Genomic DNA, 72089 nt, shown 5'->3' with positions numbered 1-72089 from the left:
ACTTTTAATACACACAAGGGACTATTTCAGTTTCATAGGCTGCCATTTGGCATTTCTTCAGCCCTGGAATTTTCCAAGGGATGATGAACCAAATTTTGAAAGGAGTTCAGGGAGTAGTGTGATATTTGGATGACAAACTATTTCAGCTCCAAACAGGGAGACCCACAATGACAGACTGAAAAAAGTGCTCCAACGTTTGGAAAAGCATGGAATTCAGGAGAAGGCACAAAAATGTAAAATGTTTCAAAACTCTGTAGAGTATCACAGGGTAGACAAAGGTGAGTTACACCCTACCAAGAGTAAGGTTCGAGCAATAAGAAATGTGACACACCTTCAGAAAACTTCTAAACTCAGATCCTTGTGGGCATATTGAATTACTACAATAAATTCATGCCAAATTTGGCAACATTAACACATCTATTGAATGAGCTCTTGAGGAAGGATATTCCAAGGAATTGGACAAGGGACTATGACAAATCATTCCAGCTGTGTAAAAGTAAATTGGTTAATGGTACAATGCTTGTACATTATGATGTGTCCAAAAAGGTTAAGCTAGCGAGGGATGCCTCTCCTTATGGAGTAGGTGCTGTGATCGCTCATGTGTTGGATAATGGTGAGGAGAAACTGATTCCATTTGCCTCACACACCCTCAGTGCCAGTGAGCGGAATTGTGCTCAGAACATTGAGCATTGTCTTTGATTTTTGGAGTAAGAAGATTTTGTAAATACTTGTATGGTCGTAGTTTCACGATTGAAACTGACCATAAACCACTGACGGCTATTTTGAATCCAAAGTCTCCAGTACGCAGTTTAGCAGAGATGGGTTTTGATTCTGTCTGCTTATCAGTACGACATTAAATATAGACAATTGGAAGATCATTGTTCAGCCAATGCAATGTCTAGATTACTGTCCCCATCAGAGGTAGGGTGCAGGGAAGATGTTTTTTTTTCACACGTAGATGAGTTGCCAGTCACAGCAGATGACATTGGTAGAACAACCCACGGGGAGCCTGTATTGGTAAAGGTATACGACTATGTAGCAAATGGGTGGCCAACACAGATAATGGATTTAGAAATCAGACCATTTTTTTATGTGTAAGAATGAGTTGCCCGTTGATAAAGGTTGTCTTTGCACATATTGGGTCAAGATGTCTGGTAGTGGAAATGTTAAGTTTGTACACATATATCATGTTTTACCGTCAGGGGCTTACAAAGAAGAAGAAGGAAGTTGGGAAGAATCAAACGAGTTTGATTAATTGGATAGTCGAAATAAGAGTAGAGTATCAATAGTTACTCCAACACAAGTTGTGCTTGAAACCAGTTCCGATCCAGTCAGACTCAGCTATGGTGAGGGAAAGGGGGACAGAGCACCTCGACCTTCCTCCAGGTGCCCCTTCTCCTCAAAGATTCAAGGAGCGACCCTCGGGCTAACTTAACTTCCATCTTTAGGTGCAAGCTCTCCTGTTGCTGATTACTGTATCCTGATGTCCAATGGCATCTTGGGGCTCAGTATCAAGATGTGGCCTCTGTATTATTCATGCTTGAGAACTGCTGTTTGGACAGACGGTGTTTTCTGGATGTACGCATCTGCCACATTATGCCCATGCAATGGTATCCTCATGTTGCTCATCTGAATCCTTGCCCTCTTCAAATTGATCATCTTCAATGTCTTCCTCACCCGAGGAGACATGTAGCTCCTCCGTGTCCCCCTGTGCCAAAAGATTGCCCCTTTGCATTGCTAGGCTGTGCAGGGCACAGCAAACAATGATGATACGAAACGCCCTCTGTGGTGAGAATTGGAGAGCTCTGTCTGATCAGTCCAAACATCTGAAACACATCTTTAAGAGGCCAGTAGTCTGCTCTATTAATACCCTGTGTCTGAATGTGCAGCATTGTATCTCTCCTCAGGTGCACTCTCTGGACAACAAATGGGCATCAATAACTACATCTTTAGGGGGTACCCCTTATCACCAAGGATCCAACCCTCTAAGCGCCAAGTTCCTTCAAATATCTCTGATACCTGGGAGTGACTCAAAATGTACAAGTCGTGAGAGCTCCCTGGGTACCTAGCACAAACATATGGGATCTGTTTTCTATGATCACAAATTACCTGTATGTTCAGAGAGTGAAATCATTTTCTATTAATGAATCTCACAGGCTGCTGCCAGGGAGCTCTCAAGGCCACATGTGTACAGTTGATGGTGCCCTGTACTTGCGAAAAGCCTAAGGTCACAGTGAATCCCACAGCTCTGGCAGCCTGGTTTGCTTCATCCATGCCGAACTGTATGTAATGGTGAGCTTTACTGAAAAGGGCATCTGTCACCTCCCTTATACATTTATGTGTCGGCAACTGTGAGATTCTGCAGAGGTCCCCAGTGGAACCCTGGAAAGATCCGCTTGCAAAAAAGTTCAGAGTGGTGGTAACCTTCAAAGCAACCGGCATTGGATACCTTCCAGGTCTGTGTGGCATAATTTCCTCACGGAGAATGTGGCAAACATGAGCCACCACATCCCTAGATGAGCAGAGGCGTCTGTCTTTTGCCCATCTCCATGTATGAGCTGCACTTTCTGTAGGCCCTTGGTCACGGCAAATGTCTTTGCGGTTTTGGCCCCTGCTCAGCTGCATCTGGGGCTCTTGTTCCTCAGAGTGACATTGTCTCTGAGCTGTGCCAATCGGGAAGGCAGCATTGCCTGCAGCCTGCATTCCCCGCTCCGGCTTGTACCTGTGAATGCACACAATTGCGCAATCAATGGTCATTCCCCTTGAATGTTCTCCCTACGTTTACAAGGCAGGAATACAGTTTCTCGCATAGATTTGGCCCTTGCAGGACGATATCATCCTTGAGGACGACAGGTGGCTGAGCTTCCCCTCAGACTGCGCATTCGCAACAATGTTCTTCATTCGGGTCAAAAGACCCAAGTCCTAGGAGTCGCAGTCAGCCTTATGTTGGTTGTCCTCCAGTAGCCTCTACATCAATGATGGATACCCAATCCTTGCGCTTATGTCCTGACTGCAAGCATGGTGCCTTGATTGCCATGACCAACACAATGGTAACATGGAGGCTTGTAGGGCTAGATCAGATGCCTATTGAGACCATATATTCTGCAGCAGCCAAATTTAATGGATTCTCACCTGAATGTGCACCATTAGCAAAGGATGCAAGTTCGTTCATTGTGCATTAGACTCTTGAGTCCAGCACTCAGCTAAGCCATGCTCCCCATGGTTTGAGCAGGACACTTATCGAGTGCCCCTTCAATCAGCCAAAAATTGCTGTGCTGAACATCTCCATATGCCCTGAGACCCCTCCCCGAATGATTTTTTTCTTGCTTGTTTTTAAAACTGTGTCATTATCAGCTGAGGTCGAAAATGGTGCTGCTGGCCTTCACCTGGGAGACCAGCTTCCAACCTCCCCCCATCACCCTTCAAGTTCCTCCCATTCTCCTCCATCCTCACAGCCTTCTAATTCCCCTTCTTCTTGTCACTATCCCAGCCTCCCCCATTACCCTTGATCCCATCATTATCCATGCGGATATTCCTGTTCTCCGCCAGGATCCTTTAATACCGATGTCCCTATGCCCTTTGTCAAGCTGATTCCACCCCTTCTCAAGGCGACATGCACCCTTTCTGGGAGCATCCCCTTTCCTTCATGAGACTATTCAATCACCCCCGTGACTTTTCAGCTACCAATTTATAGGATGCAAATGCTTCTCCTGACCATTACTGTGCCAATTGCATCACAGTACCATGCCTCTAATCCTCAGGAACAAATTCCTTAGGTGACTGACCATGCCCTGTACACCATGCTGTGCATGACTGTCACTGTTCAGAGGGGCCTTGCCCCACCCAAGACTGGGACCAAGACACGTGTGCCACGCAGAGCCCTCGAACATGACCCACACAGCGCCAAGACAGTCTCTTCAATATGCTCCCGATAGTGTGGCCTCAATCGTAGGGCAGTATCTGACTCCCCCTTGTACAGTTTTACAACTCTTACCCCAAGGCAGCCTTTCACTGCTCCACTCTGTTGCTTGCCCCCCCACCAGTCCTGCCTCTCATCTTCCCCCTTTGCTGCCATGTTACACTACCCCCCAATCTTGCCTCCGTCCTCCCCCTTGCTGCTGGTATTGCCTCCCATGCCCAGCCTTGGTGCAGCTTCTGACACAAACGCCCAAAACCTCGGAGCAACGCTCTTGAAGGTAGGTGAAAGCAGCGACTATGTACCTCAAAGCCATTGATGAAATGAAGCTCGTCAGGTACATGTTAATTATATACAGTCAGGAAACAGACTGTTCTAATTATCAACTGGGGTGGGGCACTGAATTTGGAGGGGGAATGTAATTCCGGCACGTTGGCCTTTTAATGAGCATTCGTGAGATGCAAATCCAGAATTGAAAGCTGGTCTTGGTGATGGAACCATCATTGATTGTTGTAGAAACTCATCTGGTTTCACTAATACCCTTCAGGAAAGGAACTCTGCCATCCTTACCCCGTCTGTCCTCCGTGTGACTCCAGACCCACAGCAATCTTAACTGCCCTCTGCAATGGCCAAGAAAGCCTCTCAGTTCAAGGGCGATTAGGGATGGGCAACAAATGCTACCCTTGCCAGTAATGCCCACATCCGATTAACAAATAAATTTTTTAAAAATGAAAGCTAATAGAAAATAAACGATTCACAAACGATTGGAAGAATCAGCACTTCAAACAGGCTCAGTTGTTCTTCTCTTCTGCTGGTGTGTAAAGTGGGGCTGATCCATTGGCATGTATACATTGTGAGGATTGGATGGATTATAGTAAGCACTAGAGGCTGCTTCTGCTGCTTTAGCTCCACCAGGCAATCCAGGTTCGACCACACTAACTGGAGGAGGTCCAGGATAGGGAGGTGGGGCGGTATATACATATCCATTGCAGGAGCAGATGGATAGACTCCTGGCTGTGGTGCAGGTGCTCCATACTGGTATCCCTTTGGTGCAGGTGGATTACCACATTAGCTATATTCCCACATAGCTCAGTGGGAAACTTGACCCGCGTTTAACCTGGCCCGAAAGCCGGGAGAACAAAATCCCAAACTAATCTCCCACCGGCAGGAAACTGACTTTTTCCATCATACCAAATGTAGTGCCCCTGCCTGCCACGATTCCCACAGCTGGCAGGAGCGGAAAATTTTGTCTACAAAGTCTAGAAAGTTTCAATTGATCCAGCAAACACAGTATTTTGGGAGTGAGAGTTCCAGATTTCCACTGCCCTTTGGGTGAGGAAGTGCTTCCTGATTCCACCTCTGAGCGGCCTGGCTCTAATTTGAAGATTATGCTCCCCCCCACCGCCCTACCCTCCCACCCCCCACTCCCCTTACCCTCCCCCACCCCATACCCTCCCCCTCCGCGCCCCCCCCCCCCCCCCCCCACCCCCCCCCAAATTTTGGACTTCCCCCACCATAGGAAATAGTTTATCTTTATCTATCCTACTGAATCGCTTTATTATTGCAAGCCACCCCTCAATCCAAGTTTCAGCAACCTGTTCCCATGATTTGACTCTTTGACTCACTTTGTTGATTCATTCACGGGACATGGGCATTGCTGGCAGGGCCGGTATTTATTGCCTGTCCCTAATGGCCCTTGGGATGCCACACAGCCGTCGAGAAAGATAACAGGAACACGGCGCCGTACAACTTGGAGCTTTGTGGTGACTTTCAATCCACGTCCTACAACAGACAGAATAGAAAATTAGGCAAACCTTTCCCAGATAATGAAACATCATTTTATCTGGAGATGCATCTGATTGGCTCTTCCCCAAGTAGGTAAATTGCTGGATTGAGCTCAGCTGGGAGTGATGGGAGTGTAAATCAGATGCAGACCAGAACATAATTTGCCTTGTACAGATTGATGGATTGACTGCACATCTTGGCAGCTGATGTATCACATTTCATGATAGCCTCCAGGTCTTTGGGCTGTGAATTATGGCCTCTTCAGTTTTGTCCTCCACATATTCAGCAGTTCTCCATCTGTTCTGAAATGAATGTCACTCCTTTCCAAAGATCCAACACGGACTATTCTCAGCCTGTCCAAGAGGGTTGGTGCCAAATCCCGTGACTGACTCAAAACACAAAATGCTGCAAATACTCAGCAGATCAGGCAGCACTTGAGGAGAGAGGGGAACCGATTTAACATTTTAGGTTGATGGCTTTCCATCAGATCCGGAAGAAGTTAGAGGTTTAACAATTTTTAAGCAATAGCGGAAGCAGGGAGGCGAGGGAATTACGAAATGGATGGTCTGTATGAGGGTGGAAGACAGGAGAGACTAAACGATGAAAGAGGGTAATGGGTGTAAGATAGGCCTAGAGGAGCTGTGTGGCAACAGCAGAAAGATTACCAGCACTTCCTGTCTGAAAAAAATGGGGCTAATAGTTATAATCTGAAATTGTTGAACTCGTGTTGAGTCTGAAAGGCTGTAAAGTGACTAATCAAAAGATGAGGTGATGTTCCTCAAGCTTCCATTGAGCTTCATTAGAACAGTATAGGAGGCGAGGACAGAGAGGTCAGATTGGGAGTGGGGTGGAGAATTAAAATAACCAGGGGTCGAGACTTGGGATAACACTTGCAGACTGTGTGGACGCATTCCAAGAATCATGTTTGACCTCCCCATTATAGAGGCGACCACATTGTGAACAGTGAATACGACTAAATTGAAAGAAGTACAAGTAATCTGATTTTCGACAAAAAGCAAAATCCTGCAGATGCTGGAAATCTGAAATAAAAACAGAATGTTCCGGAAATACTCAGCAGGTCAGGCAGCTTCTGTGGGAAGAAAAACAGTTAATGTTTCAGGTCTTTGTGGAATTACATAGTATTTGCAGTACAGCCTCTTCATCCACCCTATCAGCATACATTTCTATTTCTTTTTCCCTGATGTAACCTATCTAGCTTCTCCTTAAATGCATCTACGTTAATCCCCTCAACAACTCCATGTGGTACGTCAAAAAGAAACGGCTGGTATTACAGAATTCACTTGTGTAGCAAAGTGAGTCGGGGCCCGAATTTTTGCTCCTGGATCGGGTGCGTAGAGTCAGGACATTTCCCAGCTCTGCGATCCCAGCCCAGAAAAAAAGAGACCCAAAAGTTGGGGTTTTCAGTCCAGTGGGGGGGCAGGGGGGTGGGGGGCTGGATTAAAAGTCGAGCCTAATGCCCCCGGAACAAGTGCGGAGGCTGCCAGGTGTGGAGGCTGGCTGGCCAGAAGTCCTGCCTCTGTACACTGGCACTGTGCAAACATTGAAAAAAACACAATAAAACAAAAAACATCCCTCTACACTCACCCCTCCTCAGTTCCTGCATACTCCACATGCCCCATCTATGCCAACCCATGCCACCTCATGCCCCCACCCCCATGCATCCCTGTACCCTCCATGCCAATCTATGCCCCAGTACCCACACCCTCCCTTGGGCCCCAATACCCCCCATGCCAACCTAAGCCCCTTTACCTACCCTCCATGGCCCCCATGCCATCCATGTCAACCTATGCCCCTGTATCCATCCCCCATGTCCCCTATGCCACCCTGTCCCCCTCTATCCAACCCCAATGGCCCCTCAAAGCCCTATGCCAACTTAGTGCTAACCCATGTTCCCCACCAACCATCCTTTGACTTTACCCCCTCCATGCCAACTCACCTAGCATCCATCATGGGCAAACTTCAGGGAGCCATGCCAACATAAAATAATGTCTATTATGATATCACTATTTTAAAAAAAATGTCCTGATTAAAAAAACATTCGATACATTGAGATTCCTTCAACTTATTTCTTATGGAATCAAACATTTTACTTAAGTACTTAACCCTTTCCCTTATAAAAACAAACATTTCACTTAAGTACTTAATCTTTTAGGAAGATAAACATCTCTGTTCTATAACCACTTGAATCTGTCAATCAACTGCTCACTTAACAGGCACCCAACTGTGATAATGTTAGGCTTTAAAATCAGTCTTGTAGCACAAATCCTATAATGATAACCCTGAGGCTTATGTCAACAGACAGAGTGAAATAGCCATCACTGATTTTTCTTTAAACTCCACAATTTAAAAAAAAATGAAGGCCCAGCAGAGTTAAATCCCATGACAGCTTTGATAGTTATTTAGCAGCTTGACAGTTTTTTGACATCTGACAGTCCTTTGACAGCTTTGACAGTTCTTTGACAGCTTTGACAGTTCCAATAAGTTTATGCACTTTTTACACACACTCATATCTACTTTTAGCAATCCCAAGGGATACCAGACCTCTCCCAAATGTGTCACAGGTCCATATCCAAAGGAGCACTTTACCTGTCCAAAAGAGTGCCCTGGCTATCCAAATAAATCCACACGGTTCAGACTTGCTCCTACCAGGCCTAATCTGCAGACTTCGGGTTTCAGGCACATACCTCACCAAAATCGCATGAGTGGAGGAAGCTACTGATTTATGTGGGCAGCTGTCTCTAGGATGTGCAATTTAGAACCTGCCCCCATTCTCCCTCTGCAAAAATGGCGGAGGACAGGTTTGGAGACGGGGCTTCAGCATTCTGGCCTCTGCGTTATTTTCGAACCTTTCAATCTCATCGAAAATTCAGGTCAGGGTCTTTGATTAAGACAAATCAATCAATGTCACAGTTCCAACCATTCAGTGGAGTTGGTAGTCAAAGTCAAAGTTCGGACACAGTCAGAGATGCTGAGACAGCAGAGTCCAGTTAATGAAAATGGACTTCTGGGAGATACCCAGATAGAAATAAGCCAATATGTTAATTGAAAGTATGTACAGTAAGGAAGAAGAAAAAGCTGTTCTTTTCATTATTTCTTGTCGAATGAAGATATTTTTGTTAAACATATTCTGACATTAAGGAAAAACATTTTTTTTTACATGTAAATTACTCTGGTAATATCAATCATATATGTATCGGTTGTGATTACAATAACAACAAATTTGCAACCCAATCTGTTAAATTTCAGGTATTGTGGATGTTGGTTTAGCCATATTGTATTCCTGGAAATTATGTACATGTACCATTGTATATTCTGATAGATAAGTTGTTTCTTTTAAATCGGGAGGCTTAAGTAAAGTTAGTTCAATAATGCCTGCATGTAGCTGAGCATGTGTTAGTCTCACTCAGTGCAACACACAACAAAAGGCCATTTAGTGATTATTATTAAATTAAGAACAAAGCATATATCACCCTTCTTCCTCCATGCTTATGATGGTAACTCATGTTAAACAAGAAATTAACTTTTACAGCAACAATAAATTGGGTAAAACTTGGCAACAATACACTCTGGAAAAAGGAAACCACTTTAAAATCATCTTTAGATAACCTGCCCTGGACCATAAACTTCTCTACTCAAAGAGTTGATAAAATGTGGAATCCCTACCACGCGAAGCAGCTTAGGAGGTTAGTACAGATGCATTCAAGGGGAAGGTAGATAAACACATGAAGGAGAAAGGAATAACAGGTGATGTTGATAGGTTGGGTGAAGGGGGATGGAGGGAGGCTCATGTGGGGCAAAAGCTAAAAATTAGAACTGGGCCTTTCATGAATGAAAACAAAAAGCTAAAAGCTACTGCGGATGCTGGAAATCCAAAACAAAAACAGAATTACCTGGAAAAACTCAGCAGGTCTGGCAGCATCGGCGGAGAAGAAATCAGTTAACGTTTCGAGCCTTCATGGCCCTTCGGCAGAACTGAAGCATAGTTAGGAGAAGGGAGAAATATAAACTGGTTTAAGGTGGGGGGGGGGGCGGGGGGTGGGGGGAAGAGACGTTGAGGGTGTGGTGATTGTGGAGATAAGCAGTGATAGGAGCAGATAATCAAAAGATGTCACAGACAAAAGGGTCAAAGAGGTGTTGAAGGTGGTGATATTTGTCTAAGAAAAGTGCTAATTAAGAATGGAAGACAGGATACTCAAAGTACAGCTCTAGTGGGGGTGGGGTGGACGGACTAACAAGGTTTTAGTTTTAGATTTAAAAATAATGGAAATAGGTGGGGAAAGAAGAATCTATATAAATTATTGAAAAAAAAAAGGTGGGGGGGGTGGTGGGGAGAAATGGGGTGGGGATGTGGGGAGGGGGAGTTTAAGATCTAAAGTTGTTGAATTCAATATTCAGCCCGGAAGGCTGTAAAGTGCCTAGTCGGAAGATGAGGTGCTGTTCCTCCAGTTTGCGTTGGGCTTCACTGGAACAATGCAGCAAGCCAAGGACAGACATGTGGGCAAGAGAACAGGGTGGAGTGTTAAAATGGCAAGCGACAGGGAAGTTTGGGTCTTTCTTGCTGACAGACCGCAGGTGTTCCTCAAAACGGTCGCCCAGTTTGCGTTTGGTCTCTCCAATGTAGAGGAGACCGCATTGGGAGCAACGAATGCAGTAGACTAAGTTAGGGGAAATGCAAGTGAAATGCTGCTTCACTTGAAAGGAGTGTTTGGGCCCTTGGACGGTGAGGAGAGAGGAAGTGAAGGGGCAGGTGTTGCATCTTCTGCGTGGGCATGGGGAGGTGCCATAAGTGGGGGTTGAGGAGTAGGGGGTGATGGAGGAGTGGACCAGGGTGTCCCGGAGGGAACGATCCCTACGGAATGCCGCCGGGGGGGGTGAAGGGAAGATGTGTTTGGTGGTGACATCATGCTGGAGTTGGCGGAAATGGCGGAGGATGATACTTTGAATGCGGAGGCTGGTGGGGTGATAAGTGAGGACAAGGGGGACCCTATCATGTTTCTGGGAAGGAGGAGGAGGCGTGAGGGAGGATGCGCGGGATATGGGCCGGACACAGTTGAGGGCCCTGTCAACGACCGTGGATGGAAAACCTCGGTTAAGGAAGAAGGAGGACATGTCAGAGGAGCTGTTTTTGAAGGTAGCGTCATCAGAACAGATGCGACGGAGGCGAAGGAACTGAGAGAATGGGATGGAGTCTTTACAAGAAGCGGGGTGTGAGGAGCTGTAATCGAGGTAGCTGTGGGAGTCGGTAGGCTTGTAATGGATATTGATCAATTTCTGATGATATACTGTCCACCAATATCCATTACAAGCCTACCGACTCCCACAGCTACCTCGATTACAGCTCCTCACACCCCACTTCTTGTAAAGACTCCATCCCATTCTCTCAGTTCCTTCGCCTCCGTCGCATCTGTTCTGATGACGCTACCTTCAAAAACAGCTCCTCTGACATGTCCTCCTTCTTCCTTAACCGAGGTTTTCCATCCACGGTCGTTGACAGGGCCCTCAACCGTGTCCGGCCCATATCCTGCGCATCCTCCCTCACGCCTTCTCCTCCTTCCCAGAAACATGATAGGGTCCCCCTTGTCCTCACTTATCACCCCACCAGCCTCCGCATTCAAAGGATCATCCTCCGCCATTTCCGCCAACTCCAGCATGATGCCACCACCAAACACATCTTCCCTTCACCCCCCCTGACGGCATTCCGTGGGGATCGTTCCCTCCGGGATACCCTGGTCCACTCCTCCATCACCCCCTACTCCTCAACCCCCACCTATGGCACCTCCCCATGCCCACGCAGAAGATGCAACACCTGCCCCTTCACTTCTTCTCTCCTCACCGTCCAAGGGCCCAAACACTCCTTTCAAGTGAAGCAGCATTTCACTTGCATTTCCCCTAACTTAGTCTACTGCATTCGTTGCTCCCAATGCGGTCTCCTCTACATTGGAGAGACCAAACGCAAACTGGGCGACCGTTTTGCGGAACACCTGCGGTCTGTCCGCAAGAAAGACCCAAACCTCCCTGTCGCTTGCCATTTTAACACTCCACCCTGTTCTCTTGCCCACATGTCTGTCCTTGGCTTGCTGCATTGTTCCAGTGAAGCCCAACGCAAACTGGAGGAACAGCACCTCATCTTCCGACTAGGCACTTTACAGCCTTCCGGGCTGAATATTGAATTCAACAACTTTAGATCTTAAACTCCCCCTCCCCCCATCCCCACCCCGTTTCTCCCCCCCACCCCCCACCTTTTTTTTTTCAATAATTTATATAGATTCTTCTTTCCCCACCTATTTCCATTATTTTTAAATCTAAAACTAAAACCTTGTTAGTCTGTCCACCCCACCCCCACTAGAGCTGTACCTTGAATATCCTGTCTTCCATTCTTAATTAGCTTTTCTTAGACAAATATCACCACCTTCAACACCTCTTTGACCCTTTTGTCTGTGACATCTTTTGATTATCTGCTCCTATCACTGCTTATCTCCACAATCACCACACCCTCAACGTCTCTTCCCCACCCCCCACCCGCCCCCCCCCCCCCCCCCCCCCACCACCCCCACCCCACCTTAAACCAGTTTATATTTCTCCCTTCTCCTAACTATGCTTCAGTTCTGCCGAAGGGCCATGAAGGCTCGAAACGTTAACTGATTTCTTCTCCGCCGATGCTGCCAGACCTGCTGAGTTTTTCCAGGTAATTCTGTTTTTGTCTTTCATGAATGAAGTTTGTTTCTAGACACACGGAATGGTAGATGTTTAGAACTCTCTTCTGCAAATGGTAATTTATGGCAGTTGTTCATTTTGGATTTGAGATTGTTAGATTTTGTTAACCAAGGGTATTAAAGGGATATGAGGCAAATGTGGATATTAGACGTTTGGTTGCAAATCAGCCACTGAATGGTGGAAAAGGCACGAGGGGCTAAGTCTCCTGTCCCTGTTCCTATTGAAGAGCTGAGAACACCACAGGCTGTTGCTGACCTGTCTGAGGGACTCGAACGAAGTTATTCACCTTTTGTCATTGAGCTGGTGTTAAACCTGAGGTCTTTGCCCATCTGCTCCTGTGACTTATAAAAATTGCATTCAGAATACTCCAGGTTTGTATCCCAAAAGGCCTTCTCCTGAAACAATGGCCTGAATTTTTGGGATGGGTCTTGCTTCCCGCCATCGCTTGCTCCGTGTGCCCCACAGCCATTTCACACTTGAATGAACGTTAAGTGGCTGCAGGCGGGAATTCTGCCCCTCACTCGGGAGGGAGACCCACCTTAGAGAGGTGCCGGCCAATCTGATTGGCCAAGAAGAAATGCAGGAGGATATCGGAGCCTAAGTTCAGGCACTGGAGGCCCAGGTAAGTTCAAAGGATCCCAGGGCGGAGTGGGTAGAGAGGGCCTGATGGGGATGGGGGTGGGGGAGGGTGCGCGAAGTGGGTGATGAGGGTCTCAGGCAAGAGGCCAGGGAGAGGCAGGGACGTCCGGAGGCCATCGGACCTTTCGGCGGAGTCAACTGTCTTCTGAAGGGGGCTTCAGATGGAGGACCCCCACCCCACTTGATGGCCGAGATGTAACTCTGTTCTTTCTCAGGCTTCCCCCACGGAAGTTCAATCCTCCCACCAGCCTAAAAATTGATGCTGGGTGGGAAACGGCCCTTAATGATTGGCCACTTCAGGGTATCAATTGGAACAAGGGCGGGCTTCTGGTCTGAGGCCTTGCCCACTCCAGCTTAAAACGGCTGTGAGGTCAGGGTGGGTGGGAACCCGGAGAGAATCCTGTCCCTTCAATTTCATGCTCCCACCTACCCCACCCCCGCCTAAAAACCTGCCGGCGGGGGAGCGTGAAATTCTGGCCTGTGTCTCTGACTATGTGGTTTCACTCAGGACTTGCCATTCTCTGCGTGGTTTCTCACTCAGGATTAGACATGCACAGAGGTGCACACTCATATACATACAGACACAAAACAGATACATGCACAAAAACACACATAAAAACACATCGAAATAAAATACATACAAAAGCCAGACATACATACACACAAAATGCACACACCAAACACAGTCACACAAGCACACGTGCACAAAATGCACAGTCACACATTCCAGCACCAGGTCTAAGTTGTGCCCTGAATAAAGACAATGATGGAATGTCAGATATTGCGATAATAGGTGCCGCAGTATAAACTTTGCTCAGCCAAAATCAATGAAGGGCTAAAACATTAAATGTCAACAATTTTTTCCCTCAAAGACCCAATTAAATATATAAATCTAGCAAATGTTTGGGAGTAATGTTCACTGTGAGTTGGAAGACGAAGTAGGAGATTGAGACGGTTGGAGACGGTGAGTTAAGTGGATGGTGGGAGGTATATTTTTAGGTGTGTAGGTAAATCAGAAAAATGTGAAAGTTTGTTTTGTACATGGGCACAGCTAAAGTGGAACCTAAGTGATAAACCAGACTTTTAATGCATAGGGAAGATAAACTGGCCCGGATCTTCTGAGGAGTGACAATCATCATTGGATTGCTGCTCCGCTTGAACTTTCCCCTACCTCGACGCCGCTCTGCATTTCTTACCGGGTCATCCAAGCCCAGCTTTACCAGAAATGCAGAGCGGAGCATCCCCCCGAGAGCTCCACAACAGAGCTGTAGAATCAGGAGTGGGGAAACAGGACACACCACCTTGTTACGGCACTAGCTGCTTAAAGATCCACTGTGAATATTAGTGAATGGATGGTAGTGGATGGGCGAATGGGCGAGTGGATGAATGAGTGAATGGGTAGCGCGGCAGGGTGGGTGAGGTAAGTGGGCAAGACGGGTAGGCTGCGTGAGGTGGGTGAGGTGGCAGGTGGGTAGGATGGCAGGTGGGTGAGGTGCCAGGTGGGTGAGGTAGCAGGTAGGTAGGGTGGAAAGTAGGTGAGGTGGCAGATAGATAGGATGGCAGGTGGGCGAAGTGGTAGTTAGGTAAGGTGGGTGAGGTGGCAGGTAGGTAAGGTGGAAGGTGGGTGAGGTGGCAGGTGGGTGAGGTGCTGGTTGGGTGAGAGGTAGGGTGGGTGGTTGGGGTAGTCAGATTAGATTGGGAGCAGTAGACAGGTCAGAGGCTATCAGGTCTGGTTGGGGAAGTAGTCAGGTAGTTGAGGAGGTTTGCGTGGTTGGGAGGAGCAGTTGGGTCAGATCAGGGATAATTTGGGTTCAGGGGTGTGTTCAGTGGGTCAGGGAGTAGTTGGGTTGGGTCTGGGGATAGCCAGGGGGTCAGGGAGGATAGTAGGGTGATTGGAAAGGGTGATTGGGGGGATAGTGGGATTAGGTCGGGGGTAGTGGGGCATCAGGGAGGCTGGTTGGGTGGTCGGTAGGAGTATTTGGTCAGGGTAGTCGAGTTGAGTTGGGTGGGTAGTCAGGGCATCAGAGAGGATAATCGGGTGATCAGGGGTGTTGTGAGATAGTCAGGGGTCAGGGTCTATGGTTGGGGGGATCAGGGAATGTAGTTGGGGGTCGGGGGGGAGTCAGGTGGTCAGGAAGGGTGTTTGGGGGAGTAGTTGGGGAGTCAGTGTGAGTGACTGGGGAGTCAGTTCTGTAGTTACCCAGGAGTGAGACAAGGTTTTAATTTGTCTAACATTTCCTGGGTAGCTATCCATTAGAACTCTAACCCAGAGTTAGACACATTCACAGACAGTCCTGGGGAGCACGGGAGTTACCCATCAGAAGTTCAAACTTCCCGGGAAATTCCCATGGAGGTCAGTACATCAGGACTTCTGCAAGGTCCCGATGTACATCTTGGGTTACATATCCGGTCTCTAACAACCTGGAGATCGGAAGATTCAGGACATTATAATCAACAATCTAATAGCTGACAATTTAACATAAAATTCAGTAACTTTTTTTTACTTTTAACAAAGCAATATAGAAAGGAATAAGAATATTAGAACAGTAATTGAAATTTCTGTTTTAACAAAATCTGCTGTAGGGTCCAGCTACTAACAAAATGACGAGAATGCATCATTTTGAAACATGCAATGCCTGAGAAAGTGATTTTGAGAGGAGAGGAGGTAAGGATTTTTCTGTGTTCATTTAAACAAGAAATTTCAGCCAAGAATCAATGTGGGTCGTGTTAGGCGCAGGTTGAAGACTGGTAATTGCTGACTGGCAGACAATTTTCTGCCCTGCCCAATATTACTCCCCCATTTTCCATCACTGCCCAATGTCAAAATTACCCTTGAGATGTCCCTTATCACTTCCAAATAACAGAGAACAAAATGAATTCCTATATAGAGCTTTAGATGATATATTCATAGGCAAATGTTCCCTTCCCTTCCCTGCATAATGATTGTCACCTAGTCTCAAGTTCAAGATGCATTATGGCTGAAATTCTGATAACCTCTTCTCCTTTAAGATGCTCCTTAAAAACCCACCTCTTTGACCAAACTTTTAGTCACCTAATATTTCCTTTTTTTTGTCTGATAATGCTCCTGTGAAACACATTAGGCTGTTTTGCTATGCTGTAGACATTATATAATTGCTAGTTCAAGCAGGTACTCGATTGACGTCCAATCCACCATCTTAAGTATTCATTCCCTCCACCAATGGTGCACAGTGACAGCAGTGTGTCAAAATGCACTGTTGCAATTCGTCAACGCTCCTTCAATAGCACCTTCCAAACCTGCGATGCCTACCACCTAGATACATGGGCGCACCACTACTTGCGAGTTCCCCTTCTAATAACAGTACCCTTACTTAGAACTATACTACCACTCCTTCACTGCAGCTGGGTCAAAATACTGGAACTCTCTCCCTGGCAATGTGGATGTACCTACACCATGTGGTGAAGGTGCTCACCACCACCTTCTCAAGGGCAATGAGGGATATAGCAACATTCATATCCCATGAATAAATTGAAAATGTAGTTGTTGTTGTTGTCATTCATTCATTCATACACACATTCATGCACACATTCTCATTCTCACACTCACTCACTCACTCACTCTCACTCTCACTCTCTCACTCTCACTCTCACTCTCACTCTCACTCTCTCACTCTCTCTCTCTCTCACACACACACACACACTTAAACTCAGAATATTTATCAGGTGGTTTCTTTACGCTGCACATTCTAGAGCCAACCAGAGAGCAGGTTATTCTAGATCTGGTAATGTGAAATGAGATGGCATTAATTAATGACCTCAGAGTAAAGGCACCCCTAGGTAGCAGTGATCTTAACATGACTGAATTTCGCATTCAGTTTGAGGGAAAGAAGAATGGGTCTTTTAAATTTAAATAAGGGCAATTAAGGCATGAAGACAGAGGTGGCTAAAGTGAATTGGGAAACTAGATGAAGGGATAGGTCAGTGGAGATGCAGTGGCAGACATTTAAGGAGATATTGTCACGGTGATGGAATTTGTGTATCAGTGATGTCAACCTGTAATTTCATTGGCTGACCAAATCTATATTGAACTGTTTAAAAAGGACTTTTTAAAGAGAAGACACTGACTAACGATGGCTGCCACAAGTCACTTACAATTCAAACTCTGCTATTTGAACTGAGACAGAGTAAACTGCTTTAAAATGCAAGGATACATGCAAAGGTGAGCCCTCACAGAAGTGTGAAGGGAGAGACAATTCTTAATCCAGACACCTATGAAACTCCTCACTTTCTAAGGAAGAGACATTAAAATGCAATGTGCTGGGTATTGAACAATGGCTGCCACAGACAGACCCACCCAAAACCCCTTGGCTGAGGCATAGCAGGGAAGGCTGCATGTCCTAAAGAGAGACTTTTACAAGAGACTTCAGCAGAAGAGAAAGGCTGAAGAGCTCTCTCTCTCTCTCTCTCTCTCCGAACATATGAATTAACCGGTTTGAGCAGTCAATGTAACAGAAATCTGCCAACTAACCAAGGTCTCTTAAGAATTGCAACATCTTCTACATCTGACTGCATCCAAAAAGCCAGCCAACCTAAAACAGCTGCAACGTTTAACAATCTATGCCTGAAGGACAATCGAAGGACACTTAACTGTCTACTCCTCTACTTTTTTTCTTTTTGGACTCCAACTTTCCTTATTTCTGATACCTGTGTGTGTGATATCGCATTTTAAAGATTCCACCCCCCCCCCCCACCCACCCTCATGTTTAGTGGCTAATAAATCTGCTCTTTCTTTTACTCTAGAAAACCTTGTTGGGTTGGCTCCTTATTAAATAGTAAATACATTTGGATTCAGGGAAGGCATATCCTCGTGGAAAAGGAATTTAAACCTTTGTTGTGACCAACCAAGGAGGCTGAATAGAGGGGAGCCAGTTCATCCCTCCTCACCTGGTTGTAACAATATTTCATAAGACTCAGCAAAGATACATTCCAGTGAGAAAGAAAGGCTCTAGGGAAGAACACACCATCCGAGGCTAACAAGTCAAAGATAGTCTCGAAATGAAAGAAAAAGCATACAATTCTGCGAAGAGTAGTGGCAGGTTAGAAAATTGGACAGAATATGAAAAACTGCAAAGAATGTCTAAAAGATTAATAAGGAGAGAGAAATCAGCATGCAAGAGAAAGCTAACTAGAAATATAAAAACAGCTAATAAGGGTTTCTACAAGAATTTTAAAAAGAACAGAGTGCCTAAAATGAGCGTTGGCCCTCTAGAGATTGAACCTGGGGAATTAACAATGGAAAGTAAGGAAATGAAAAGATATTTTGTGCCTGTCTTCATTGTAGGGGATACAAATAACACCCCAGAAATAATTGTGAATCAAGAGTTGAAAAGAAGGGAGGAACTTAAGGCAGTTACCATCGCCAGGGAAAGGGTACTGAAAAATTTATTAGAATGAAGAGCTGACAAGTCCCCAGTTCCTGATGGACTTCATCCCAGGGCCTTAAAAGAAGTGGTTGCCGGGATGTAGATGCATTGGTTTTAATTTTCCAAAATTCCCCAGATTCTGGAAAGGTCCCATCAGATTGGAAAATAGCAAATGTAATTCCTCTATTCAAGGAAGGAGGGAGACAGAAAGCTGGATAGTTAGCTTAATATCTGTCATTGGGAAATGCTGGAATCTATTATTAAGGAGGTTATTGCGGGGCACTTAGATAATCTCAGTGCAATCAGGCAAAGTCAGCATGGCTTTGTGAACAGGAAATTGTGTTTGACTAATTTATTAGAGTTCTTTGAGGAAGTATCAAGCAACATGGATAAAGGGATATCTGTGGATGTGATGTGCTTAGATTTCCAAAAGGCATTTGACAAGGGGCCACATCAAAGGTTACTACACAAAATAAGAACTTTTTGTATAGGGGTGACATATTAACATGGATGGAGGACTGGTTAGCGAACAGGAAATAGAGAGTAGGCATAAATAGGTCATTTTAGGGTTGGCAAGATGTAATGAGTGGAGTCCATAGGGATCAGTGCTGGAGCCTCAGCTATTTACAATATATGTCAATTACTTGGATAAAGGAACTGAATGTATGGTTGCTAAACATGCTGATGACATAAAGATAGGTAAGAGTGTAAATTATGTAGAGGGCATAAGGAGAGTAAGTTGTGAAGAGGGCATAAGGAGTCTGCAAAGGGATACAGATAGGTTAAGTGAGTAGCCAAAGATTTGGCAGATGGTGTATAATGTGGGAAAGTGTGAACTTGTCCACTTTGGCAGGAAGAATAGAAAAGCAGCATACTATTTAAATGGAGAGAGATAGCAGAACTCTGCAGTACGGAAGCATCTGAGTGTCCTGGTACATAATCAATAAACGTTAGTATGCAGGTACAGCAAGTCATTAGGAAAACAGATGGAATGTTGTTGTTTATTGCAAGGCGAATGAAACATAAAAGTAGGAATATTTTGCCACAGTTATACATGGCATTGGTGAGACCACATCTGGAGTACTGTATACAGATTTGGTCTCCTTATTTAAGAAAGACATAATTGCATTAGAAGCAGTTCAGAGAAGGTTCACTCGACTGATTCCTGAGATGGTGGGGGGGAGTTTGTCTTATGAGGAAAGGTTGGACGGACTGGGTCTGTATCCGCTGGAGTTGAGAAGAATATGAGGTGATCTTATTGAAACATATAAGATCCTGAGGAGACTTGACAGGGTGAATGCTGAAAGTGTGTTTGCTCTTGTGGGAGAGATGAGAACTCGGGGACACAGTTTAATAATAAGGGGTCTCCCATTTAAGACAGAGAAAAGGAGGATTTTTTTCTCTCAAAGGCTTATGTATCTGTGGAACTCTTTTTTTTATTCATTCATGGGATGTGGGCATAGCTGAAAAGGCCAGCATTTGTTGCCCATCGCATTTAACCACCCTTGTACTGAATGATTTGCTGCGCCATTTCAGAGGACAGTTTGGTGTCAACCACATTGTTGTGGATGTGAAGTCACATGTAGGCCAGACCAGGTAAGGATGGAAGATTTCCACTCCTTGAGAGTCAGTAGTGAACCCGATGGGTTCAATGATAGTTTTCATGCTCATCATTACTGAGACTAGCTTCATATTCCAGATCTATTAGTTGAATTTAAATTCCACCAGCTGTTATGATGGGATTTGAACCCATGTCTCCAGCACATTAGCCTGGGCCACTGGATTACTAGTCCAGTGACATTTCCACTGTGCCACCATCTGCCCAAGAGATTGGTGAAGGCAGGGTCATGGAATGTTTTTAAGACAAAGGTGGACAAATTCTTGACTAACAAGGGAGTCAAAGGGTATCGAGAATAGGCAGGGGAGTGGAGTGGAGGACACAACCAGATCAGCCAGAATCTTACCGAATGGCAGAGCAGGCTCAAGGGACCGAATGGCCTGATCCTGCTCCTAATTCGCATGTTCGTATGTAAACCTCCTTCCAGGTGGTTCATTGGTTAGATATCTGCCAATTTCTTACTGTGTCTTCCAACTCACAATGAACATCACCAAAATGAACATCACCACCAAACATCCACTAGATTTGTGCATTTTAATTAACTTGCCGGTCCTGGAGGAGAAAATTGTTGACGCTTAATTTTTTAATCCTTCGTTGATTACGGCTGAGCTAAGTTTATACTGCAGCACCTGTAATTGCAATATCTGACATCATTCCATCATTGTCTTTAATTAGGATGCAACTTACGCCTAGTGCTGCAGTGTTTGTGCATGCATTTTGTGTGAGTATGCGTGTGTGCTGGTGTGATTGTGTTTGGTGTGTTGGCATGTGGGTTATGTTAATTGAAAGCAGTGTTGTCCAATAGGATTTCGATGCTCGCCAAACTTGAGGCGATCAGACCACTATATTCACCACATGACGCAAAATATAAGAAAAAGATAGGGTGAATTTTTAACTAATCTCCCAAAGATGAACTGGGATCGAGGGACAGGACTAAAGCTGACTAATAGTGCACTGCACTGTGACAGCAGCTCTGTCAAAGAATATTTTTAGTTCCAGCAACTATTCACTACATAGCATGTAGTTGTGCAGCAATTAAAATATTTCAACATGCTTTCACTCCATTCTATGAGGATATCTTTACACATGAAGCTAGTCTGTAGTTTTTTTTAATGTTAAGGATTGTTTTCCTGCAGGATTTTCTGCTTTTGACATGGCCAGGGATTGCAAACAGAGTCAGGAACTGGGTCCTCAGTCAAATGGGCTGCTGCAGGGTCCTAATGTCCATCTGATTAAACCCTCACCTGATGAGTAGCATCAGTTCACCACATGTCCATGGCTGATTCGTCACAGGTGGCCAGTGGCGAACGCATTGGACCACACTGGTCTAAAGGAAGGGAGCGAATTTTCAGTAATGGCTAATTTTCTTTTACATCAATTGTCAGGATTGTGTGTGAGCTGAATTTGGAATTCACATGGACACGGCAGAGTAATCTGGCTCTGGAGTTAGCAATGCAGGAATGGATTGGGGTATTAGCGGTGTAATCTCCATTCAGTGAGTGGCAATGCTGACGTTGACTTTGTGAAGCTCAATGTATATGTTCAGACCTGTGTGGATGTGATTATAGCCTCGGATCCTTTGGCGCTAACTCAACACCAGTGATGTGAATAGGTCAGGTTGCACATGTAAGACCTGATTGCAGCAATTTCTAAGCCAAGCTGTCATCTATTTTGCTGTATAATCAAAACACTGTATAAATCAGGCTACACCCAATTCTCTGATTGATTTACAGCTAATTAACCTTTAAACGCATTCATAATTTTTATACATTAAGAAAAAAGCATTTAGAGACCAAGAAAATTAAATGAATGCTTACATCATTAGCTGATGTGGAATGGGAGCTGGAATAGCATCATTCATCTGAGGGTAGGACTCGTGTTAGGGACCCATATCACCAAGAACTATATGCTTTTTAAAAAACTGGAAGGATATTGAATTATTTGGACACTCTCCTGAGTTTTTATTTAAGGTTACAAGTTCACTTTGGTCTGTAACCAAGCTGCTTTTTCCAAGAAATCAAATGACCAGCAAGACACCTAGGGAGATAAGAGATATTTTGTTTACTTGAGATAATTTTTTTTTAAACTGCTGTTACCAGGTTGTGGGCTCCTGCTGATTAGCTGAAAAGCACCTGGCCTGAGAGAAGTTCTGTCTGAACATGTTTTTTGAACTCAGTGTGTATCTTGGAAGCGGACTGTGAAGGAAGATTTCTCCTCTCTCTCTCTCTCTCTCCCCTTGTATGCCTGCAGTCCAGAGTGGGTGTTCACTTTCAGTAAGAAAATTCTCATCTCAGCATAACTCATCTGTATTTGAAAGCCTCCAAAGCTGTAGCAACTGAGAGTTAACAAAGGCAGTGTTTCACCAAAGATCCTTTGGAAAGGACTCCCAGACAACTACTGTGACCAGCGATCTGCCTTCACATGCAGGAAAACCAAATCGATAGCGGTAAGATCCTTTCGAGCTTTATCCTTTCTCATAAAGTGGTCCCTTATGCCAACCTCTGCAGAGACCTTATTTGTCTTGTCCTTTGTTTTGTGTGTGTGTTGAGATTTTAAAAGGGGTAAATCATTATACTTCCAGATTACAAATTGTATGTTAATCAGTTTTGCCACTTGTTTTTAAAAATGTTTCCTTTCGTAATAAATCAATTGTTCTGAGTTTATTGAAAGAGGCCTGGTTAAAGTTTCTTTTATTCTGGGTCTACCAGCAGTAAAGGAAAACAATTGACCATGTTGGTAAGTGAATTAAACATTTACACTTATGGTGCGACTTGTGGGGCTAGAGAAACTGTGCACTCCTCCCATCCCGATCGTAACACTTGATTTTGGAAACTGGTTGGCTTTTTGAAAGTGCTAAGGTCCATGAGGGACCATAGGCATCTCTCTCCATTAGAGAGAGACAAGTGGTAGCTTGAGGGGCATCACTCCACATCAAGCATGGGGCAAGGCAAGGAGGCTGCCGTCCTCCATGAACTACAACAGCCCGGTACAGGGATTGAACCTGTGTTGTTAGCTTCATTCTGTATCACACTCCAGATATCTGGTCAACTGAGCTAACCGATCCCACTTTGAAAGTGGAATCTCCAGGGAAATGACTCTAATCTGCATATACTTGGTTTGTGCCACATCTCATCTAACAGATGGGGAGCAACACCGCATGCCCTGCACTCCTACCTTTCCACTGCTGCCTCTTTCTGATCCCTGCACAAGTCTATTGGACCTGGAAAATCAGATCATGAGACAATTGCAAACTACTATTAACTGTTAATGATACGAATACTACTATGAATATGAATGCTGTTGGTGCTGTATTAACAGTTCAATCACAGAGTCGGAGTTCTTTTTATTCGTTCATAGGATGTGGGCGTCGCTGGCTAGGTCAGCATTTAAAGCCCATCCCTAATTGTCCTTGAGAAAGTGATGGTGAACTGTTTTCTTGAACCGCTGCAGTCTATGTGGTGTAGGTACACCCACAGTGCTCTTATGGAGGGAATTCCAGGACTTTGACCCAGCTACAGTGAAGGAACAATGATATATTTTCAAGTCAGGATGGTGAGTGGCTTGGAGGGGAACTTCCAGGTGGTGGTGTTCCCATGTATCTGCTGCTCTTATCCTTCTAGACGGTAGTGGTCGTGGGGTTCAAAGGTGCTGTCTAAGGAGCCTTGGTGAGTTGCTGCAGTGCATCTTGTAGATGGTACACACTGCTGCCACTGCGCATCGGTGGTGGAGGGAGTGAATGTTTGTTGATGGGGTGCTAATGAAGCGGGCTGCTTTGTCCTGGATGGTGTTAAGCTTCTTGAGTGTTTTTGGAGCTGCATTAATCCAGGCAAGTGGAGAGTATTCCACCACACTCCTGATTTGTGCCTTGTAGATGGTGGATAGGCTTTGGGGAGACAGGAGGTGAGTTACTCACCGCAGGATTCCTAGCCTCTGACCTGCTCTTGTAGCCACAGTATTTGTATGGTTAGTCCAGTTCAGTTTCTGGTCATTGGTAGCCCCCAGGATGTTGATAATGGGGGATTCAGCGATAGTAATGCCATTGAGTGTCAAGGGACGATGGTTAGATTCTCTCTTGTTGGAGATGCTTATTGCCTGGCGCTTGTGTGGCGTGAATGTTACTTGCCACTTGTCAGCCCAAGCCTGGATATTGTCCAGATCTTGCTGCTTTTGGACATGGATTGCTTCAGTATCTGAAGAGTAGCCAATGTTGCTGAACATTGTGTAAGCATCAGTGAACATCCCCATTTCTGACCTTATGATGGATGGAAGATCATTGATAAGCAGCTGAAGATGGTTGGGCCTAGGACACAACCCTGAGGAGCTCAGGGTAGCAAGACTGCTGTGACAACATGCACTTTTTGCACGCATGTTGCAGTATCAAGCTATGAACAGTGATGGCAGAGGCTCCAATGTTCTTTCCATCTATGTTAGAAGGATTCATAAGTTGTTATTCAACCTAACTGGCCACATTATGAACATACCTTCCTTGGCCATCAAGTCCTGGACTGGAACTTGTACCAGAGCTTCTGACTGAGAGGCATGGAGGCTACCCACTGCACCACAAGACCTCCCTCATAACACTACTACTAATCTACAATTATTACTACGAATAATATCACTACTATTGAAATAATTATTGCTATTGCGAGTATTACTACTGATAATATAACATTTACAACTCCAACCACTGATACTAATACCACTACACTACTAATATTAGCACAACTATTACTATTAATAATACAACAACCACAAGCGTTTATGTAGCACTTTTAGCATAGAAAAATGACCCAAGATGCTACACAGGAGCATTATCAGGGAAGAATAGAAGCCAAGCCAAAGAAGGGGATATTAAAGAGCGGGTGACCAAAAGCTTGATCAAAGAGATGGGTTCTAAATGAAGATTGGGCGATAAAGAGGTAGAGATTTAGGGAAGGAATTCTAGAGAATGAGCCTAGGTGACTGAATGTGAAGAGCTCTGAAGAAGAGTCACACTGATTTGAAACATTGACTCTGTTTCTCTCCACAGATGCTGCCAGACCTGCTGAGCTTTTCCAGAATTTCCTGTTTATATTTTAGATTTCCAGTAGCCACAGTATTTTGCTTTTATCTTTGTAACTGGCTAATGACATCTTCCTGATTTACCTTGCTTCCTTTCCTGTTGCTTCCAGCCCTGGTTATGCAACACACTTTGGGCCTTTGCCTTCCAGCTAGGTTTTTCCGTTTTAAAAAAAAATGCCAGCTGCTAATGGTGAAGAAGGGGTGTATTGATGCAGAAGCCTGGAGTTATCACTCACTGGGTAATTATCACCCGACGCATTGGGGTTGAAAGGTAAGCGTGGCTGCAATGCTATCATGCGAAGGTGACTGCCTCAACCACACAGCCATGGCTGGGCAAGGGCATCAGCTGCTTTTGGTAATAGAACACAGCTGTGGATTTCTCTTCTTCCAGGGGATGGACCGGTGACAGTTGGAATAATACTAGCAGTTACCGGTCCTCAGGGAAATCACATTCTGTAACAATTTGCAATGAACTGCTGGTAACAATTTCATAAAAAATGACTCCATTATTATCTCCTCCTTTAGCACTCAGATGGTTAAAGCAATCATGTCATGTTAATCTGCTCTTTTTATTAGTCCCTTTCAGGATCCTCAATAGATTAATCCTGATAGAAAATGCATTCGTTGAGCTCTGTGAAATGTGAGTTTGATGTGCTTAGGACAGTAGTATGCCAACAGCGCAGTCTAATTTACAACACAGCACTCTCCTCATATTTAAATCTGTCGTACCTGATTTATGGCTCACATGGGGCTTCCCCATGGACTACTGTGCATAAGTGTAGTACTAACACCTAGACTTGAACTTTACCTGTGTAATCCTAACGCTTCACAGACCTGGGCATCTGGTGTACCACTACACACCATACTGACCATTTAGGACAGAGATGAGGAATTTCTTCACTCAAATGCTTGTGAATTTTTTGATTTCTTTACCCCCAGAGAGGTGTGAATGCTCAATCGTTAAGAATATTCAAGGCAGAGGTCGATGAAATCTTGGGAATTAAGGTATATGGAGATAGAGTAGGAAGGTGGACTTGAGATAGAAGATCGGCCATTATCTTGTTGAATGGTGGAACAGACTCCAAGGGTCAAATGGCCAACAGTGGCTCTTATTTCTTCTTTTCTTATGTTCTTATAACCTGGTCATTTAGTGTAGTAATAATACTTCCTCCTCCTTCACGTACCATCCCTAAGAGGGTGTTAGTACTAATTCCATGCAGCATTAATGTCAAAGTAATCTTACAGACCATGGTGCCCAGTGTTATTGAAACAATACAGACTAGAACTCCTGGGCACCGTCTTTCACTATGAAAGTCATCTCTGTTGTCTATATTTGATCTAAGTAAAATGGGTTTTTGCAGCTTTAATCCAATTTCTCATAGATCTGTGACTAAAGCATACAGCAGTCTGTAAAGCTGAGTCAATTGGCACAGAATTGGCTACAGGAGTATATTTGGTGAAAACATATATGTCACTACTGCTGTAAGAGCAGGAGGATTTTGAGTCTGGAGATAGGGGTCATTGTTGGTGCAGAATAAAAGGATCTTACTCTCCATCTGAACCTTGCTCATCCCAACTTGGGAAAGAATACTTTTGGCACTGGTTCCCGCGTCTGTATATTATATTTACTCTAACAGAATCTGGCCATTTGATTGATTCTAGTGTGTTGATGGATTTGTGTGATAACAACTGAGACAGGGATGGTGTGACAATGAATCAATGAGATGAGGAAACACATATTATAAAATGTCAGAGCTGGAATACTTATTGTTGCCATTTACTACAGTGAAAGCTACGCTGAAAATACTCCATATATACCATAAGAACCTCCTGTCCTATCCTTTAAGATCGCTGAATCATTCTCCTGGCTGTGCTAATGTCTGATTCCCAATGTTGGAGGCTGCAATCTGTAGGTTTCCAATCCCACTGCTTCCCTCTGTACAAGGGAAAAATGATAAAAACCTGGCCAAACTTGGCATCAATCACCTGCTTAATGCAAACATGAACTGCAGACGGATTGATATTATTGACACCCAATGGCAGCCTAAAAGGACCCAGAGGCAAAGACAATTAAGCCAGAGTGAGCTTGATTGCAATGGGAACTGCTGCACCAGCTTTTTTTTGAATATTGGTCATAGATTGTGAGTGTCACTGACAAGGCCAGCATTTATTTCCCATCCCTAATTTCCCTTGAGAAGGTGATGGTGAGCTGCCTCCTTGAACCACTGCAGTCCATGTGGTGTAGGTACACCCACAGTGCTGTTAGGGAGGGAGTTCCTGGATTTTGACCTATCGAATGGCAAATATAGTTCGAAGTCAGAATTTTGTGTAACTTGGTGTGTCACGGACTTGGAAGGTGCTGTTGAAGGAGCCATGGCGGGTTGCTGCAGTGCGTCTTGTAAATGATACATCGTGCGCCTGTGGTGAAGGGAGTGAATTTTTAAGGTGGTGGGTGAGGTGCCAATCAAGCAGACTGCTTTGTCATGGATACCATTGAGCTTCTTGAGTCTTGCTGGAGGCATACTCATCCAGGCAAGGGAAGGGTATTCCATCACACCCCTGACTTCTGTCTTGTAGATGGTGGACAGGCTTTGAGGAGTCAGGCGATAAGTTATTCTGTGGAAGTCAGTTGCAAGAAGTGACACAATTCACTGACGCCCTCCCTGGAGAAATGCAGCCTCCTTATGCAGTGCTCCTTAGAGAACTACAGGGTATTGTCCTGGGCCTAGAGACTTGTTTGGGAAGGTACAGATCCCTGTAAGCTTGTCTCCCTCTATTGGGCCATCATTCAGCCTTTGTTTCTTCTTCCTATTGCTGCTCTTCCTCATCACCCAACAGCATGAACAACAATCTACATTTAAAGAGTGCTCAATATCCCAAGGTGCTTTGCAGGAGCATAATCAAACAAAATTTGACACTGAACCACTTAAGATGTCAGGACAGGTGACCAAAAGCTTAGTCAAAGAGATAGGTACTAAGGAGGATCCTAAAGGACAAGTGAGAGGTAGAGGTGGAGAGGTTAGATCAAGGAATTCCAGAGCTTAGATCCAGGCAGCTGAAGGCACTGCCACCAATGGTAGAACAATTAGGGAGGGGTATGAGGCCAGATATGGAGCAGCACAGAAATCTCAGAGAGTTGTAGGTCTGGTGAAGGTCCCAAGGAAGGACCAGGAGGAACCCCAAGATGATAAAATCTGCTGCTGGAAGCCCCTAAGCAGCTCACAAGGATGTAAGGCCACTATAAACACTTTAAAATGATCAAAATAACAAGTCACAGTTACCTAATAGAGGCAAAAGAGGAAAATAAAATCAACTTTGGTGGGGGGAGCAAAACGGATGGTAACTACCCTGAATAGCATTCCTTGAATAGTCAGGAACACCCAATAACTCCTTTTGTTATTATGGTTAAAAAAAGGGAGAACCATTTGCACAGCACTGTTCAGAACTTAAGTTTGTCCCAAAGTCCTTTATAGCTGATGTATGCTTTTTGATGCGTATTCACAGTTGTAATGTAGAAACCAGAGCAGCCAAGTTGCACACGGCAAGCTCTCACAAACAGTAATGTGATAATGGCATGATAATCTGTTCTAGGTATCAGCCATTTAGAACTGAGATGAGGAGACATTTCCTCACTCGGAGGCTTGTGAATTATTGGAATTCTCTACTCCAGAAGACTGTGGATGTTCAGTCATTGAGTATATTCTAAACAGAGATTGATAGATTTTTGGACTTGAAGGGTTCAAGGGATATGGGAATAGGGTGGGAAAGTGGAGTTGAGGTGGAAGATCAGCTATGATCTTATTGAATGGTGGAACAAACTAGCAGGGCTGGATGGCCTTCACTGGGTCAAAGTCTTGGAAGTCCATCCCCAACAGCACTGTGGGTGTACCTACACCACATGGACTGCAGCAGCTCCAGAAGACAACCCACCACCACTTGCTCAAGGACAGTTAGGGATTGGCAATAAACAGTGGCCTAGCCAGCGAAACTCAAATCCCAGAAATGAATAAAAAGAAAATTCTTCCCAAATCCCTTTCCAAGTCAGTCTGTCTAGCAGCCTGGCTAATCAGTGTGTGCCATGAGAGTATTCCCCCATCAGGTCTGACAGTTCTTGATTAGGTTTGAAAGCATTGGACTCAAACATGACAATAGAAGACCAAATAAAAGGCATTTACTTATGTTGCATCAATGATATTAAATATTCTAGTACAAATAGGGTTTAAAATTCCATTAACTAAAGCAGCAAAATGTCTAACCACAGTCTTTGATTCAATCTTTCACCCATTTTATTCTTCTTCTTCTGGTAGTCCCTCAAAGCGAGGAGGATGCTTGCCGCTCAGTATAGCCTGTGGCAAGAGCTTGCCTGTGGAGTCTTTTGATGTGGGGGGGACTGTTGCACTGATTCTACCAAATGACCAGGAAACTCTCCCACCCTTACCAACTACCAAAGGCACGTTGGAAGGATTTGCAGGTTTGACCCATTTTATCAAAACAATCAAAAAGGGATCAACGTTAATGTCAATGTTGATGGTCTTTGGTACATTCTCCTCCCCCTTCCCCCATTCTTGTTTTCTTTGTGCTCTAGGCGCTCTTCCCAGGGACGCCCATCAAGACAAACATCAACCGCTGTCGGAGGACTAGAATCGGAGAAAGACGCTCTTTGGCTTGCCTGAAACTTGCTGCTCTCTCAGTGGTCAGCCTGAACCATTTGGTAGAATCAGTGCCACAGTCCCCCCACATTAAACTGATCTGTATTACACTTTATGTAATGTCAGATTTGAACTGTTGTGTAACGTACCTTTACAAATTTTATGAATAAAGTATATTTTCAGAAAAAAGAGAATTCTGGCTTTGCCAGTGATGCTCACATCCTGTAAATGAATAAATCAAAAGCTTTGAGACACAAAGGTGTTTATGAAAAGTGTTACAGTTATGCAAGTCTTTCTTTAACATGCTGTGCTTAAAGTCCAGTCTGAGTTATTTAATGCTACTTAAAAAAACAGTCTGGCATTAATGGGATTTCACTAATAGATGCATGAAAAATAACATCGGGAAAGAATTAAAGAAATTGAATGTTTCAGTATCTGATGTCAATGGGATTGAGTGCCTCACTCTCTGCCTTCATACCAGAATATATACACGCTGAAAGGTCGTGTACTCTTACCTCCACCCTCAGTGCAATTTTAACTAAGCCCACCAGGCAAGAAATGAATGAGTTGAGGGTCAGATGACCAATTTATCCTCAGTCCAATTTCATTCTCCTTTGACTTCAATGGGGAGTAAATTTGAGCGAGTGTAAAACCAATATTGTACCCGATCTCATCAGTTTCCAATTTAGATTAAGGTTGTTCATATCTCTGTGATCAGGCAATACACAGGAGAGGGGAGAAAATACAAACATCAATTTGAGGAATAAACTAAAGTTGAATAAAGGGCACAGATGCTTTGGTGTTACAGTGTCCAGGTTAACAAATTACTGGGCTATGACTTTCCTGTGCACGGTAGATTACAGCAGCAATTTGGAACAATATTTAGTTAAATGATTGACATGATGTAATTTATATAGAAACTAGTGCAATGTAAGTCACATTGGTTATATTAGCCTGGTGACTGGGAGGAAGGTGGAGGGGTTGGGGGGGTGGGTAATTCCCCTAAATTATTGAGAAGTGTAATGCTCCACGTGGAATGGGATTGAGATAAACGGGTCAGTTTTCAGGCCAGCACCCAACCCCCCAACAACTCTGTGCCAAGGTATCTGAGCTTAGCTAGGGTGCGAGTGGAGGTGTTACACTTAACCACAGTATCTCTGAGTTAAGCAGTTGGATGGTGTTAGAGGTTTGCTGGTCCTGATTGCTATCCATAGAATCATAGAACCATACAGCACAGAAGGAGCCTGTGCGTCTCTTTGGTTAAGCCATCCTATTATTCTCACTCCGCTCTCTTCCCCACAGCTCTGTGAGTTTTCTCCCATCAAGAAAAGTTACAATTTCCTTTTGAAAGTTCTGACGGAATCTACTTCAGGTGGCACATTCTAGATCACAACAACTAGTTGCATAAAAAAAAGTTTTCTCATATAACCTCTGGGTCTCTTGCCAAGCATCTTAAGTCTATCTCCTCTGGTTACTGAACCACTGGAAACTGTTTCTCCTTATTTACTCTACCAAATCTGTTCATAATTTTGAATGCCCCTATCAAATCTCCTCTTAACCTTCTCTGCTCTAAGGAGAACAATTCCAGCTTCTCCACTCTGTCCACATAACTGAAGTCCCTCATCCCTGGTACCATTCTGGTAAATCTCCTCTATACTGTCTTCAGGGCCCTGACATCCTTGTGGTGGCAGCATCTGCAGCTGAGGCCGAACCAGTGACTTGGTTAGGAGAGTTGCCCATTGTTAGAAAATGAACATTGGGAGCCAGCCATGTCATATATTTGCACCCTCTCCCCTCCCTCTCTCACCAACCAGCCTTCTGGTACCCATGGGTTTAATTCCCTCTGCTTCAATACAGGCATTGACCTATTTTGCATCCTTCAGCTACAAGGTTCATATCTGAAAAATGGCCAATTGGATGAGATATTTGGGGCAGCTGATGGAACTGGACTGCAGCAGAGAAGGTGAGTCATGCGCTACCTAAAGAGATAGAGACTGTAACCTCACTTAAAAGAAAATTGGATAAATGTTTGAGGATATAAAGCGATTCTAGGATGGGTGCATGGAAATGGTGATTAGAACAGATAAGTCAATTTTAATACCATAGTGAGCTAACTGACCCCCTTCTGTGCCTTCATCTCTATGATTCTATAAACTGGGAAGATGGAGATCTGAAGATGAGTTCTCTCTGCGTACCCCGTTACTTCCCAGTTACGTATTTCAGTTACTCCAGTTTCCACAGGATGAAAATATGCCTAGTGTCTTGGTACCAGCTGTTACAAGCTTGAGATGCTTGAGCACTGAAGGCAAACTCCCAGCATCAACAGATTTGACATCTCATTTCTAGGCTTGTGCTGTGTGTTTACCAAAAGCTTGAATAATGATTCATTAACTAAGGAAGCAACTGATGCAGACAGAGTAACAGCTTGTTGTCAGCCACTGGTACACCAAGGACCTCAAACCCTCAAAGCAAAAACTTAAGACAGTTTATCAGTTGTCTTCTCCATTCCCCAACTGAATTATTACATGTGACTGTGTTGTCCAACAGCAAATCAACTTCTTTTATAGAGTGTCAACTCATGCAGCCTGATATGCCAAGGCACTTTAAAGATGGGGGTTTGGATCGGAGTACAATCAGAAAGATGGCCAAAGGCTAGAATCTTTGAAAGTTGGAGAGAGCTGCTTCAAAGCTAGAGGTTGAGATCGAGAGTTCCAGGCTGTGAGGATCAAATGTTCAAAGGCTGTTGCACTGATGGTAAAGTTAGGGGCAGGGGTGTAACAGAAACCGAAAGAGTTTTCTGGAATATCATTTCAGGGATGGTCACTCGTGCTCTGCTCCAATTCCCGATTTTAATCACTCCAGCTCTGGCGGACAGCTGTCTGAACCCTAAGCTCGGGATTCGCTCCCTAGCCCTTGTCACTTTTTTTTCCGCCTTCTTTCAGACCCTCCCTCAACCCCGCCTCTTTTCCCAAGCTTTTGGTCACCTGCTTGTCCTGCTTTCTACCCTTAATTAGCACATTCCTTTAGATAATATCACCACCTTCAACACCTCTTTGCCCTTTTGTCTGTGACATCTTTTGGTTATCTCCACCTATCACTGGCCCTCTATCCAGCTCTTCTTGTCCCAACCCCCACCCCCCCCCACCCCACTTAAACCAGCTTATATTTCACCTCTTCTATTTTTCCTTAGTTCTGTTGAAGAGCCATGCGGACTCGAAACGTTAACTGTGTTCCTCTCAGCAGATGCTGCCAGACCTGCTGAGTTTTTCCAGGTATTTTTGTTTTTGGTCACCAGTCTGCTCCTTGTGGGGTTTCAGTGTCAAATTTTGTCCGATAACATTGGAACCTTTTCACGGCATTAAAGGGGGCTATATAAATGCACATTGTTGTTGTTGCTGCTGCTGCACTGAAGTGTCACCTTAGAAATAGGTGCTGAAATCCGGTGATGGGCTTGGCTCATCATCATGTTTCGGTTCAATGGTGACAGTGCAGCCAACTGAGTCGACTCGACACGGTCCTTTTAGCTTTGTGTGTCTCCTCTACAAGTAAATATTAATTCAATAAGACTCTAACCTTCACAGTCAGCTGACTGCAGGTTCGTGACTGGCTGGGCAGTTGTGCTGTTGCCTCTGGAGCAATGTAAAGCGGGGGAATGTTATCGGGGCCCCAGCTTCCCTATATAACAAGCCAAGTAGCCTGACTAGAATATTGATCTGCAGATTTTTTTATTCTTTTTTTTTCTCACCGCTGCGGACTTCCGCTTGGTAACAGCCCACACAGGAGGTCATCCACCCCCCTCTGCTGTGTGTGTGTGTGTGTGTGGGAGAGAGAGAGTGAGCCTTCGGCTGATTATTGGCTTCCGGGCTCATAACTGCTGCAGCTTTAGGGAGACGCCCCATTAAATTCAGCTTGTGCAATAAATTCTTGGAAGAGCCAAGTCCCTTTGTGGTGACTGTGAGGTTCTGTGTAATTGAGTGGTTCTGATGAGAGTCATAAATTACTCGAGCTTTGCTCTCGTGGTTCAGGAAGTGATCTGAACCTTGAGATTAGATCGCTTTTCGCTGTGTAATACAGATAACACTTTGCCCTGTACAGAGATTGTGACAACTCTTTGGACGAATGCTCAATTTCTTGGTAGGAGTATTTTACGTGAGTCTGATACCAATGCAAGGAAGGTTTCTTTATGAACAGCTTTATGATTTTGCCACACAACACACAGGGGAAATGTCCCCTAAGTGCAAGGTGTAAGACTTAATAAAGGTCATCGGATAAAGGATTAATGAGAGGGGCCCATGCAGTGGCCCACCACAATAAGTGAACTGTGACAAGCGGAGTGGGAGAGTCAGATTGGAGCTCCAGTATGAGCTGAATGACAGAAGAGGCCAAAATCAGTTTATGCCCCCCCGAGACTGACCCCCCCACCTCCCCGCCATGGTCAGTCTCCTCATCATTGTAATCAGGATGAGGGTAACTGTGACCTTCTTTACCCAGAAAGTGGTTGGAATGTAGAACTTGCTGCTACAGGGAGTAGCTGAGGTGAACAGTACAGATGTATTGAAAGGGACATGCCGATGAAAAGAATAGAAGAGTGGATAAGATTAGAAGAAGGGGGTCGGCAGCTAGTGTGGAGAACAATCTCTGGCACAGACCACTCAGGTTGAATCACCAGTGTGGAAATTCTTCTTCAGTCCTCTGCCCAAAGACAGGTCCAACCCAGAGCACCACAATCTCCACCGCAGGTTGGGCAAGGAGGCAGGTCCCAACTCCACCCCAACCAGAAAAGGGATCAAACTCCATACAGTTGGCACCCATCTGATTCACACCAACCCTATGGACCAGCCAGCCACCCCACCCCGCCCATAGGGGCCCAAGTTGTCATGGCAACATACACTTTTACATGTTGTAGTCTGGAGCTATGGATGGTGTAAGCTCCAGTTTTTTCCCATCACATGGCTGACCAGGAATCACTCCCACATGTGTTGGAAGGATTTACAAGTTGATACTCAGACCTGTTCAACCACATTATGAATATAACTTCCTTGGTCATCAGGTCCTGGAGTGGGACTTGAACCCAGAGCTTCCAGGTAGAGACACTACCCACTGCACCACAGACCTCCTACCAATTCTATGTAATACTATCTAGTTATTGCTGATAGAAGTTAAATGTGCAAGTATAGGATCAGGCTTACCATCTGTGATTTAATAGTCTACCAAATCTTGATATCCACAGGCAGAAGAATCACCTAGAGGAGGGTATTGGAGGTTAGTTGGCACCAGTAAAACCAAACCCCAATATGAAACAATGGCGATTCAGACAGAAGGGGTTGAAGAATCAGCAGGGATGGGCTAAGAGAATTCAGGATCATACAGGCTTTTTTGTGACAGGATTAAAATATACTTAAGAATGTTACCTGGGCCACAGTATAATTAAGACTTGCTCCAATACTCTAGGGAAGGGTCACTTAAATGGAAAATAAAATCGGACGGAGTATAAAATGAGCTGCTGATTCACTATTGCCCAGTTAGCATGAATGTCCAAGATAAATTTCACTCCTGAGAATTGGGAAGTGCTCTAGCATTCAGTGGTGACTAATCCATTGTAACAATGTGATGAGGGCTCTACAATTCCTTTGTTAAACCTCTCAGTCTATCTCCACCTCTCTCTCTTCTCCTTAAACCTACATCTTTGATCAAACCTTCCTTCGCCTGCACTAATGATACATTATGTGACTCGGTTCCAAAATTGGTAACAGTCCCTGTGAAACACATTGGGATGTTTTATTATATTAAAGATGCTATACAAATACAATTATTTGTTGCTGTGAGCCAGAGCACTGGCTTTTTTCCTCTGGACCCCTGGTTTAAAACCATCCCAAACAGACGGGATAAAAGTCTTCTTTAAATAGAAAGACTCGCATTTGTATAGCTCTTTTCACAACCACTGGATACCCCAAAGCGCTTTACAGGCAATGAAGTGCAGTCACTGTCCTAATGTAGGAAATGCAGCAGCCAATTTTCATTCAGTAAGCTCCCACAAACAGCAATGTGATGTTGATCGAGGGATAACTATTAACCAAGACATCGGGGACAACATCCCTGATCTTCCTTGAAATAGTGCCATGGGATCTTTCACATCCACCCAGTTGGGGCCACAGTTTAACATTTCATCCAAAAGCGGCACCTCCAACAGTGCAGCACTCCCTCAGTGCTACACTGGAGTGTCATCCTTGACTTTAGCATTCAAGCAAAAACAGAAAATACTCAGCAGGTCCAGGAGCAATTGTGGAGAGAGAAACAGAACCAACATGTCACATCAGAGCTCTTCATTTGAAGCATCAGGTCTGTTTCTCACAGGACAGTTTATATTTTGGAACCAAGACCTGGGGCAGAATTTTACATCCCGCAGATGGGCGCATGCCTGACCCGATTGGGTATAAAATCGCGCTCGCCCGCACTCACACGATATTTCGCTCGGCGGGCTGGTGCAAAAGCCAAAAGCGCGCCCGCCGACAATTGAAGGCCGATTAAGCCCATTGACGGCGCAATTGTTTCCGATTTTTCGTGGCCTGTCTAACCCTATGGTTGGCGCATTGGCGAATCGGCCAGGCGGCCTTTACAATTTTCACCAATCCTCATCCAAGGGCGGGATGAAATCTCCATTATGAAATAGAATAAAAATAAATATCTGTTGACATTTTTATGAGGTATATTTTCAGGTGCTTGATTGTGATGCATGGACATTTTTTGCAGCTTTTTAAACTTTTACTTCATCATTTGTAGGTCTGCAGCTCCCTGAGGTGGCTGTCTGAATTCAGGGAGCTTTCTCTCAGCGCTCACCCAGACCCGCGGCAATGTCATCACCCACCCTCTTCCCGCCCCCACCCTGGCAGCGCTGAGCTTTTCAGCGCACGTTTCATGCTGGCTGGCTGTTAATTGGCCAACCAGCGTGAAATCGCAGTCGGGGACTGATCACGGCCAGCGGTCCATTTCCTGACCGCTCCCAGGCCCTCCAATCACATGCGCCCACCAAAGGTAAATCAGGCCTGGAGTGAGACTTGAATCCAGAACCTTGTGATTCAGAGGCCCAAGTGCTATCAACTGAGCAACAACTCAAGGATTCGAAGTGTGGTGAGCTTGGGGTAGCCTCAATTCAATTCTTATCTGACCTGAGTCCACATTACACTGTTGTCTGTAACTCAACACTAAATTGACAGTCGTATTCAGAGGGACCATGAAAACTGCTAAAGTGGGAAATGGGAAAATCCCCACTGTTGCAATGGGGAATTCTCTTCTAGATTGATGTGTTGGGACAGTGTAGATGGAGCTTCATGTTGTCCTTGAGCAGAGAATGCTTGATGCTGACACTGGATGGAACACATTCCCATTCGACATTTCCAGGGGCATTATCATCACTGAATCTGCTACCATCAATATCTGGGGTTACCATCGACCAGAAACTTAACTGAACCAGCCATATAAATACTGTGGCTACAAAAGCTGGTCAGAGGCTGGGAATTCTGTGATGCGTAACTCATCACCTGACTTCCTGAAGACTGTCCACATTTGACAAGGCACAAGTCAAGAGTGTGGTGAAATACTCTCCACTTGCCTGGCTGCGTACAGCTCCAACAACGCTCAGGAAGCTCGACACCATCCAAGGCAAAGCCACCCGATTGATTGGCACCCTGTCCACCACCTTAAACATTCAGTCCATCCACCACTGATTGCAGTGTGTACCATCTACAAGGTGCATTGCAGCAATTCGCCAAGGCTCCTGCAACAATACATTCGAATCCCCTGTGATCTCTACCGTCTAGAGGGACAAGGGCAGCAGATGCATGGAAACGTTTTTTAATTCATTCATGGAATGTGGGCTTCGCTGGCTAGGTCAGCATTTATTGCCACACATCTCACACACCCTGTAAGTTCCCCTCCAATCCACATGCCATCCTGACTTGGTTCTACATCACCGTTCACTGTCGCTGGGTCAAAATTCTGGAACTCCGTCTCTGAGAGCACTGTTGGTGTACCTACACCACATGGACTGCAGCAATTCAAAGTGACAGCCCATTGTTACCCTCTGAAGGGCAATTAGGGATGGATAACAAATGCCAGTCTTGCTGGTGACACTAAGACCCCATGAACGAATAAAAAAAATTCCTTGACTTCACCAGGGACCCAATGCTCTGTGAATCACAACTTGGAAAGCACCATATAACCATACACCAGAACTAGAGACCATCAATATAAGATAGTCATTAATAAATCCATTAAAGTATTCAAGAGAAACTTCTTTACAAAGACAGTGGTGAAATCACTGCTGCATGGAGAGGGGTGCAATGTAGCTCATGTGAAACAGACTCAGATCTGTGAACCCAATGGCATGTTCCTGTGCTTTAAAGTCTATGTAATTGCTCCCCTAACACAGAACTGCTTCTGTCTGGTGAAGGATGGAAGTATATTATAGCATAAGTGAGGGAGAGGCACTGAGAGACTACAATAGGACTGCTCTCCCAAAACAACAACAACAACAACAACAACAACTTGCATTTATATAACACCCTTCACACGGTAAATCTTCCCAAATCTTCACATGAACATTACCAAACAAAATGTGACACCATGAGGAGATATTTGGGCAAGTGACCAAAAGCCTGGTCAAAGAGGTGATAACATAAGAACATAAGAAATAGGAACAGAAGAAGACCATATGACCCATCAAGCCTGCTTCACCATTCAATACGATCATGACTGATCTTGGGCTTCAATTCCAATTTTCTGCCTGCTCCCCATATCCCTTGATTCCTCGAGAGACCAGGGCATCTTGAAGGAGGAGCGAGAGTTGAAGAGATTTGTAGAGGAATCTAGGGCTTAGAGCTAGGCAGCTGAAGACACAGCCATTAATGGTGGAACAATGGAAACAGCCCGGCAATGTAAAAACTCTTTATAAATAATAAATATGCTTTATTGTGCAACAGGATAAGACTTTCTAAATTGATCCCATCTGATTTCAAACCAACAATTGTATCGTATCATTTCCTAATGTTGGATATAAATGTGGTTCTTGTCAATAGCATGAAAGCAGTCAAGGGACATGTTCCCAATCAGCCTGCAATATCCCTAGTGATAAGAATATTTTCTTGCATTTTTGACAATATTTTACAGTCAATTTTGTGTAAGCTTCCTTTGATTTGCCCTAACTGATCCATGTCGGTGTTTATGTTCCACATGAGCCTCCTCCTACCTCATTTTATCTAACACTATTCCCAGCACTCTGAATTTCTTGATCCCTTATGTGTTAATCCAGGTTTCCCTTGAATGAGTCGAAACTAGCATGAAACATGAAATACTGCCTTCTTCTTTAGGTTGGCTTGAAGTACCTCTTTTCTCAAAATAAAGACAAATCGTTCCTGATAGGCATTAAACTGTAAGACAAATTAAATTTCTAAGCCTTGGGGCAAAAATGTTTGTTAGAATCCAACTACCAAAAGTTCTTCACTGGTTGGGAATTACTAGGGGGCATTGTATAAATCCGAGTCTCTCTTCTATTCGGTAGGGAACCTTTAACTCTTCATAGCCCAGGGAAGGCTGTGATTACCCTTTGTGGAAGCAGAGAAATTTTCTTGTGCCCATCAAACTAAGGTCTAGGACGGAAACACTGCTGTCAGCATCAACCTTTACAACAACAGCCCAATGTGAGATGGTGGCCAACAATGTTGGTGGAAGCGATTTAGTGTGGTCGCTCTACACTCGGTCCATGTTCTGCTTTGTCATGCTGGAGCCATGTAGTTGATTGTAGTTCACCAAGGGCTCATTAACAAGTACAGTTTTTGTGCACGGTGCATGCAAATTCTTAATGTCTCTGCTAAAAGAGCAGACAAAAAAGGAAGATCATAAAAATGCAATCTGCCCCGTTCATTAATACTTATTGGTTGCTGTTCCAAAGCATCAGTCTCTGCCCCTCACCAGCATGTCTCCAAAAAGCAGCAATTAATAGGTGTAGGATGGGGTTGGTGGGGTGGGGGGGAGAGGGTTGGGGTAAGGGTGGGTGCGTGTAATAGTTCTGGCTGCCTGCATCTCTACTGTGACATTGTCCATGGCTGCTTAAGACTGAAAAGGGAACATGCAAGATCCATCAGTGCTCCTGGGGTCTTTGCACCTGTTAGGCAGCACAGAATATAGAGAGGATAATCGATATTCACAATAACATCATGATTCAATGATAGTGGAGCTTAGGGGTTCAATTGTGAGGACAGGTGGCATTAACAAGGCTTGGATTCCCCTGAATATGCAAATTAAAGGGTGATCCCATTGATGTTCATAGAATGATCAAAGCACTTAATAGGTTTGGGAGAGAGAAATGATTTCCTAAGTTTGTGGGAGTCCAGAGCAAGGGCGTATAAAGCTGAAATTAGAGCTCAGCCATTCAGGGGTGATGTCAGGAACCACATCTTCACACAAAGGGTCGTGGAAATCTGGAACTCGCTTCCACAAAAAGCTGCTGAGGGCATGGGTCAACTAAAAATTTCAGAACTGAGTGATAGATTTTTGGTGGGTGAAGTTATTAAGGGTTACAGAACCAAAGGGGGTAGATGGAGTTAGGACATGTTCAGCACGATCTAATTGAATGGTAGAATAGACTCATGGGGCTGAATGGCCTCCTCCTGTTCCTAATTATTATTTTATATTATGTCACTATAGTTATTTATTGTGTATTTTTCATTTTTGCAGTGTCCTCAGAAACTTGCCTTAATCTGGTGGCTAAAACTTAGCCAAACATAGGCCTCCCCTCGAAGGGAATCAGTTTTTTCATTCATTCACCAGGTTTGGGCAATTGTTCACAAGGCCAGCATTTATCACCTATCCCTATTTACCCTAGAGAAAGTGGCAGTGAGCCACTTCCTTAAACTGCAGTCCAGTGGCTTCAGTACAACCAGGTGGCTTGCTTGGTCATTTCAGAGGGCAGTTAAGAGTCAACAGTCAACCACATTTCTGCAGGTCTGGAGTCACATATTGGGTATGATTTCTTATGAAGGACATTCATGAACAACAATCCAGGAGTTTCATGGTCACCATTACTGGTACTAGCTTTCAGTTAACTGAATTCAAATCCCCCAACTGCCATGGTGAGATTTGAGCTCAACTCTCAAGTTGTTAGCATGGGCTTCTAGATTACTAGCCTAGTAACATACCCACCAGTGCTACCATACCCAACCACAGAAATCTCATTTGTTGTCATCAGATTTTACAACTTGTTTTGCAATGGATAGTCTTATGCAATCATTCAGTTCCAGGCCGTGGTGATCACAAAGAAGAAACCATCTGTTAATCTTTAGTTTTCCATTTTTCAATGCTTAGTTATATAGCACTTAATATAGTATCAAGGTCTCTAATCACTGCCAGGATGAATTCTTCCTCTGTTCACTGAATCAGACAACTTTTTAATTTCATGGCTCTCTCTGCATCAAGTGAATGAGAACGTGCGCAGAATGAAGTGTCAGTAGAATAAATGTGTCGTCCCTTCAATCCCTGCTGAATGGGTATGTATCAAGGCTAGTTAATTTGCTACTTCAAGCTTCTTAATTGAATGCGATCTTGTTAATTGGAGATCTATGGATGATTTAGCCTGTACACAACATGGGGAATATCATGCCATTGCATTCAAATCAGTTTGAGCTCACCGGATAGCTGAGTGAACAAAATGCACTGTGCAACTGTACTGAGCTGTATAGGTCACGGAAGGTTGCCTCTTCAATCCTGGGTCTGCTGTTGACTTAATCTATTTCAGTGTAACATTGTGGAGGTGAGGACACTGAAAATGTGACTGGCCTCGTCCGAATCAAAATTAATAAATGCCATTACCTGCCTGAGCAGAGTTTCTGTCACCAGCTTGGTGCAACTGTGAACAGCTGATTGGGAGATTCCACAAAGATCCTCCAATGACCCATGGAGAGAGCCAGAAGGATAGGAGTTGAGGGCCACTGTGACCTTCAGAGCCACTAGCATGGGGTTTCCACCCATGCATTTGGAGGTAATCTCAGGCCCAATCATCTGACAAATTGGAGGTTAGAGTCTCCCTGGAGAGGCAGAGTCTCCTTCAGCATTGCACCTCGGACATATTGAGGTAGCTGCATCGCAGTCTGTAAACCCTGGCAGCAGGATAGTGGCATCTTCTGCAGCCCCTTCCGCCTTGGACTACCTGCTGGGCCTGCGCCCCTCTGCCTGCACCTCTCCTCCCACAGGTCGCTATCCTGGAGGCTGCATTGGGACACCTGGCCCCCTCTCCCTTTTGCCCCTCTCTTTGTCCTCAGAGGAGGTGCCCCCAGTGGAGAGCATAATCCCCATTACCAGGCTTACAGAAGGCTGTCTGATACCTGGAAGGGTGCAACGGTCTAAATCCTCCGGGGATCTTGGAGACACCAATAAGTCCTGAAATAAAGCCTCAATATGCTAAGGATGAAACTCAAAACAGAGATGAAGCTGTCAAGTACCGATAAGCAACCAGCAGCAAACTATCTCCAAAACATCTCACTACTCACACTGGCAATGCTGCTGACTCTTTCTATCCTGCCCTTGGATAAGGTTTTTCAAAATGTGGGCTGCCTGCCTGCCTGCCCGTTTTGCCCATGCGATTAGCGTGACATTGCACGGGCAATGTAAAATCGGGGTTAATTGCCTTTTCAATGGCCTTAAGTGGCCTTTTAATTGATGGCGGGCGCAGCTCCGACACCTGCGCGTACTTGCCAACCTGAGGATTGCGTGCAGGCGGGAATGACGTCGGATGCTCGCCCGAGGTCCTATCGCACAATTTCACGCCCGATCGGGTCGGGTGCATGCCCGCCCACGAGGGGTAAAATTATGCCCATGTTTTCTAAACAGTGCATGACCTCTATAGTAAAATACTGCACACTGGAGACTGGTAGATGGTGGGGTAACATTGAAAACCTAATCAATACTGTTTACATGATAAATGGTTCTAAAACCAGGGACACCAGCTGAAAATTAGGAAGACAAGTTTGATTAAATTCATTTTACAAGAGTTCATAACTATGTGCAATTGGCTGCCAGTTAAGGCCATCGACATAGATGGTGTAAATACGTTTAAGAGGCAACTAGATGTGTTTCTGAAAATAAAAGAAAATCTTGCATTTCTATAGCACCTCTTACAACCTCCGGACATCCCAATGCACTTTACTGTCAATAAAGTTGCTTTTGAAGTTCAATCACTGGACCAGTGATGCAGAGGTAATGCTCTGGGGACATGGATTCAAATCCCACCATGGCAGCTGGTGGAATTTAAATTCAATTAATAAATCTGGAATAAAAGCATGGCCAGGATTGGGACAGGAAATCTGGCGAGGCAGCCAAAAGTCCATTGACTTTTGGTGGAGGGAGGACCAGTAGTGATGCCTATAAACTAGCACCGATTGTTGTTAAAAACCCATGTAATGTCCTTTAGGGAAAGAAATCTGCCGTTCTTACCTGATCTGATCCACATGTGACTCCAGAAGTGGTTGATTCTTAACTGCCCTCTTAAATGGCCTAGCAAGTCACTCAGTTCAAGGGCAATTAGGGATGGGCAACAAATGCTGGTTTTGTAAGGATACTCAAATCCATTGAAAGAATAAAGAAAAAAAGCTACCATAATGAAACATGGCAGCCAATTTGCGCACTGCAAGTTCCCAGTTACAATGAGGTAATGACAGGATAATCTGTTTTCAGTGATGTGGAGGGATAAGTATTGGCCAGAACACTGGGGAGAATTCCTGTATTCCTCTTTGAATAGTGCCATGGGAATTTTTACATCTATCTGTGAGAGAAGTGAGTGGTAGGTGTGGTTGAGGTTTATATGGAAAAGTGAGAGCTTTGTTCAGTCCGATCCCCATCTCCTAAAGGGTTCTCTGTTCTGATGCTTTCATGCTCCATCCAGGTGAATGATGCCATAGAAATCCCTGCGAAGATAATCACTGCCTTTGTAAAACCGAAAGCAATTATTGGCCAACGATTGATGAAAACGCTGACATCTCTGGTCAGGCCATTGCTTCTTATACTGAGGTCATGCTTCAACTTGTTCTTCTCTGCTTCTATTCTGTTCTATTCCGTTTGCTCTTCTGTAATCTGTTTTTGCTAACTTGCTTTCCGGTCCACTAAGGGTATCATTGGTGTAGTCATCGTGTTACTGGAATGGACTAATCTTAAAGAAATTGAATTCAAATCCCACCATAAGCAGTTTGACAATTTTAAAATCTGGCATCAGTAAAAGTGACTATGAAGTTGTCATATAAACCCTGCTGGTTCATTAATGCCCTTTGTGGAAGGGATCTTGCCATCCTTACCTAGTCCTTTGTGTAACACCAGTCCTAATATTGATTCGTAACTGTCCTCTGAAGTAACTGAGCCACTCAATTGTATCAAATGACTATGCAATGGTTCACGATGAAAACCCATCATCTTCTAAAGGGCATATAGGGAGTGACAATAAAGGCTTGTGATGCCCACATCTCAGGAATGAATTAGAAAAGTATGAAATTGTGCAAATAACCTCCCAAACAAAAAAAAAAGCTATTGGGAGGTTCTGCAGCCAATTTAAAAACAAGAACCTCCAAGAAAATTATATGTTACAGTGCAGGTAGTTGCTGATACTCTTACATTTAAACCTGAGTTTATCAAACCAGATACAGATGGATTGACAAATGTTTATTGTTGATATGACATTAAATGCAATTTGCAACAAAACTAAGCTTAGAATGTAACAAAAACAAAAATAGCTGGAAAAACTCAGCAGGTCTGACAGCATCTGCGGAGAGGAACACAGTTAACATTTCGAGTCCGTATGACTCTTCGTCAGAACTGATGAAGAGTCTTACGGACTCGAAATGTTAACTGTATTCCTCTCCGCAGATGCTGTCAGACCTGCTGAGTTTTTCCAGCTATTTTTGTTTTTGTTTCAGATTTCCAGCATCTGCAGTATTTTGCTTTTAAGCTTTGAATGTAATTTGGGTGCCAAGGGTCAAGCTGATTCCAAACTGAGTTGGAGTGAGACAGTCTCCGCCTGACAATGTTACTTATCTTCAATCCAATCTTAGGTGGGACTCTAGTTTTACAGTAATTACACTCTAACTGCTGTTCGAGCATAAAATTACACCACTTCGTACCAGCGCTGTGAATCCATCATGATATTATTCTACATAAAATAAGTCTGAGCATTATCTATCCATTTCCTAGTATAAATGTACTAACCGCCCTTAATTTGGCACAAATTGATACTAAATTAGCAATTTCATTCAGAGAAGGCTCAAGATGATTGTTATGGAAAATAGTCAAAGGCAGCTCTGGTAAAGTAGGACTATTCCTCTGAGGTTGGAATGGAAGAACACCTTGTGGCAAAGTAGAAGAGTTATTTTCTGCATGTAGATGTGTTGTGCCTGATTGGTGCGTAGAGGTATAACATGGGGTACCCAAGTCAGTAGGAACCCCTCACTTTGAGGAATGGAAAGTTCACAAAAGAAAATCATAGGAAGCTATCTCTATCCTTCACCATCGCCCCATGTCTTCATGGGAATTTGTTTGGTTAAGTCTCGCCATGATTGGTTGTATGGAAGGATTAATTTTGAGTTTGATTTGGATCCACGCCTCTAAATATCCAAGATCAGGAGGTGGTGATTGTTTCCAAAACTTGAGTAACACAAAACTGCAGAGGGATAGTAGAGCAGTGAGGGATATTAATGCAATGAAATCCTATAGACTGAGTGTATCATTAATGAAATGGTACAATGGCAATTTGCCAGCCATAGCTCAACTATAGCATTCACTCCTCGAAGGCAGGAGCTTGTGGGTCCCTAGACGGATTCCAGAGGCTTCAGCACATCATCTAGGTAGATGCTCCACTGCATTACGGGTGCTGCATTGTCAGAAGTGCCATCTTTTGAATGAAATTTTAACCTAAGGACCTGCCTGCTTGTAAAAGATTCCATGGCATTAATTTGAAGGTGAGAAAGGGGAGCTCTCCCCAATGTCCAGGACAATATTTATCATTGAAACAAATCATTTGATCATTATCAATTCCTGTTTGCAATGTTCCCTCTAATGTTTCTTTGCTGTGTGCGGCCTGTTGGTTGCGATGCACGTACATTCCAGATTGTTGAACGGTGCCACAGCCACATAGCTTAGGGGAAACATTGGCTGTTTGTGGAATCTTGCTGTTCACAAAATTGGCTGCAGCATTCATACAACTGGGACTGCACTTCAAACGTACTTCAGTGGCTGTAATGTGTTTTGGGACATCTTGAGGTCAAGAAAAGAGCTAATGAAATGCAAGTTCTTTCTTTTTGGTTATCATTACCAACAAAGTACAGAGAAAAGACGTGCAGAAATGTTGAAATATCTGTGGTTACATAACATGTTCAGTAGCAAAGCTACTGAGAATCCAAATATAGCCAATATCACTCGCATGTAATAACCTACTTTTCCCAATGGAGTCAATGAAAGCATTTCTGGAGCTTTTACATAAACTGCAGCTCGCTGAAACTTCCACAGTAATTTTATAAAAATTATTCAGATAAGATAGGGAAAGTTAGTGAGTTCTGCGGAGACGTGCTATAAAGGAGGGAGATGGCACCTGATAAAGAGATGTTGGCAACTGGATCTGAAGGGATTGAAGGATTATCTTAGTGATGAGGTCTGTTCAATACCAATCAATCATGGAGCTAATGGTGAGACAGCAATGCTGGTTGCAATGGTTTATGTTCTGTTTCAATTGACATTGAGTTTACATTGCAGGAGAACAACTGTGCCAAATGGATTAATGATATGCTGCTGTTCCCATCACTATGGAATCTGTATCGCACAGCAGAAAGCAGACAGAAAAGAAACACTTTCATTTATATAGCACCTTTCACAACCTCAGGATCTTCCAAAGTGCTTTACAGCCAATGAAATATTTTTGAAGGGTAGCCACTGAGCCACTATGGTATTGTAGGAAACATAGCGGGCAACCTGTGCACAGCAAGGTGCCACAAATAACAACGAGTTTATGACCAAATAACTTGGCTTAGTAATGTTGGTTGAGGGGTAAACATTGACCAGAAAACCAGGGAGAACCCCCTTCCTCTTCTTCAAAATAATGCTGTGGGATCTTTAATGTCCCCCAGAAAGATGCAATAGTGCAGATATACCAAACAAAAGCCTGTGAGTGTGCAATTGTTTGAACTCTGTCGTCATGACAGGGGCATTTCTGTCCCTGATGTTTCAGGAAAATCCACCCAGGCTCCCAAAGGGGAAAAAGTAGATCACTGTCCAGGGCAGGCTGAGGTGGGGAGGTTTTAGGGAGAGAATTCTAGAGCTTAGGGCCTAGGTAGTGAAGGCAGGTCACCAATGGTGGAGCAATTAAAAACTGGTTTAACAAAAACTGGCGTTCCTAGTGGTATGACATAGTAGATCATAAATTTGAACGATTATCAGAAAAGTTGAAAGATAGTCCACCTGAGAGAGTACATGGAGTCTCGGTATGTTATCCGGTCTAGAAGATAGTATTTCCAACAGTGCAGCACTCCCTTAGTACTGCACTTGAGGGTCAGCCTAGATTTTGGGCTCAGGTTTCTGGAGTAGTACTCAGATCCATAACATCCTGACACAGAGGCAAGAGTGCTACCAATGAAGCTACAACTGACGCCACAAGCTGAATGGCATTCTAACAAGGGTACATAACAAACTCTTTAATCTGATGAGAGATGAAATGATGTACTGAGTGACTCAAGCATGAGTTTGCTTCCTCCCGGCAGTCCATTAAAGTGTCAGCTTGCTATTCCTTTTGTAGAAAACTGTCTTCTGCACTCTAATGACAAAAACATCCACTAAGGTCTAAGCAATAATGTCTTTCATTTCTGAGAGGTCTCTTCTCATGAGATTATTTAAAGCAATCCTTCATTTCAGAGTTTTTCCTTCTAAAATGCTCAGAATAAGAAAAAAAACTTTAGCCACTATTTTATTTTAAGGACAATTTTCCCATTGAAGATGGGATTGTCCAACCATGTAATTAAACCAAATATCAAAACAATAATTCTGTTTTGACTCATGACAATAGCACAGCTCTTAATATTTCCCCAAGATGAAAATATAATGTTGCAGGAATCAGCTATCAGGAAAGATGGAACAGACTGGAGCTCTTTCCTCTAGAAAAGAGATGACTTCAGAATAACCCAACAGAGGTCTTTAAAATTATGAAAGGATTTGATAGGGTAGGCAGAGAGAAAATGTTTCCAGTTGTGGGAGAGGTCAAAACTAGGGGGTCATAAAATATAATATAGTCCCTAGGGGATGTGGTGGTGGCATAGTGGTAATGCTCTGGGGACCTGGGTTCAAATCCCACCATGGCAGATGGTGAAATTTGAATTCAATTTTAAAAATCTGGAATTAAATATCATTGCTTTTTGTTGCAAAAAAAAACCATCTGGTTCACTAATGCCCTTTAGGGAAGGAAATCTGCTGTCCTTACCTGATCTGGCTTACATATGACTCCATAGCAATGTGGGAAATTAGGGATAGGCAATAAATGCCTAGCCAGTGATGCCCACATTCCATGAATGAATTAAAAAAAAATCCATCAGGGAATTCAGGAGAATGTACAACTTGCTACCATATGTCCTCAGCCCAACCACCTTCAGCTGCTTCATCAATGACCTTCCTTCCATCATAAGGTCAGAAGTAGGGATGTTCGCTGATGATTGCACAATGTTTCAGCACCATTCACAACTCCTCAGATATTGAAGCAACCCATGTCCAAATGCAGCAAGACCTGGACAATATCCAGGTTTGGGCTGACAAGTGGTAAGTAACATTCATGCCACACAAGTGTCAGGCAATGACCATCTCCAACAAGAGAGGATCCAGCCATCGCCCCCTTGATGTTCAATGACATTACCATCACTGAATCCCCACTATCCACTATCAACATCCCGGGCAAGACCATTGACCAGAAACTGAACTGGACTAGCCATATAAATACTGTGGCTACAAGAGCAGGTCAGAGGCTAGGAATCCTGTGCCGAGTAGCTCACCTCCTGACTCCCCAAAGCCTGTCCACTATCTACAAGGCACAAGTCAGGAGTGTGATAGAATACTCCCCACTTGCCTGGATGAGTGCAGCTCCCACAACATTCAAGAAGCTTGACACGGTCCAGGACAAATCAACCCGCTTAATTGGCATTACATCCACAAACATTCACTCCCACCACCAGTAGCAGCAGTGTGTACCATCTACAAGATGCACTGCAGGAATTCACCAAGGCTCCTTCAACAGCACCTTCCAAACCCACAACCACTACCATATAGAAGGACAAGGGCAGCAGATAGATGGGAACACCACCACCTGGAAGTTTCCCTCCAAGTCACTCACCATCCTGACTTGGAAATATATCGCCGTTCCTTCACTGTCGCTGGGTCAAAATCCTGGAACTCCCTCCCTAACAGCACTGTGGGTGTGCCTACACCACATGTACTGCAGCGGTTCAAGAAGGCAGTTCATCACCACCTTCTTAAGGGCAACTAGGGATGGGGAATAAACGTTTGCTCAGCCAGCGAAGCCCACATCCCGTGAATGAATTTAAAAAAAGAAAAAAAAATGGGGTATTTGAGGCAAGCATCATCGGTGAATTGGAGGTGAAGCTGGATAAGTACATGAGGGAGAAAGGAATTAAAGGATATGATATAAGATGAAGTAGAGTGAGAGGAGGCTTGCGTGGATCTTAAACTCCAGCATGGACCTGTTGGGCTAAAAGGCCAGTTTTTGTGCTGTCTGAGTCTGTTCCACCATTTAACAAGAACATGGCTGATCTGTATCTTAGCCTGCCTTGGCTCTGCAACCCTTTACACTCTTGCCTAACAAAGATCTATCAGTCTCAGGTATGAAATTTTCAATTGACATCTCAACAGTGTTTGGGGGAAAGAAGTTCCACATTTCCTCTACTCTTTGTGTGATAAGTAAGTCTGTCACTGGATCAATGGCATTTTTGAAGCCACCTTTACAGTTGCTGGGTCAAAATCCTGGAACTCCCTTCCTAACACCATCACCTACTCAATGGCTATTAGGGACGGGCAATAAAATGCTGGCCCTGCCTGCCCACACCCCGTGAAAGAATAAAAAGAATACAACCTACCAGCAGTGCCGCTAACTCAATAGAAACAGGTGCTGGAGTGCGTGGATGTCCTGGCCTATTAGCAAAGGCTGCTTACAGGTAAATACTGTGTCAAAAATTAAAATATTTCTGTTGAAGAGTCATGCGGACTCGAAACATTGGCTGTGTTCCTCTCCACAGATGCTGTCAGGCCTGCTGGGTTTTTCCAGGTATTTTTGTTTGTGTTTTGGATTTCCAGCATCTGCAGTATTTTGCTTTTATATTAAAATATTTTTGTTTGGTTTCAGCCTGATATTGGTTCCTTTAATTTGACTGTAATACAAAAGAGGTTAAAATCTTAACTGCATTCAGGATCCAAAAATGTGTCATAGCCCTCAGGGAGAGTACATTTAGCTCATATTCATTCAAGGCCTGTGTGGAGCTTAAACACTAACATACACAAGTTGGGCCAAATGGCTCGTTTCGGTGCTGTAATTCAATGCGACATATGTACTGGTCATTAACGTAGATCAAAGGTTCAGCCAAAGGCAGTAAATAGGATTTTTCATGGTTCAAGGATTTTCTTGATCAAATTGACTACCAGCCAAAGTTATTATTGTTTTAATAAGAATATCTAAGTATTTGAATAAGGATATAGTGAGGGTGGTAGCATTTTGGTTACTCTGCTGGACACGTAATCCAGCAACATGAATTCAAATCTCACTATAGCAACTGGGGCATTTAAATTAACCAAAGCTGGAATCAGTAGCAGTGACATTAAATTACTGAATTATCATTAAAAACCTGTACGCTTCACTAATGTCTTTTAGAGAAACAAACCTACTAGCCTATGTTTGTGACTTCGAGCCGAACAGCAATGCAGTTGACTATTAATTCCCTTCTGAGTGGCCTGGCAAGCCACTTGCTTGTTAAGAAAGCAGCTCACCACAGTCTTCTCAAGGGTCATTAGGGATGGGCAATAAATGCTAACTTTGCCAGTGATGCCCACATCCTGCGAATGAATAAGAAAAAAATTATTTTCAACACTTTATTTCCCAGGCAATATTGTTTCTGTCCCCCTCCCCCACACACATGGACAAGGGCTTTCCAATTACTCTCCGTCAGTAAGACAAGTGACCCTGAGAAAGGCTGGGTTCAGGAGAATTATGAGGCATTTCTGTGCATGAGAGAATGAAGTGATTTTACAGAACATGAGAGGCTGCCTTGAGCATCAACACAAAGATGTAAATCCATGAATAAATGCTTGAATCTCATTGCCTTTAGTGCATTAGGCTATGTGTTACGAGTGTATAGTGTGTCCTTTATTCTAAAAATTCATTTAAATGTATTTCAGCTGCATTGCGTGTAAAACTCTTGTTGATTTAAAGAGCCATTGGCCTTGTGAGAATATTTCTCAGCAATTGATGTGAACGGTCCAACAACATTTATAGCATGGAAATGATCTTTGGCTGATCTACTTTTCTGAACAGAGAAAAGCTTTATCAGCAACCTCAGTGGCTCATTTGGTAAATGCACCACTTAGCTTTGTAGGATCTTACAGCACAGAAGGACACCATTCAGCCCATCATGCCAGTGCTGGCCCTTTGAAAGTGTTATCCAGTTACTCCTACTCACCTGCTCTTTCCCCATAGCCCTGCAAATTTTGCCTTTTCGAGTATATATTCATTTCCTATTGAAGGTTATTATCGAGTCTGCTTCCAGCACTCTTTCATGTAGTGCATTCCAACTCATAACAACTTGCTGCATAAACAAAATTCTCCTCATTTAGCCCTGTTCTTCTGACAATTATCTTAAACCTTGATAACCAACCTTCTTGACAGTGGAAACAGTTTGTCTCTATCTATTTTATCAAAATCCTTCATAATTTTGAACACATCTGTTAAATTATCCATTAATCTTCTCTCCTCTTGAAAGTACAATCCCAGTTTATCTAGACTCTCCACAGAAATGAAGTCACCCATCCCTGGTGCCATTCTAGTTAATCTCCTCTTCTCTAACAAGTTAGTAGGGGCTTCTGAATGACCCCCAGAGAGTGGTTGATCCTGCCCTTTTGTGAACTCCCAGGTCCAGCTGGCCCGGCTGGTGGGACCCGGAAGTATCCCGTGCTCATGGTTATGAGTCATGGCCAAAGTGGAACCGGCAGATTGCATGGTGGTGAAGGTGGAGGAGCTACGACCTCAGAGGACATCAGCTGACTGTTGCCAGGCAGAGGGTCCTCTGGGGATAAGCTTTGTCTTCCCTTCAAACACACATGGGGAAGACAATGGGAAACCATCTCATACTTCCCTTTTCCCTAGTCAAATATGGTCCGTACAAACAATTCTTTTCAAGGCAACAGCATGAATACAGCTGGCACTACTGGTGTCAGCACCTTGCTTGGTTCAGATGTCCATGAACTGCAGCTAGACAACATTAAAGACCGGCTTAATCAGGACTCCAACAATGACCTTGTCCACTGTTGCTATGATCAGAAAGTTTGGAAGATCATGGTCGCCTACACCACTCAGCATGGCATTTAGACAATGATGACCATCTCAAAGATCTTGACCTACAGGGGGTACAGTTTGCCTCTATTTATTTTATCAAAATCCTTCATAATTTTGAACACATCTGTTAAATTGTCCCTTAATTGTGGTACCCAGAATTGGACACAATACTGCTACTGAGCCATACAGATCAGGAAGGTCCCAGGCTCCATCCCAGGTGTGGTGAGTTTGCTGATGTCATTTGAGGATAGTCTGGGTTTTACAGTTAGCTTTAATGCCATTGGGAGGGGGGGAAAAAATTCAAACAAGGTGTTTAATTCTCACTCATAACCTGTGTAATGTGAGCATCAGGATAAGAGCAGGATTAGGCTGGGCTATGATTCATCACATGGTCAAAATGTTTGCTGCCTGACTGTTATTGAGTTACTTGTACTCTGGGCAATTCAGCACCTTGGAGAAGGAAGAGGAGGAAATATGAGCAGGAAGGAGATGCACAATGGGTTCAGCTTCTAAAGTACTTCAGGCCGGGTATTAAGGGACTTCGTCGCCAACACAAAGTCTTTCTAAACTGAGCGAGGACATGAATTCGGGGCTACGATGATGTGTTGTCCCCTCCACACTTTGCTGGCATCGGAAGGTTCGGTATCAACAATGGAGCCTCTTAAAGCCGTCCCCTGAAATCCAAAACTGTTGTGATGAAATCACATGTCTAGAATTTTTCAGAACAGAGAGAGGCAATTCAGCCCCACAGATTTATGCTAGTGTTTACACTCCACGCAAACCTCCTCCCATGTTACTCCTATCAACACTCCTTTCTATTCCTCTCTTCCTGGTGTACTCGGCTTTTAGATGAGATGTTAAACAAAGGCCATGGCTTCCTTCTCAGGTTTGAATAAAATATCCCATGGCACTATTTCGGAGGAGAGCAGGAGAAGCACCCCAATGTCCTGGACAATACTGATCCTCAATCAACACCTAAAAACAGATTAGCTGGTTATTCTGGTGAGCTTAAAGCACTTGCACCTCTGAGTCTGAATGTTAAGGGTTCAAGCCCGCCTTCAAGGCTCGCGAAAACAATCTAGGCTGATATTCCAGTACAATACTGAATGAGTGCTGTACTGTTGGAGGTGCTGTCTTTCCGATGAGAACTCAAACGGAGCCCCATCTCCTCTCTTAGGTGGATGCAAAGGATCCCATGGCACCATTTTGAAGAAAGGCGGGTGAGTTATTCTTGGTGTCCTGGTCAATATTTGTCCCTCAATCATTATCATACGAACATACAAATTAGGAGCAGGAGTAGGCCACTCGGCCCTTCAAGTCTGCTCTGCCATTCAATAGATGATGGCTGATCTGACTGTAACCTCAACTCCACATTCCCGCCTACCCTCAATAATCTTTCACCCACTTGCTTATTAAGAATCTATCTAGCTCTGCCTTAAAAATATTCAAAGACTCAACTTTCACTGCCTTTTGAGGAAGAGTTCCAAAGACTCAATCCTCTGAGGGAAAAAAATTTCCTCATCTCTCTCTTAAATGGGTGACCTCTTATTTTTAAACAGTGACCCCTAGTTCTAGATTCTCCCACAAGAGTTAACATCCTTTCCACATTCACCCTCTCAAGACCCCTCAGAACCTTATAAGTTTCAATCAAGTCATCTCTTACTCTTCTAAACTCCAGCAGATACAAGCCTAGCCTGTCCAAACTTTCCTCATTAGACAACCTGCCCAATCTAGGTACTAGTTTAGTAAACATTCTCTGAACTGCATCCAACTCACCAAGATTCAATCAACAGCACCTTCCAAACCTGCGACTTCTACCATCTAGAAGGACAAGGGCAGCAGATGGGAACACCACCACCTGTAAGTTCCCCTCCAAGGCACTCACCATCCTGACTTGGAAATATATCGCCGTTCCTTCACTGTCGCTGGGTCAAAATCCTGGAACTCCCTCCCTAACAGCACTGTGGGTGTACCTACACCACATGGACTGCAGCGGTTCAAGAAGGCAGCTCACTGCCCCCTTCTTAAGGGCAATTAGGGATGGGCAATAAACGCTGGCCTTGACAGCCAAAGTGATGCCCAAATGATTTTTTTAAAATGCATTTTGTCAAAAACCAATGAGACTTATCGGTCATAAAGGTTATTGTCACAAGTCTGACACTCTGTGTGAGATGTTGTGTGGTGACAGCTGCCTTTTATTAAAACTTGTGGTTCTTATCCTTTATTCCAGTTGAGTGGACCCGCTTGCAGGATATCGATCAATGAGTCTGATTTTTTTTTTAAATTTTATTTTTGACTGTATGTGGTCTGATGTTTTGTGTGTGAGCCTGGACACAGGGTAAATGCTGCATCCAAAGTGAGAGCACCACTGTACCTGTACTGTCCACCCTCTGTTTCATAAAGAACATATCAATCCACTTGGTACTCTTCACAGAGATGAGCACCCTGCTTATGTTGTCCACAAGGGCAATGTTCTTAGAAACATCAGTCCGATCCCTCAGCGCAGCCATTAACTCAGTTTCCAGGCACACTTCAAAGCTGCCTTATTTACATTTGGCTACAACAACTGCATTCATATTTCACATAGCGCCTTTAACATGGTACAAGTATTCCAAGGGGATTCACAGGCGGCTCGTTCAGCAAACTTTGACACCGAGCCACTTTAGGAAATATTAGCTTCGTTAAAGAGGCAAGTTTTAAGAAGGGGGAAAGTGGGGCAGAGAGGCAGAGAGGTTAGGGAGGAAATTCCTAAGCTTAGGGTCTAGACAGCTGAAAGCAATGGTAGACCAATGGAAACCAGGATGTGCAGGAGGAATGCAGACTTCTCAGAGGGTTGTAGGGTAGGAGGGAGTTTCAGAGGGAGGGCCAAGGCCATGAAGTGGGAAGAAAGCAAGATGAGATTTTAAAATTGAGCTGTTGAGCTAATGGGATCCAATGCCACGAGCAACCACAGGCTTGATAAGGAGACTTATTGTGAGTTAGGATATGGGCAGTAGTGTTTTGAATGAACTGATGTTTTACAGTGGGTGGAGGGTGGGAGGCCAGTATGGAGAGCATTGGAATTGTTGAGACTGGAGGTGACAAAGGTGCTGATGAGGGTTTTAAAGGTAGATGAGTTGAGGCTCGGGTGCAAATGGCAAATGGCTCTGAAAAAGAGTCATATGGACTCGAAACATTAACTGCTTTTTTTTCTCTCCATAGATGCTGTTAGACCTGTTGAGTTTTTCCAGCATTTTCTGCTTTTGTTTCAGATCTCCAGCATCCACAGTATTTTGCTTTTACCAGTTACAATGCTGGACATAGAAGGCCATGGCGATAGAAAGGAATTGGAGTCAGGAGCTCTGTTCAGGGTCAAGTAGGACGCTGAGATTGCAAACAGTCCAATGCAACAATACTGTTTTTCTCACTAAAATGCTTTAATCCAGTGATAATGAACCTTTCAGCCTGTTCCAAATGGAAGAGAAGACCTCAAGCATTTACAGTGAAACATTCATTATTGTTATTAATTCATTGGTTATTTCAGCTTTTTAGGATTTCCTCCTGTAATAATTCCTTCAGTGTGATTAATTAAATGCCAGATTTCCTCTCATTTTTTTTCAGTTCTCACATTGCTCACCTCCCCTGAAGACTCAAACTTGTGCTGAGGCATAATTTCACCACATGTTGTCCAAGATCTCACCCGGGTGACCATTTTTCATGTGTCAGATGGGACAGTGAGAATCAGCTATGAGTGAGGAAAGTATAGCAGCCAACACTAAGGGCACAATCATCCCAGATTTACACAAAGTGCGGTAGAGGGTGGGAAAAAAAAGTCATTTTACCCGCTGGCCACAATGGCGGACTTCCGCGCCGTCCAATTCCTGTCTTATTAATTATGCAGTCACAGGAAACACGCCATCTCGCTGGCAGGCGGCCTCTGATTTACCCACCACGCCATTACCTCACCGCTTCCTCAAGCAGGGCGTCATATTTAAACTACAGCCTTACGCACACTTCTCAATGTTTGCAGCCCAGGAAGGCACCAGTGAAGACATGCCTGCAAAAGCCAAGAAGAGTGCAGCCCCCCGATTCAGTGACCAATCCCTGAGACACCTTCTGGACACCATAGAGGCCCACCATGATGTCCTCTACCCCCGCTCTGGCCGCAGGAGGTCCATTAGCCTTACCACTCTGGCTTGAGAGGAGGCGGCAGAGATGGTCAGTACCAATGCTGCACACGAGAGTTCGGCCATCCAGTGCAGAAAACGGATGAATGATCTCATCTGTGCTGCCGGGGTAAAGCAATCATCTCATCACTCTAAACTCGCACACTCACAAGGTCATCACGCATTCACTGGCATCTCAATCACTGCCAGCTCAAGAGACATCACTACTCACTCTCTCACACACACCCTCACATCTCCATCTGGCCTCATCCCCTCTGGAGACTGCCTCCTCAGCTCTAACTATCTTGAGGCCATTTGCACAGATCAACATGTGCCCCCACACACACCCTGGGATATCTCACTTTCCCAGTGCAACCCTGCAGCCTCTTGCCTTGCCTGAGGTCAATTCTCCCCCTTCCCCAAGCAAGCCCTAGGCCTGCAACCATTGAAAAGCCACCCCTACCTTACGGCTGGCTTGGTAGGTACCCCCCTAAAAGTGATGTGGTGCTGCCTATGAAGCCTGGTGCTGATGAGCGCGAGTGCTGCCAAAAGCAAGGTAGGCAAACAAACCTCAAGTCCCGAGCAAAGTGCAGCTCACCAGATGTACGTCGCTTATGTACAGTTGTGAAACATGTATGATCCAGCGTGGGGGGGGGGATGATCCTGTTGAGCAGGGCTTATAATGAGATGCTAAAATATTGAAATTAGGTTCCTGACATGCAGAGGTGGGAAACGCAGCCCGCCATTGATGGGTGGAGTGGATGATCGCAAACTGGTTTCACAACGGCATGAAACCAATTTTTGGCCTTCTTGCAATATTGTCCTCCTCCACCCACCATGACACCTGATGCCAAAATTCCGGCCCAAATTTCATCCTACACCAATACACACACATAAGAACTTAAGAGTATGGGAAATAAAAGCAAGAGTAGGCCATAGGGCCCCTCAGGCCTTCTCCACCATTCAATAGGATCATGACTGACCTTTGACTCCACCTCCACTTTCCTGCCCAATTACCATATCATCTGACTCTCCCAGAGCCCAAAAATATATCAATCTCAGCCTTGAACATACTCAACAACTGAGCATCCACAGCTCTCTGGGATAAAGAACTCCAAAGATTCACAATCCTCTGAATGAAGAAATTTCTCCTCATCTCTTTCCTAATTGGTTGACCCCTTATCCAGAGACTGTGATCTCCAGCTTTATATTCTCTAACCAGGACAAACAGTCTTGCAGCATCTACCCTATTGAACTCTCTCAGAATGTTGTGTGTCTCAATTAGGTCATCTCTCATTCTGCTAACCACTTGTAAAACTCAACATACCACATGCACATATTATTCACCTCGAGGCGCTGGACGGCAATTGAATGCCTCATCTTTCCTTCGGAGCACTGTGACCAATTTGAGCTTCCCTACCATGCCAGCTGGGATCAACTAATGCTGTACTTACATTGCCAATTTGCTATTAATAAAATAAAATAGGACATGCATTTATATAATACCTTTCACACCCTCAGGATGTCCCAAGGCACTTGACAACCAATTTTTGAAATGCAGTCACTGTCGCAATGTAATATGTGTTACAGACAAGTTGCACAGAGCAAGGGTCCACATAAGCAATGAGATAATTGGTCATGAGATCTGCTTCATGTGTTGCCTTTGGGATAAATATTGGCCAGGACCCCTGGAGAACTCCTCTCCTGTTCTCCACAGCAGTGCCATGGGATCTTGTATTTTTACCTGAGAAGCAGATGAGGCCTCAGTTTAACACCTCAACCTAAAAACGACACCTCTGACACCGTAAGGAATGAAACCTGGTGTCCTTAACTGGTCTGCTTGGCTTATAACTCCAGACCCACAGCAATGTGATTGACCCTTAGCTGCCCTCTGAAATGGCCTAGCAAGCCACTCAGCCAAGGGCAGTTAGGCATGGGAAATAATACTAGTCTCACCAGTGACACTCACATCCAGTGAATGAATTTTTTTTAAATTCATTTAGGCCATGGCTGATCAGTATCTTAGTTCCATTTAACCGCTTTGATTCTGCAATTCTTAATACACTTGCCCAACAAAATTCTGTCAATCACAGTTTTGAAGTTTTCAATTAACACCCCAACCACCCCCACCCCGCCCCCCAGCCTCAACAACTTTTTGGGGGAAGAGAGCTCCAGATTTCCACTATCCTTTGTGTGAAGAAGTGCTTCCTGACATCACCCCTGCTTGGCCTGGCTTGAATTTTAAAGTTATGGTTGTTTATTCTAGTCTCCCCTCCCCACACCCATAAGAGGAAATACAGGTTTTCTCTCTATATCTACCCTATCAATTGAATTTTGGTGCATTTAATTGAGTTTGTCATTACCCAGAATATGAGTGGAAACATCTTTGAATCATCTGAAAATCAATGCATCTGTTCTAAGAAGCCATTACTCTAAGTCTCCCTCCCCCTCCCTTCCACATGAACAGTTCTGAACAGATGTCCCCTGAAGACAGTCAATTATTAATGAGAGAAACATTGATGTTTCCACTCAATAAATCTCTAAAGAAAATAAAAAATATTCTCCATTCTTAGTTGTTTTTTCTTTTCAGTGTCTAGGGTTTTTGAGACTTCGTGTTTGTGAAGGTGATGTATCCAAGCTCTGGCAGCTATTCTGAGCCAAGGTGAGACAGAGATTTTGTCTCACATAATTGGGTATTTGCTAATTATTATTTTTAATGGTGATGAAGATTGAGAAGAGAGTCAGTCTGTAATAATTAACTCCTTTATATCAACCTAGAAGTACTGACTCCCTGTATAAGGGTGTATCTGCATCCAGTGATTCCCAGTATAAAGAGCTTGGTGTAAAGATTTGTCTTGGGAGGTACTATTGGATCAGCTGTTCGTCATATGCAGCACCTGATATTCAGTCCTATTGTACAATGGAATTAAATATCAGATGCTACATGTAGCAGGCCACTGATCAGATATTGCCTTCTTTGGACCACCGCCCAAGGCAAATTTCTACTTGCTTCTCTGTGAAACGTGAGACCATATGTATAAGGATGCGCCTGGAACTGGCAACTCCCCCACAAAGGGTCCATCTGTAATTACTGTCCTGACATTCCTGCTTTAGGTTCTTATGTTGGCTCTTCCACATGTATCGCATTTCATGATGTGTCAGCTGTGGCTCAGTTAGTAACTCTCTTAACTTTGGAGCAGGAGGTTGTGGGTTCTAAATCCCACACTGGAGCACTAAATCCTGGCTAAACTTCCCAGTTCAGTACTGAGGGAGTGCTGCACTGTTGGCAGTGTCATTCTTTGGATGTGTTGAAACAAAGGCCCTTCTGTTCTCTTTGGTGATGTAAAAGACCCCATGGCACTACTCGAAAGAAGGGTAGGGGAGCTACCCCTGGTGTCCTGGTTAATATTTACTCCTCAACTAAGAGTTAAATGTATATCATTTAGTCATCATTATGTTGCTGTTTGTGGGATCTCACTGTGCCACATTGCCTACATTACAACATTGGGCTGTATTGCATTGGCTGTAAAATGCTTCAGGATATCCTGTGGTTGTGAAAGACACTTTATAAATAGCTTTTCTTTTATATAGGGTGCCTTTCCTATTGCTCAACTGATAGTAATCTACAATGACACCCTTGTGCATTGTGATGGTCTATAGTAACCCCTCCTACTGTACACACTCTCCAAGAAGTTGGTTTGTTTAGGTTTCCTCCTGTTTCATTTCCGGTGAAGGTTTTGTTCAGTTAGGGACAGGTGTTAGTGTCACTAATGTACAACTAGCAGACCACATATATATCCAGTTACCCTGCACTTGTATTTCTGACCTCAATGCATGTGGATAGGTCTGTTTCATGAGTTCCTGATTAGACATATTTAGCAGCAATTCCACTATTCATTATGGCTAATTTACGAGCTGATTTGTTTCTTTAATGTTGGTGCTTTGGATAAGCCAGCAAAGGGAGTGCTACGCCAGGAAGCTAGACTCTAGCATTTAATAGAAAGCTATCAATAAACCAAATTGCTATCTCATAGAATTTATGTCATCCAGTAATCTAATCAGATTGGCTGATGAAGGAGTCAGTAAACTGTAGTGATCATTCTAGCAGTTCAAGTCAAACCTGTGAATTCTACTCAGACTGATTGATACAAAGATCAATAATAACCTTAGCACATTGACTTGACTATAGAGTCCAGGTCGTATTTTGGTTTTGTAATATTCTTGTCAGTGGATTTCTGAAATGATATATTTATTGTGTGTATGACATACATATGAAGCAAAGTTGGCACCATTGCTGAATCTATCCATTGTCAATCAAAAGTGCAGAATTACAGGTCCTAGACCAGCCTTTGACCTTAACTCCTTTCCAAAGTTAGCTGAGATTCAGCAGCTCTTCTAAAGGGCTGGGCCCCTCTTCCTTCAATTGGCCTTTCAGTTATTGCTATAAAGTCTCTTTCTCTGATTATTGAGTCAGATCAATATTGATAATGGAGATGCCTGCAGCCTGAAACCACCACGTACCCGATGAGGAAGACAAGGTTAAGTGCTGACCCCTTCAAATAAAGCAAAGGTGGGAAATATGAAACAGAAATGTCATAAGATCACCAAACTTCTTGTGTCCTTTCCCAGGCATTGCAATGTTACAAAAGCGCCGCATTATTCCACTGCAGTACTGAAGGAATGCTGTATTGTCAGAGGTGCTGACTTTCGGATGAAAGGTAAAACATCTGCTCTCTCAGGTGAACATAAAAGATTTCATTGTGCTATTTTGAAGATAGGTTCTTTCTCCAGGTGTCCTCGGCCAATATTTATCCCCCAAGTGACATCACTAACAACAGATTATCTGATCGTTAATCTCATTTGTCAATTTCGGTGGGATCTTGCTGTGCGCAAATTGGCTGCCACATTTCCTGCATTACAACAGTGACAACACTTCATAAGTACTTCATTGGCTGTGAAGAGATTTGGGATTTCTTCAGGCCATGAAAGCTGCTGTATTAATGTAGATGCTTTCAAGCCTTACCCATACTATGGTGGTGCGAGGTGCTGAATGCTCAAATGAGGAGAAAAATGGAGGTGTGGAGAGGAACAGAAGTATCATAAAGCCACTTGTCACACGCTCTCTTCCCAGACACTGCAATGAAGCAAAAGCCACACAAGTTGTAGCAAAGTTTTTCACTTCCTTATGAGGTACTTTTTGGGTAAAATTCCTTATTTTCTGAAATTTTACCCTAGTACCTCCTAGTCCAAATCCCTTGCAGCCAAGATAGTTGGATCACGACCCCATGCCAGACCTTCAAGGTTTACCTGTGCAGCCAGATGCCAGGGACTCTCCGAGCAAAGCTATCACCCCTCCCAACTACCTGCCATCAGCCACCCCTCAATTAAAGAAGCCACAATCATATCTCAATACAGCTCAGGTCAGGAGTTGAGCAGAATATCAACAACAACAACTTGCATTTAGAAAAAAGTTTACCGTAGTAAAAACATTCCAGGTCTCGTCACAGAAGCACTATCAGACAAAATTTGATGTGAGCCTTATAAGGAGCTTTTAGGACAGCGGACAAAAACCTGACCAAAGAGGTAGGTTTTAAGGAGTAAACTTAATTGAGGTCAGAGGCAGAAAGGTGGAGAGGTTTAGGGAGGAAATTCCAGAGTTTAAGGCCTAGGCAGCTGAAGGCATGGCCGTCAACGGTGCAGTGAAGCAAATTGGTCTTTGCACAAGAGGGCAGAATTGGAGAAATGCAGACATCACAGAAGGAATGGAGTGAGGATCTGCAGTCTGTCCTGTGGCACATGTTAGCCTGCCAAAGTCCCATGGCCCAGCTTTGATTTTGGGATTTTTGAGTACATTTACTTCTGAGGGTTAAGTTAAGTTAAGTTAAAATAGCACCTACCAACCCTGCTCCCTTTGCTCTCAACACTGAAATTCAATTTCTACCCACCATCTCTTAACAAAGTTTGGCCTTTGGCAGCTTTAAGCTACACAGTCTATCCCTGTGAACACAACATTGTTTTTGTGGCAGGTCCCAGAATTTAAATTGAGCAATGACAATAATGCATCAACGTGAAAGTTATTGCTGAAAAATATCAACCATCAGGACCATTACAAGTAAATCATAGAATAATACAGCATAAAAGAAGGTATTCAGCCCATCATATCTATGCCAGTTCTTTGGAAGAGCTCTCCAATTTTCTTCTTTCATGGGATGTGGGCATCACTGGCAATGCCAGCATTTGTTGCCCATTCCTGCCCTTGAACTGAGTGTCTTGCTAAGACATTTCAGAGTCAACCACATCGCTGTGGGTCTGGAGTCACATGTAGGCCAGACCAGGCAAAGTCAGCTAATTCCCTTCCCTATAGTACATCAGTGAGCCAAATGGGCTTTTATATTGAGACTAGATTTAATTCGAGATTTATTAATTGAATTTAAATTCCACCAGCTGCACAGTGGAATTTGAACCCTTGCCTCCAGAGCATTAGCCTGAGCCTCTGGACTATTAGTCCTGTGACATTAGCACTATGTCACTGTTAGTACAACTTTTCTGCTCTTTCCCCATATAGCCCTGCAAGTTTTTCCTATTCAAGTAACTATCCAATTCTCTTTTGAAAGTTACTATTTTTTGCCTCCTTTCAGGTAACACATTCCAGATCATTATAACTTGTTGCATTAAAAAAAATTCTTTGCATCTTGGCTCTGGTTCCTTTGCCAATTATCATCAATCGGTGTCCTCTGGTTACTGACCTTTCTGCCACTGGGAACAGCTTTTCCTTATTTACTCAATCAAAACCCTTCACGATTTTGAACACCTCTATTAAATTTCCCCTTAACCTTCCCTGCTCTCAAATAAAGAGTAGCTGGCTATAAGACCTCTGTCCCCTTGCTGCTCTCCCCAGAGAGTTTGGGGTAGTCTTGTTTGTGCTGAGGAACTCCATTCTGCACTTGTGTCAGCAGGATCTGATGCTGCAGCTGAATATTAAATAGAAAAAAAACCCTTCCTTTGTTGCCATTGTTATCCAGACTTTGGCGGTTGCAAGATACACACCAAGATTTTTTTTTTAAAATGATGAATCAAAGCTTGTGATGGCTGCTGCTCTTTCATTTACTATCAATAAATCTTTATTTGCAGGATGCATTGAAAGCGTAAACATCATGTACAAGAGAAGCAGGTTCTACAAAGGCATCATTGCATCTGGTGTCTGCAAAATAACCATTCCCCAAGAGCTTCAAATAATAGCTCTGCATCAAACAGGATCATTGGAGCAGGAGGAGGCCATTCAGCCCCTCGGACCGGCCCTGCTATAGAATCGTAGCGTCGCTGATTAGATTGGAGCTCTCGGGGTTTTGAAAGCAATCTGTGGATTAGATAAGAGAGAAGGGCTTTCCACTGTGGGGCAGCCCAGGACAAGGGGACATAACCTTAAAATTAGAACCAGGTCATTGGGGAGAGGACAAAGACCAAATACTGAAAATGCCGGAAATCTGATATAAAATTAGAAAATGCTAGAAATACTCAGCAGATCAGGCAAAATCTGTGGAGAGAGAAAGAGTCAACATTTTTGGTCAATGCATTGAGGAGAGAAGTTAGGAAATGTTTCTTCACATAAACAATGGTAGGAATGTGGAATCCTCCCCCTTAAAAAGCAGTAGATCCTCACTCAGTTAATAATCTGAAACCTGACATTGATAGGTTTTTCTTAGTAAAGAGTGTAAAGGGATATGGAGCTAGATGGAGCTAGGGTACAGATCAGCCACAATCTCAGTGAATGGCAGAACAGATTTGAGGGGCTGAATGGCGTGTCCCTACTTTCCGATCTTCAGCTCAATTCCATCATCCCTCCCACAGATGAGAGGAAACCTTGTGGTAAACAGAAAGCAGCCGAGAAAAGGTTTCCCACTTCACCTGCACTGCCTTCTAGCCAGAACTGCAGGTACTACAGTTGTAATAAGCCCTGACTTTGCTCAGCGGTTCCCTATTCGTGGCACAGGGTGGCACCAAGCCCGCCCGGGCAGTGCTTTCAGTGCGAAAGCCCACCACAAACATTTGAAGGAAAGAAAACTTGCAGGACTGCGGGGAAAGGGCTAAGGAGTGGAACTGACTGAATAGCTCACTTAAAGATGGGCTGAATGGCCTGCTTCTTTGTTTTCATTCCATGGTTCCAAGTGCTTGGCTGCAGCAAAACCTCCCACATCCTTCAGCTAGCAGAACTTCACTTAATCATTCAAATTAATTCCAACCTTCACCTGAGTGCTGAATTTTTGATGCAACTATACATTTTTCTAGTGTTTGATGTCACGCAAATTGAGAAATGGAAACGAAGGCTAGCCAAGGATGTAACGAGTTGTTTACCGACTACAATTAAAACAGTTCATGAGGGAGGCTTTGTGGAGCAGAATTTCTTTGCTTTGTTGCTCATCTTTAGGGCTACAAAAATCCAGTAGGAAAGATGACTGTCAGCTATTAGTGTGTGTCTTGAAATGAGGAATGGCAATAATTAAGTAACAAGCGATAGCTGACTGCACTGTCAAAGCAACTGAGGATTGACTGGTTAATAGAAAGGATGAAGTCTGACATTCAGCCATCCCGGTTGGTTTTCCTATCAATTGCTTACTGTTTGATTACAGTTTGACCCATTATTCTGCTCGGTTTTACCCCAATTGCCACCTTTAGGGCTTTTAAAAGTCAACTTAAGGCTCTCTTAATTGTTTTAGTCGTTCCTGGGTCATGCTGGCAAGGCCAACATTTACTGATCATCCCTGGCTGCCCTTTTCCAACTGAATGGTTTGACAAGGAAGGGTGAGTCGCGAGCTAAGAACAACTTTAGTCACATATCAGCATTCCTTTCTCAAAGATCATTAATGAGCCAATTGAGTTTTTATGACAATCCAATAGCTTCAAGGTTACTCCTTCTGATTTTTATTTTCAAGATTGTTTTTACATTGAATTATAGGGTGGGATTTAAACTGATGCTTTCCAGGATTATTAGTCCAGTTACAAAACCAGCACACCATTAAACCCCTAACGCAGGTGTCAGCTGTGGCTCAGTTCATAGCACCCTCGCCTTTGAATCAGAGGGTTGTGGGTTCATGTCCCACTCTCGGAAAACCAAGAACTGCGATTGTACTCAAAGAGTTGCAATCTGTGACTGTTGATAACTCGAAAGAGTATTAAACCCCTAACCATCAATAACTCATGCATATTTATGTACTAAATGTTTGAGCGAATGGATCAAGTCAGAACCAGAGTCAATTGAGTTGGCTGGTATCTTAATGGACTTGAGCATGGGCACCACAATTAGCCTCATGGATTCCGATTCCAATTTAAGAGGATAAAAATCAGGCAGGAGTCCTGTTCCTTGTCAGTAACCAGTGGCCCCACAGAGACACTGTGCGGACACCAAATAAGAACAGGACTGGTCTCAGCTGTGATGCTCTCTGCAGTTAAATAGCCTGCCAACACTTATTTGTCAATAAGTCACATGAGCAAGATACCAGAGGGCAAGCAGTGCCTGTAAAACCAGATCTCACCAAACAGTAAAATAAAAGCAAAATAGCACAGATGCTGGAAAAATAAAATAAGAACAGAAAATGCTTCAGAAGAGTCATACGAACTCGAAACATTTCTCTCCACAGATGCTTCCAGACCTGCTGAGCTTTCCAGCATTCTATTTTTATCTCACTAAACAGTCAATATCTTCAGGGAGAGAGGAGGGAGTCCATGAGAAAATCAACCTGACTGATCTGCAGCTGCTAACAGGAAATGTCCTGGTAACTGGACCAGCCATATAAATACTGGGCTACAAGAGCGGGTCAGAGGCTGGGAATTCTGCAGAGTAACTCACCCACTGACTCCCCAAAACTTGTCCATCATCTACAAGGCACAAGTGTGACGGAATGCTCTCCACTTGCCTGGATGAGTGCAGCTGCAACAACACTCAAGAAGCTCAACATCATCCAGGACAAAGCAGCCCGCTTGATTGGTACCCCATCCACCACCTTCAACATTCACTCCCTCCAGCACTGACACGCAGTAGCAGCAGTGTGTACCATCTACAAGATGCACAGGAGCAACTCACAGAGGCTCTTTCGACAGCACCTTCCAAACATGTGACCTCTACCACCTAGAAGGAAAAAGGCAGCAGGTAGATGGGGCACCACCACCCGCAAGTTCCCCTCCAAGTCACTCACCATCCTCACTTGGAAATATGTCACCGTTCCTTCACTGTCACTGAGTTAAAATCCTTCCAAACAGTACTGTGGTACACATGGACTGCAGCAGTTCAAGAAGGCAGCTCACCACCACCTTCTCAAGCGTAATTAGGGATGGGCAATAAATGCTGGCCTAACCAACAATGCCCACATCTCGTGAATTAATAAAAACAAACTAGGGAGTGACAAGGTGAATGGGAATGTGCAGCTCACATGCTCTGATTCCTAGGGAACTGTTAATCAATGCCAATATTTATCTCATGATTAACATCACCAAAACAGATGATCTAATCAATTATCTCACTGTTGTTTGTGGGAGCTTGCTATGCACAAAGTGGCTGCTGCACCTCCGCCACAATGGTGACCTCACTTCAAAAAATACTTGATTGGCTGAAAAGAGCTTTGATGCATCCTGAGGTTGTGAAAGGAACTATATAAATAAACTATAAATAAATACCTATAAATAAATAACTAAATATCAAGAAAAGCTTGGCAGTTGACTGTTCCCTGGTGCATTCTCCATTGCAACATTCTGCCAATCAGAGTCCACTTGCCAACAAATCAGCACTCTCTTCTCATGCAGTATAAATTGTTGTTCCCTTTAGAATTGGTATTCTTATGAATCTGTCCTGATGAGTGCAAGATGAAAAACTTCAACAGCATGTCCCTTTTTTCAGCAATACTCACGTTCTGTACGACCAAGCAACTATAACTATATAAATGCAAGTTTTTTTCTTTCTTCAATCAGACCTGATAATCCTTATCCATTGCTGCAAAATAAAGAGAAGGCAAAATTTTCAAATAACAATCGAACAAACAAGATAAATGTTTGCACCTACGTCCCAGTCCTGGATCAGATAATGATTTCTCGAAAGATTAACTTTGAGTTATTGCCAGGGGCCCTTTTAGGTAAATGCATGGCCTGGTGTGGTACAGACCCACAAAGGACAAGAAAGGTCCAAGATTTGGTTTCTAGTGTGTGTATCAAGTTAACCGACCCTCTGTAGCTGTATGGATAGTGTGGTTGGTCTCAGATGCCCCAGGCCAGGCAATAAAAACATCAAAGAGGGGTTCCGTGTTCCTAAGCACCGTCCAGGGGTTTCTTCCAGAAACTGCAAATGTGCAGACAACAGGATCGGGTTCAAGTGTGATGCCTCTCAGAGTTGAATAGCCGACAATAAGGGCCACTCAGGTGAGGTACTGGAGTGTACAGGTGTCAGTGGAATTGAGCCACAGCGTGGAATCAGCATCTTTAGAAAAGGAGGAGAGATAATCAAAAGAATGAATAAATCCAGAAACCTGCAGCCCAGTCTTAGTTCTTGGTGAGTTACTACAGTTCACTTGGCTGCTCTTGAACTGTTGGTGCTTTTGTTCTTTTCCTTTGATGCTTCATGTACAGATGTCCCTAGGGAAACCTGCAATGCTATCAGGCTCCCCATGATTAAGAATAAAATTAAATCAAATTAATATTAAAGCAATGCCATTTCTCTTCACTGCTCCTACAATTCAACTCAATCATCGAAGCAGACCTCCCTATAGACTGCACCTCAGTGTGACATTTCTCATTAGCCATTAACAGAAGTCCTCTGGATGGCCTGGCACAGTCGGTAAACACTGTGGGTATCTGACTCATGAAGGTCAGAATGTCACTAGCGCCCTTGTGTTCCGATCACCAGCCAAGAGGCATGTAGGTTGTGATTGACAACACACTGTTTGCCTGTCAGACAACACAGCTGATCCTGTCGCTACCTGTGTGCGTGTTTCTTCTTCCAAGAAGAGTTTATATCTCGCTCTTCATGTGGTGTCCCCATTGCCCAACAGTTGCTAATCACGGCTCTGCAAAGCCAGGATATCATAATGGAGGTGATGGCGATATAGTGGTAATGTCACTGGACTAGTAATCTACCTCCATTAATGCTTTTGGGACAGGGGTTCAAATCCCACCACAGCCCATGGTGGTGTTTAAATTCAATTAATTAATAAATCTGGATTATAAAGCCAGTCTCAGTAATGGTGATCATGAAACTACCATTGATTGCTGTAAAAACCCATCTGGTTAACCAATGCCCCATAGGGAAGGAAATTTGCTAGCCTACATATGACTCCAGAGTTGACTCTCAAATGGCATTGTAAGCCTCAATTAGGGATGGGCAACAAATGTTGGCCTTGCCAGTGATGCCCACATCCCATGAAAGAATAAAGAAAGGAGCGTTGATATTATTAGGCACCACACCCTGACCAAGTGAATTAACTAGCCCCTCAGGAGTGAGAACCCCACCTTGTTTCTCTCCGGTGCAGCAGACATTCTGATGCCAAATGCAGCACCCCAATTGTGACTGGCTGCACGGTCCATCAATAAACTTGATAGTAACCTTAAGATTAGAGCCAGGCTGTTCAGGGGTGATATCAGGAAGCACTTCTTCACACAAAGGGGAGCAGAAATCTGGAACTTTCTCACCCAAAACAGCTGCTGAGGCTGGGGTTCAATTTAAAATTTCTAAACTGAGATTGATAGTGCTTTGTTGGGCAAGGGTATAAGGAACCAAGATGGGCAGATGGAATTGGGATACAGATCAGCCAGGAGTAACTCAAGATTTCAATGCAATTTAATTTCATGGCATAGTTAGCGCTCTCATCTCTGAGTCATAAGGTGGCACAGTCAAATCCCATTGTGCCAAAAAAAATCTAGGCTGGCACTTCAGTGCAGTACTGAGGGAGTGCAGCATTGTCAAGTGTTTTCTTTTTATTCTTTCACAGGGAGCCGGGATTTCCCGGTCCCACCCACAGTGAGAATTGTCGCAGGAGGGACAGAAAATTTGATGGACCAGCAACAGGTCGGTTGACTTCGGGCAGGAATTTCAGGTCAGGGCTGGAAAATCCCTCCTGGGCTGTGGGCTTCGCTGGCTGGGCCAGCATTTATTACCCCTCCCTAATAGCCCTTGAGAAGGTGGTGGTGAGCTGCCTTCTTGAACCGCTGCAGTCCATGTGGTGTAAGTACACTCACAGTGCTGTTAGGGAGGGTTTTGACCCAGCGACAGTGAGGGAACGGCCGATATATTTCCAAATCGGGATGGTGAGTGACTTGGAGGGGAACTTCCAGGTGGCGGTGTTCCCATGTGTCTGCTGCCCTTGTCATTATCTAGGTGGTAGAAGTTGTGGGTTTTGAAGGTCTTTTGGCTGAGACATTAAATCGAGATCCCATCTGCTCACTTGGGTGGATGTAAAAGATCCCATGGCATTATTTCAAAGAGCAGGGCATCCCCTTCAGTGCCCTGGCCAATATATATTCCTCAATCAACTTGAAAATCTTCAAGACCCATCTCTAAATTATTTCCATTAATAGGTTTCTCATTATCAGGTCTACACTACCATCTCAGCAGGTCATGCCTGGTTTAACTAGCACTAACCATATAAATGTTTGTGCAATACGGATGCTAATCTGTGATGCCAACATAACTAAAACAGAAAGAGAAGAAGCATCACAAAAGTAGATTATCTGGCCATTGATACTGATGTTTCTGGGAGTTTGCTATGCGCAAATTGGCTGTTGTGTTTCCTACATTATAACAGTGACTAGACTTCAAAAAGTATTTCATTGGCTGTGAAGTGCTTTGGCGAATCCTGTGGTTGTAAAAGGTGCTATATAAATGTAAGTCTGTCCTTTTTATGCTGAGGCTCGTTCTGTAATTCATAGTCCAGGCCAAAGAGTTGAAATTGTCAAATCCAGCAAACATGAAACATTGATATTTCATTTCCCTTTAATAATTTTCCCAAAACAAACTGCTTAAAATTCAGAACAAATTGACACAAAGTTATCCATTATCAATGCCACCCTTCTTCACCCTGGGGGTTTCTATTATGAACTAGGAGCAGGAGTAGGCGACTCAACACTTCAAGCCTATTCTGCCATTCAATGAGACCAAGGCATATATTCCACCAATATTCATACCCCCAATAACTTTTCACCTCCTTGTTAATGAAGAATCTATCTAGCTTTGCTTTAAAAATATTCAAAGACTCTGCTTCCACTGCCTTTTGAGGAAGAGAGTTCCAAAGACTCACAACTCTCTGAGAAAAAAAATTCTCCTCATCTCTGTCTTAAGTGAGCCACCCGTTATTTTTTAACTGTGACCCCTTGTTCTAGATTCTCCCACAAGAGGAAACATCCTTTCCACATCCACCCTGTCAAGGCCCCTCAGGGTCTTATATTTCAATCAAGTCGCCTCTTACTCTTCTAAACTCCAATGGATACAAGCCTAACCTGCCCAACCTTTCCTCATAAAACAACCCACCCATTCCTGGTATTAGCCTAGTAAACCTTCAATGAACTGCTTCCAGCACTTCTAACTGCTTCTATTGGGGAGTCCAACTTGACAGTGCTTCTGCATTAGCAGAACTTAGGAAACTGTTAATGATTTTCTGATTTTTGTGCTATTGCTTTAATGGCATCATCAAGATTGAATGGACTAAAAGGAAGACAAACTGTCTCTCACTCTCCTAATGAACCGTTAACAAAATTGAGTGTTGGCAACACTGATGCTTGACCTGAATATCCAATGATAAACAAGGCATTGCCCGCTGTTTACGACTCACTTCCGCATGAGAGGTCATGAGGTGAGGCACAGGATCAGGCTTCACTCTGATACCGCTATAGGGGAATAGTGTGTTTGGGTTCACTCATCAGGAATGCTGAGAGCTAGCAAGGCACATGGGATACAGGGTAATTTGATAAGGTGGATTTAAAATTGGCTTAGTTGTAGAAGGCAGAGGGCAATGACAGAAGGATGCTTTAGTGACTGGAAGCCAGTGTCCAGTGGTGTACCACAGGGATCTGTGTTGGGTCCCCTATTATTTGTCATTTATATAAACGACATAGATGACTATGTGGGGGGTAGGATTAGTAAGTTTGCGGATGACACAAAGATTGGCCGGGTGGTTAATAGTGAGGTTGAGTGTCTTGGGCTACAGGAAGATATAGATGGGATGGTCAAATGGGCAGATGGAATTTAACCCTGAAAAGTGTGAGGTGATACACTTTGGAAGAAGTAATTTGACAAGGAAGTATTCAACGAACGGCATGGCACTAGGAACTTCTGAGGAACAAAGGGACCTTGGTGTGTGTGTCCATAGATCTCTGAAGGCGGAGGGGCATGTTAGTGGGGTGGTTAAAAAGGCATATGGGACACTTGCCTTTATCAATCGAGACATAGATTACAAAAGTAGGGAGGTCATGTTGGAGTTGTAAAGAACCTTGGTGAGGCCACAGCTGGAGTACTGTGTGCAGTTCTGGTCGCCACATTATAGGAAGGA

The sequence above is a fragment of the Cetorhinus maximus genome, chromosome 25 (genome assembly GCF_964194155.1).
Source record: "Cetorhinus maximus chromosome 25, sCetMax3.hap1.1, whole genome shotgun sequence".
Taxonomy (NCBI): Eukaryota; Metazoa; Chordata; class Chondrichthyes; order Lamniformes; family Cetorhinidae; genus Cetorhinus; species Cetorhinus maximus.
The sequence above is the reverse complement of the archived record's forward strand: the minus strand, read 5'-3'. Positions refer to the sequence as shown.